At 48.5% G+C, this 53,942-nt stretch overlaps 2 long non-coding RNA genes across 2 annotated transcripts; one reads left to right on the top strand and one right to left on the bottom strand.

Annotated features, from left to right (window-relative positions):
- Positions 1-869: 869 nt before the first annotated feature.
- Positions 870-8,419, top strand: LOC107966918 (uncharacterized). The gene is made up of 4 exons (XR_001706977.2): positions 870-1,258; positions 1,353-1,411; positions 7,706-7,777; positions 8,341-8,419. It is a non-coding gene; the product is annotated as an uncharacterized LOC107966918 (long non-coding RNA).
- LOC107966917 (uncharacterized) lies at positions 7,232-8,334 on the bottom strand. The gene is made up of 3 exons (XR_001706976.4): positions 8,279-8,334; positions 7,932-8,088; positions 7,232-7,698 (listed from the first exon to the last, which is right to left on the bottom strand). It is a non-coding gene; the product is annotated as an uncharacterized LOC107966917 (long non-coding RNA).
- Positions 8,420-53,942: the final 45,523 nt, after the last annotated feature.

Raw genomic sequence — 53,942 nt, 5'->3', positions numbered from 1 at the left:
CATGGGGAAAGGCATTGAGGTGGCCATGGGGTCCCCTGCCCAGGTGCCACTGACCTGGAGTCCTGAACTCCTGGGCCCAAAGATGTTGGCAGGGCTGCCCGCAGGCTCTGCCCATGGGACTGCCCGGCTGCTCCTCCCCCTGCCTGTGGGACAGGCCTGTGCTTGTGGAGCTCTGGCTGGAGCTGCCCTCAGGCAGAAGTGGTGCAGGCTGCTAGTGGGTGAGGGTTCAGGCAGAGTGATGGGAAGGGCCCTGCCCCTCTCCATCCCTCCTCTGTAAAATGGGTACCAGGCTGAGGCCCCGCATCACTCTAGGGGTCTCTGGGTGGCAGGTGCTTGGGTCTTGGCAGCCTCTCCCCTGGAGGATGAGGTGGGGGCACCTGGCCATGCCTTGGAATGAGCAGTGCTGCGGGCCCAGCCAACTGCAGGGGTCCCGGAGCTTCTGGAGGTCACTCCTGGTGCCTTTGCTGAGCAGGTCACTCCTTGCTTCTTCTGCAGACAACAAGGTTACCAGCACGATTATTGCTATGACCAGTGGAGCACAGGTGCCAAATGCATTTCAGGACACTCTCAAAGAAGCCAGTCAGGTTCATAGTTACCAGTATTTTGCTCCACCCATTTTGATGACTAATACTCAATACCTTCAAATGCATTTCAGGAGACTCTCAAAGAAGCCAGCTGGGTTCACAGTTACCAGCATTTTGCTCCACCTATTTTGATGACTAATGCTCAATGCCTTCTTTCCCTTAGGCTGAAAGGCTGGGAGCCTGGGGGCCACCGTTTACACCCTGGGTGTGGCTGATTATAAGATAGGCCAGGTCATTCTGAACTGGTAACCAGGCACCACTCTGGAGCTGAGTGGAGAAAGGCATCCCAGGCGGCTTTCCCAGGGCCACCAAAAGGACAGTCATCTAACTTGCCCCCAAGTGATTTGGGCCAACCCTTGGCCACTGCAGAAGTGACTGACAGCGTGTTGTAGAAATCCCACCACACCAAAAGGGGGGGCGGAAGAGTTCCCCACTCCCTGATAGTGGGCTGCTGGCTAGAGAAGGCTGTGGCCCTGACAGCCTGACATTCTGCTGCCCCCAAAGCATGGGGGCAAGACACTGTCCCCTGAGCCTGTGACCTGCTGCATCCTCACCTCCTGGGTGGGGGTCCAAGCCACGTTCCCTCTCTGAAGATAACAGCAATTGCCCACAGCCTGAACCGCGTGTTTGCAGTGGGTCATGGAGTTTCTGAACAGCATGGCCTAGTGGACAGAGTGAGTGGGGCCAATTTGAGAGGTGGTGGGGGCCTGGCTCCTGTGCCCTGAGGCTCACACTCCCTGCCCCTTTGTACCTCGCTCTCTATTCCAGATTGGAACACAAGGTGTCTTGAGGTGAAGTCTGTGGAGCCTCCATTATGTGTGCAGGAGGTGAGCACTGAGGAGGCCCCGCTGTAGTAAGAAGGGTATGTGCTGCATGTGTGGTATATGGTGTGTGTGGTGTGTTTTGTGATGTGTGTGTGTTGGCTATAGTGGGTATATTGCGTGTGTGGTGTGTTTTGTGATGTGTGTGTGTTGGCTATAGCGGGCATAGGGCGTGTGTGGTGTGTTTTGTGATGTGTGTGTGTTGGCTATAGCGGGCATAGGGCGTGTGTGGTGTGTTTTGTGATGTGTGTGTGTTGGCTATAGCGGGCATAGGGCGTGTGTGGTGTGTTTTGTGATGTGTGTGTGTTGGCTATAGCGGGCATAGGGCGTGTGTGGTGTGTTTTGTGATGTGTGTGTGTTGGCTATAGCGGGTATATTGCGTGTGTGGTGTGTTTTGTGATGTGTGTGTGTTGGCTATAGCGGGCATAGGGCATGTGTGATGTGTTTTGTGATGTGTGTGTGTTGGCTATAGTGGGTATATTGCGTGTGTGGTGTGTTTTGTGATGTGTGTGTGTTGGCTATAGCGGGCATAGGGCGTGTGTGGTGTGTTTTGTGATGTGTGTGTGTTGGCTATAGCGGGCATAGGGCGTGTGTGGTGTGTTTTGTGATGTGTGTGTGTTGGCTATAGCGGGCATAGGGCGTGTGTGGTGTGTTTTGTGATGTGTGTGTGTTGGCTATAGCGGGCATAGGGTGTGTGTGGTGTGTTTTGTGATGTGTGTGTGTTGGCTATAGCGGGTATATTGCGTGTGTGGTGTGTTTTGTGATGTGTGTGTGTTGGCTATAGCGGGCATAGGGCATGTGTGATGTGTTTTGTGATGTGTGTGTGTTGGCTATAGCGGGCATAGGGCGTGTGTGGTGTGTTTTGTGATGTGTGTGTGTTGGCTATAGCGGGTATATGGTGTGTGAATGTGCGCAGTATGGTGTGTGTGCTGTGGAAGTTGTGTTTGGATGCATGTGGTGTTTGTGCGTGTGTATGTGCTGTGTGAGTGTGTGTTGTGCATCACGTATGGTGTGTGGTGTGTGTGGTATGTATATGGTGTGTAGATCATGGATGTTTCTGGTACAGTATGTTTATGTTGTGTCTGTGGTATATGTGTGCTAGTTGTGTGTGGTATAGTGTGTTTGTGGTGTGGGTGTTGTATCTGTGTGTATGTGGTGTGGGCATGCACAGCAGCTAACCTGGCCCATAGGCCGGGAGCAGTCAGGGTTCATCTCAGGAATGCCAGGCAGGCGTAGGAGCTGAAATATCTGTGTAATTTACCACATCAACAAAACGGGAAATAGGAACCAGGCAATTTTCTCAGGGGGATGAGGAACAAGAAGTGGGGGTGTCAACATCTCCTTCTGTTCCTGGGAACAAAAGAAAACCTCCATAGCCTGAAAAAGCCATCCACACAAACACCCTTGGTTCTCCTCGGCCCCAAAGGATAAATCCCAGCACCCATCCCTGCTGTCTGGGATGTGGAGAGAATGTCCTCTTGCCAGCCAGGGTCCCGGCATGTGTGGAGACAGCCCTGTGAGGGCCTCTGTGATGACCCCTGTCTGTCTTGAGTTCTGTCTGTGTAGGCTGGGGCTCTGAATGGCTGACGTTTGTACAACTGCAGCTGCTGCAAAGGAATAGAGCCCTGGGCATCCTCCCTCCAGGGGTACAGCATGAGGCCCTTAGCAAGACCACCAGGCCCTCCAGTAGCTGGGCTCTGGTGTCCGTGTTCCTTACTGCAGAGCACCCTGGCAGTAGGCTGTGGGGACAGACACATGGTCCATGTCTGAGCTCTGCTCTCCACGGCCACATGACCAATTCCAGTGAGCTCCAGAGGTGCCTCACATGAACAGAAAGGACGCTGTCAGGCCTGTCGTGAGTCCCAGGGCACTGGGCTGTGCAGGGACTGGCAGAGGGCTGCGAGCTGGCAGGTCCCAGAAACAGGAGCTGCGCTGACACTTCCATGATTGGTCCTGGGGTCTGTCCCCGACCCCGCCTCTCCCCCATGCAGAGCTGAGGATGGGGGTGGAGTAGAGAGAGCTCCCCTCCCCCTCGGGGTCTCTTTCTGCTGTTCCTGGTTTAAAGCCACTCAGCCGTGCAGCAGTGTGACAGCTGCGCTCCTCTGATGATGTCCCCTGGACATGCACAGGCTGTGGCATCTGAGCAGCCCTGTCAACCCCAGGTGAGGATGTGAGTCATCACCCCTCACTGGAGGCAGCCGAGTCGAGGTGACAGGTGCCCTCTGCCCACCAGCTCAGCCCTCTGCCTCTGCTCATGTGGCCTGGCAGTCACGGCCCTGATCTGTCAGCTGTTGGCCAATTGTACAAAGCCACCCCACATGGAGGGTGACAGTCACAGCAGGGAAAGGCCAAGGCAGGAGCCTGGAACCCAAATGCAACAGAATGAGCCCTCTCAGCAGGCTGCTACCAAGAAGCCATGAGGGCTCCGGGGAGCCCAGGAAGGAGCCCAGGGAGGGAGGCACGCAGCCCAGACTCCCCCATTCAGCCCTGGGCCTCATATCCAGCCTGGCAGAGGCCTCTGCTGGGCTAAGGACCAGCCTGGAGCAGTGAGGCCCTCCAGGGGCCACTCCCTGCTCTGGGCACCCTGTACAGAGGTGGGACCAGGTGGGGCATAGGCACTCTGCAAGCCCTGCCTCACCTTGAAAGGCCGAGCCCACCTGCCCTTTGCAGCCCTGCTCGAAGGGCACCTTGTCCTGGAAGCCTTCCCTGATGACCAGCCCCTCTGACTTCCTGCAGTCCAAGGGCTTGGTCTGTCCCTCTCATCAGTCACTTGTCACCCAGGATGTACCATGACTTCTGGTTGTCTGTGTCCAAACATAATTTTCTTACTTAGTTCTTTGTTTTTCTTCTAACCTTTCATTATTAAAATGTTCAAACTTTACAGCCAAGCGGATTGTGCAATGTACACGCCTGTTTCCATCGTGGGGATTTTTAATTAATGCTTGACCATGCTTGCTTTATCCTGTCTCTATGCGTGTCTTCCTCTCACTGTCTCTCTTTCTCTCCACCAATTCATCTTATTTTTGGATGCATTCAAAATATTTTACAGTCCTCAGGGTACTTTACCCCTAAACCCTTCAGTTCGTATATCTTTAACTAGGGAACAATATTTATTAAGTTCTCTTTTTGCAGTGCACAAATCTTGTGTGTCATCTGATGAGTTTTGACAAGAGCACACACATCTGTGTAACCGCAGACCCTGTGAAGATGTGGAATGTTACTATGGCCCCCAGAAAATCCCCTCAGACCTCTCTGTGCATGTGGCTCAGTAGTTCCCTGGGATTGAGACAAGAAGTGGAATTGTTGCATTAAGGGCACACACCTGTGAAATGTTCTTCAGTAGTGTTGCTTTTCTGTCCAGGAGGCCATACCAAGCAGTGTGCGGGAGTCCCAGTCCCCACCGCCACCCCCAGCACAGGTGACTTCCATCTGTGTCCTGTTGCCCTTCTGGTAAGTTGTCAGCCCTACAACACTGCTCAGGACTGCAAGGACTTGACCCCTGTGGCCTGAGGGAGCACTGTAGGATTTCAGGGTGGAAAGCTCCAGCTGAACTGCCCCCGTGCAGAGGCTGAGGCAGGGTACCTTTCCTGGGTTCCTTGGATTAGGAAGGGTGTGGGAGTCCTCCTGTGGGCTCAAGGCCCAACCACCTCCTTGTGGACCCTCAGTGACACCAGATGAGGATTTGGTCCAGTGGACACACAGATGTTCATTCAGACACAGCCACTTCCTTGTAGGGAAGCCCCCTGGGAATTCAGTTTTGGGGATGGATCACCAGGAGCAGGGAGGTCAGAGTGGAGAGAGCCCTCCACTCTTCCTCACTCAGACTTTTGAGTGTTGTTCTTGCAGAATCCAAGCAAGTGATTATTCACGGATATGACTTTAATAATGCAAAGAGCCAGGACCAGGTTATTTGCAGATTCTAGTTCAGCAAAACCAAAGTCATTGATAAGTAGCCTCCTCTGAAATCTGAAATGATCCAATGAGCTTTTCCTTTGAGCATCACGGTGACATTCAAAGAATTTCAGATTTTAGAGCACTTTGGATTTTGAATTTTCAGATTAGGGATACTCAACCTAACTAAGCAAGATCACCTGTGTAGAGCAGCTGGCACAAGTATGGACTTTATAATATTTTAAACTCTCCTATTGTTTGGCAACACTCAGGCATCCGGTGACCTCTGCAATTGGGGAGTGGCCTGAGGAAGCACACAGTCTAGGCAGACAATGTGCCCTGGGTCCTGAGGGAGTGTGCTCTTCCCCGCTGAGTGCCCGGGGTGCAGTTGGATTTTCTGCATCCCCCTCAATTCTTCCTCTTGACCCCTTGTTACATTCATTCCATCTGATCATGTTATGTTCAATGGCCTCTTATTCAGGGTCATCTAGTAAACTTGGAATGACTCCTCTCCCTGCAGGATGCTTCTCAGCCATCTCTCCTCCTGTCCCTGAGTATATAGAAAGGGGCAGAGGCTGTCATTGTCACATTCTCATGTGGCAGAGTTGTGTAGATGGTCTCAGGCCATTAAGATTCCACTGACGTATACTTTCGTGGGAGTGGCTTAGGGATGGAGCAGCCCCCTCCTAAGGAGAGCTACTGGGTATTGAATGCTTCTTATATCAGATATTGTGCCAAGTGCCTCACACTCAATATCTCCATGAATTCTCAAAGCAGCCTTACTGCATTTCCTTTGCATGGGTGGATAGCCAGGGCAGGGGTGATGGAAGAGCTTCCCAGTGCCACACACCTGGAGAGTAGACCCAGGAGATCTATCTGCCCAGTGGGGGCCTTCTGCGTCCCTGAGATGATGGTTTTTGGGGAAGGCATGGCCCTGCCTACCCCCAGGAAGTCCATTCAGATGCCTCCTCTGCCCGCCTGTGGGTGCACTGGTTTCCTGGAGGGCACTAGTTTTTTCTCCAAGGTGGGCCAGCACCAGGTCTCGCATAGGAAAGCCCGTGCCACAGTCCTGGGTACCTCTGCAGATGGCCACCCTGCTCCTGGTTGGTGCCTGTGCAGAAGTAGCCGGGCATGGCTGCCTGTTGCAGGGAGCTCGGATGCACTGAGGAGTGTGACTTTGTCATTAATTACATTTTCCTCTGAAGAAAACATTCGAGAAACATTTTAGAAATAGGGAAGCAAGAAGACATATTCAAAGCTTGATGTTTCTATATGCTTCATGTTTTCTGTCTTTATAGGCTATGTTTTTGTGATTTAAGAAATTTTTTAATATGGTGACTGAAGTATGGGTTTAATCGGTTAATCTGTTTGAAAACTCTTTTCCCAGCAGCCCGGTGTTGCTGGGCCCTCTGCCCATCTTGACCCTAAGCCATGGCCTCAGGGTGCCAGTGCCACCCGCCCTCCCCAGGAGCTCCCTGAGCTCTCCTGAATGCCATTCTGCAGTCAGGTCACACATCTTGGGGATTTTTACCCTAGTAATCCCACTCTTTCCATCTCTCAAAGTGAATCTGTTTCCTGATCGTTATCTTTATCAGCACCAAGGAAGAGGTCAACAGTTTAGAAATTCATGGCTAATCTGACCATTGTGTTCAGGTCAACAAATTGTTCCATGTGGAAATGAGTCATTTTGTCCATAGTAACCCTGACCTACATGAAAAAGAGAAAAACAATAGAAAGTAATTTTATGTATACATGAAATTTTAATTTATAAAATTATAATATTATATTTTGTTATACATATGTACAATTATTTTTAAAGTGTTAATTATATTTTATTATAAAAATGATACAATGTAGAAAAAAGAAACATAGACAAAACATAATGAATAAAAACATTGCCCCAAATCCCAAACCCAAAGACAAGTGCTATTAACATTTTCAACTACAACATAATAAATTTAATTTTGCTTAAATATGATGGAAGAAAAAGAAAATGAAATGGGATTGAAGAAACTGTGCAACATCACACGAATGCTTCTGGTCGCCTGTGACGAAGCGGCTGTCCCTTTCTCTCTGTGCCTCTCCTTCCCTCTGCTCATGGACATCACAGCACGTTGCACTCTGCCATCTATTTTGTTCTCTATTTTTAATTTTGTTGTCTGTCTCCCATGCAGTCCTTAAAGGTGAGTCCTTAAGAGCAGGGACTCTGCCTGCCTTTCCTGTTACACATCAGAGTGCTGCACAGGGCCTGGGCGTGGCGGGTGCTCACAGGGGTCTCTGCAATAGGAAAGCAGAGCCCAGATGCCAGTCGTGGACCACAGGGTCCGCTCTGCGTGATGAGGACCGGAGGTGGGAGGAACAGTGGACGAACATGTGCATCGACATTCTTCCCATGTCATTTCCTTTTAGAAAAAAAAACAATCAGTATGGACAAGACTTTCATGACTTGCCCTGGACCAAAGATTAAAAACAACCTGGACAGTAAGTATCCCTGGCAGGAGGCTCTAGAGGGCAGGAGGCTCTAGAGGGCAGGAGGCCAGGGGTCACAGTTGGGCACTGTGAGGTGTACAGAATGTGGATGCCCCCCTGCTGGGGCAGCACGTGTCTGCAGCTGGGCTGAGAACACATTGCTCACCTCCCTTGTTGGTGGCCCCCAAGGTGTTCAGGGATCTGCAGTGTCCTAGGGATCTTCAGTGTCCTAGGGTCTGTGAGGAGGGCAGGATGCAGGAGATGATTGCCCGAGGAATGGTGCCGTTGCTCCAGGTCGCCTTTCAGAGTTAAGCCAATGGACTCTGTAAATACAGAAGAGCCAGAATGGTTGACACCAAGCAGCCATTTGTGGTCACTTAGGACACAGTCACAATGACATGAAATCTCATGCAGGGCCCCTCGCTGCTGGACCCACATCCCCCTTGGCCATTGTTGCTGAGGTTGACCTCAGTGCTTTGGGGAATGAGAGCATTACCCATGCTGTCTACTCACCAAGGGCAAGAACTGCATCTCTCCGGGCTGGCTCTCACCATCTTCGCTTTCTGTGCTTTAAGGAGGTCTTTGTTGAAGCCAGCCTGAACAATGGCAGAAATGTCCTTTCTAATGACATCACTATGAAGAGCACCACCTGTGTGAGTACCAGGGTGGGGATGCCACCAACCTGGGCTGTCCAGAGGCCCTGCACTGGAATGAGATACACCCTGGGGAGGACAGAAAGAGCACACAGTTCCCAGGCAGTCCCAGAAAAGTAGTGTGTGCAGCAGGCACCTGGGCCTGCTTGATCCTGTTCCAGCTGGCACTGGTGGATGAGGATTGGAGGCTGTGTGCCAGGAGCCAGAATCCAGGACCTCTAGGGTCTCCACCTTCTCCACGTGGGCCTCTCAGGTCCAGGGGATCTGGAGGATTCCACGCACTACCTTCAGGATGCGTGTGCCGCTGAACCGGTGCCCCAGCTGCTGATATGATCCTAAACCCACTCACAACCCTGTCGCCCGAGCCTGCCTGGTGGTCATCTGCTGTCATTTCCCAGATGCTGTCAGCCTCCTTTCTGACTCTCCTACCTGCTTGGGCCCCGGAGCTGTCCCTCTCTGCTCCCTCACTGAGCCCTGCAGTATGTCTTCTCCTGCTGCCGATGGGGAGGCTGTTAGGCGTACAGGCCAGGCTCAGGCCCAGCACGAGCTCTCTCCTCTTCCCTCCCTAGCCTTCTCTCTAAGCAGAAGTCTGGATGTGGGGAAGCCCTGGGCAGCCTGCATTCCCACGGTTGCCGCCCAAAGTCCCTTTACTGTGAAGGACACCCAGGGAAGAGTTCCCGTTGCTTACACCCCATGTGGCCCTGGTTCTGAGCCAGGCCTTTTTCTGAGCTCTCTAAACCTCACAAGTGCCCCCAGGGAGGGCGGCTTATTCCCTTTGCACAAGTGTGGAGGCTGAGGCTCAGAGCGGTGCACGGATGTGCCCACGGTGCAGAGCCTGGAAGTGGGGAGAGAGGCTGTGGGGGATGGACCTGGGTCTCCTGCCCCTGCTCCTGCGCCTGCACCTCTCTTGGACACAGCACCCCCACCCTCACCCGTCTTTGTACCTGTAGATTTTGTGGTCCTCACAGAAGCCCTGTGCTGCAAGCGAGGTGTTCAGTGAGGCTAGCTTCATGAGACCAGGAAGCTTCTGGGACTTTCTTGGCAGGGCTCTAGGGCAGAGCCTTTAAGCAGGACCGAAGGAGGGGTCTGTAGCTCTCTGGGGACCAGCCCTGACTGCTAGCCTCACTGTGGTACATGGAGGAGGGACCAGCTAGGGAGAGTGAGGAGTGGGCAGATGGGCCTCCAAATGGTGGGCACTGGGAAGAGGCCACCCAGGCCACTGACATTCGCATTGTCCACCAGGTGTAGTGCATGTTAATACCTTTCTCCTACAGGGTGCCAGTCCATCACATACCACCCATCCACCACAGGCAACCCATCCATCACAGAACACGCATCCATCACAGACTACTTGTCCACCACAGGCCACTCATCCACCACAGAGCACCCATTCATTATAGAACACCCATCCACCACAGGCCACCTATCCATCACAGGCCACCCATTTACCACTGAGCACCCATCCACCACAGAGCACCCATTCACCACAGATCACCCATCCACCACAGAACACTCATCCACCACAGGCCACCCATTCACCACACAGCACCCATCCACCACAGAACACTCATCCACCACAGGCCACCCATTCGCCACAGAACACCAATTTACCATAGAACACCCATCCATCACAGAACATCCATTCATCATAGGCCATCCATCCATCACAGAACATGCATCCACAACAGACTACCTGTCCACTACAGGCCACCCATTCATCACAGGCCACCCATCCATCACAGGCCAACCACTCCCCACAGGCCACCCATTCCCCATAGGCCACCTTTTCACCAGAGAGCCCCCATTCACCACAGAGCAACCATCCACCACAGAACACCCGTCCATCACAGGCCACCCATTCACCACAGAGCACCCACCCATCACAGGCCAGCCATTCACCACAGGCCACCCATTCACCACAGAGCACCCATCCATCACTGGCCAACCATCCATCACAGGCCACCCATTCACCACAGAGCACCCATCCACCACAGGCCAGCCATTCATCACAGGCCACCCATTCACCACAGAGCACCCATCCACCACAGGCCAGCCATTCATCACAGGCCACCCATTCACCACAGAGCACCCATCCATCACAGGCCAGCCATTCACCACAGAGCACCCATCCATTACAGTGCCCCCATCCATCACAGGCCAGCCGTTCACCACTGAGCACCCATCCACCACAGGCCAGCCATTCATCACAGGCCACCCATTCACCACAGAGCACCCATCTATCACTGGCCAACCATCCATCACAGGCCACCCATTCACCACAGAGCACCCATCCATCACTGGCCAACCATCCATCACAGGCCACCCATTCACCACAGAGCACCCATCCACCACAGGCCAGCCATTCATCACAGGCCACCCATTCACCACAGAGCACCCATCCATCACAGGCCAGCCATTCATCACAGGCCACCCATTCACCACAGAGCACCCATCCATCACAGGCCAGCCATTCATCACAGGCCACCCATTCACCACAGAGCACCCATCCACCACAGGCCAGCCATTCATCACAGGCCAGCCATTCACCACAGAGCACCCATCCATTACAGTGCCCCCATTCATCACAGGCCAGCCATTCACCACTGAGTACCCATCCACCACAGGCCAGCCATTCATCACAGGCCACCCATTCACCACAGAGCACCCATCCACCACAGGCTGGCCAGCCATCACAGGCCAATCGTTCACCACAGAGCACCCATCCACCACAGGCCAGCCATTCATCACAGGCCAGCCATTCACCACAGAGCACCCATCCATTACAGTGCCCCCATTCATCACAGGCCAGCCATTCACCACTGAGTACCCATCCACCACAGGCCAGCCATTCATCACAGGCCACCCATTCACCACAGAGCACCCATCCACCACAGGCTGGCCAGCCATCACAGGCCAATCGTTCACCACAGAGCACCCATCCATCACAGGCCAGCCATTCACCACAGGCCACCCATTCACCACAGAACATCCATCCATCACAGGCCAGCCATCCATCACAGGCCACCCATTTGCCACAGAGCCCCCATCCATCATAGGGCATCCATTCACCATAGAGCCCCCATCCATCATAGGCCAATCATTCATCACAGGCCACCCATTCACCACAGAGCCCCCATTCACCACAGAGCACCCATCCACCACAGGCCAGCCATCCATCACAGGCCACTCATTCACCACAGAACACCCATCCATCACAGGCCACCCATTCACCACAGAGCACCCATCCACCACAGGCTGGCCAGCCATCACAGGCCACCCATTCACCACAGAATATCCATCCATCACAGGCCAGCCATCCATCACAGGCCAGCCATTCAACACAGGCCACCCATTTTCCACAGAGCCCCCATCCATCACAGGCCACCCATTCACCACAGAGCCCCCATTCACCACAGAGCACCCATCCACCACAGGCCACCCATTCACCACAGAGCCCCCATTCACCACAGAGCCCCCATTCACCACAGAGCACCCATCCATCACAGGCCAGCCATCCATCACAGGGCACCCATTCACCACAGAGCACCCATCCATCACAGGCCACTCGCCCACCACAGAGCCCCCATCCATCACAGGCCACCCATCCATCACAGGCCACCCATCCACCACAGTCCACCCATTCACCACAGAATATCCATCTATCACAGAGCACCCTTCCACCAAAAACCAGCCATCTATCACACACCACCCATCCACCACAGACCACCCGTCCATCATAGACCATCCATCCATCATAGACCACTCATTCACCGCAAACCACCCATCCATCACACACCACCCATCCACCACAGACCACCCATTCACCTCAAAGCACCCATTAATCACACACCACCCATCTGTCACAGAGCACCCGTCCATCACAGACCACTTGTTCATCAGAGAGCACCCATCTGCCATCATAGGACACTGGTCCATCACAGGAGGCAAGTCAACCAGAGGGCTGGACAAGCAACCCACTAATCATCCAGGTCCTGCCGGCCCTGCTCCTGACCCTGCTGCTGCTTTGTGGTTTCTGGCAGCTATGTGGCAGGAGAATAAGTGCTCCCTTAAGTGCTCCCTGCCCGCCCAGCCCTGGGGCTCAGACACAGGCCCAACCTCCAAGGGACTTCAGCATGTGACTGCCGTGTGATCCCACCTGTGGGAAGTTTCCCATCAGTTCCCAGGTCATCACATGAGCCAAGGGAAGCTGTCCACACGTTCACCGAGTCTAGGAGGCCTGGGCTTCTGTAGGACCTCCTGCCATGGCTGGTCACAGAGAGCTGGCCTGAGATGCCCTGGACATGGGGTTGAGGCCTGCCCTGGCTCCTAGAGACAAGTGACCCCAGAACCCCTGAAACCAGGGCTGCCTCAACAAGCTGGACTTCTGGAAGCCTCAGATGGACAAGGGCCAGGAGGTGGCCTCTGTGTGGAGGGAGGAAGAGAGGGTCACCCATGAGGCCCTGCTGGCCCAAATGGAGGATGGTGCTGTAACCCCCAGCTGTCTGTGCCTCGGGAAACCAGTATGGATCTTGGCATATGTCTGGTGCCTTCCGCATTCCTTCATCTGTCTTTACTGAGCTCCAGTTTCCCCTGGGCCCCATGCTGGGCTGGGGAGGGACAGAAATGAAGCAGCCACAGTTCCCCACAGGGAGCTCACAGTCCTGTCTGGTCAGGGATGAGGGTGAAATACCCACCCCACAGGAATGGGAAGGGCCCCCTGTAAGGCAGAGCAGGAGTCAAAAGCAGAGATGGAGTCCAGGGCGGGGAGGGCGATAGAGGCCCTTGGAGCTGGGGTGGACAGACCCAGCCCAGAGAGCTGCAGACAGACAGAGCAGGGGGAGGAGAGGACAGAGCCCAGCCCAGAGAACAGACAGGTCTCATCTCTGCCCAGGAAGCCACGAGGGAAGGAAGCCGGGGACTCAGCCATGAGGCTGGGAGGTCAGGGAAGTCTCCCAGGGACAGACAGGCTCTCCCTGAGGAAGGTAAGTGGGGTGGGCTCTCTCTTTTCCATATGGCTGTGGGCAGAGAAGGACACTTGCAGGGGCTGGGCCTCTCTAGGGACCTGGTCCCTGGCCTGGCTGACCCCTAGGAACCCCACAACGGCTGTACAGGAGTTTCCCTTGGGTAAGGTTGGAGGCTGAGGCCTGGGAGGAGGAGCCTGCTGGGTACACCACAGGCTCAGAGTGCCCAGGTGGCACCCAAAGGCCATGTCCTGTCCTTTCCTGCTGCTCCAAACCAGGGTCCAGACCATGCTCTGTCCTTGCTGCCCCACCCCCATCCAGCCCTGCTCCAAACCAGGGTCCCAGCTGTGTACCGGGCCAAGGCAAAGCCAGCCCACCCCCATCCAGCCCTGCTCCAGACCAGGGTCCGAGCTCTGTGCAGGGCCAAGGCAAAGCCAGCCCACCCCCATCCAGCCCTGCTCCAGACCAGGGTCCGAGCTCTGTGCAGGGCCAAGGCAAAGCAGCCCACCCCCATCCAGCCCTGCTCCAGACCAGGGTCCGAGCTCTGTGCAGGGCCAAGACAGAGCCTGCCCACCCCCATCCAGCCCACGTTTTTCTCTTTTGAACTTTCTAGACTGTCAAGGATCCACCACCTGTGCAGAAGCCGGAAAAAGTAAGTTGCAGTTCCTGTCCCGATATTGTCACATCCCAAGGAGCCCACTGACCTTCACCAAGAGTGCCATGAAGGCTGCGCCCCATGACCTCCACCTGCCTAGGCAGAGAAGAGGGTGACAGAGGGGCAGAGTGGAGCCTGAGAAGGGCGGGGACTCACAGTGATGTCCCCAGCACGCCCTTCCCACTCCCTGCACCCCTCAAAATGAGGCTTCTCACCAATTCGCAGCCTGGGTTTGCCAGTTTCAGCAACTGTGATGATCTCTCCTGAATAAATGGGGCTCGCCTCTCAATATTCCACAGAGCATGTATAAGATGCTAAGGACGGAGGCGCTCTGGAAAAGGAGCCCCGTGTTTTAGGGACCTGGCCCCGTCCCCAGGCTCCGGATGCAGATGTGGCTCCATTTGGCCTCTCTGGATCCCTGTCTCCTGGCAGGGACGAGGGGCTGGCTGGGGTTAGCTTCTAGGGATGCGGGAGTCCTGGCAGGCACCGAACCGGGAGAGACACCCAGCCCAGTGAACACAGGGGGCAGGAGTCTGGAAGCAGGCTCCTGGGCCAGGGACCCACCCCAGGGGCCATAGGCTGTGGTGAGGGCAGTAGCTGAGGCAGGAGGCCCTGGGCCTGGGATGGGGTGGGAACAGGCCTCCCTGGCCAAGGCTGGCCTCTGCGGTGCTCCAGAGTGGGCTCAGGGAGGCTGCATCTGCAACCAGGTGGATGCAGACAGTCATCTGCAAATGCTGGGACCATTGCACAGCCCCCAGAGCAGGCCTCTTTCAACAGGGCTGGCCGCGGAAGAAACAAAGGGACAGAGACGAAGTCGTTGGCATTTAGGGGAAAAACCATGTCTGTAAACCAGGAGGAGTTTGCATGTTTCTCACACAAAAGATTCTCCCCTGTGGTGTGGGCTCCTCACTAGTCCTTTCATTCCCCAGACACACATCTGGGAGTGGTCAGCACTGTGCCTGGTGCTGAGGCAACGACACCATGGCCTTGCACCCAGGATCTGCCTGGAAAGGAAGCAGACAGTTCTGTTTTTCATTTTTTAGGAGCCAGAATAGGAGAAACCACCTCCTCCTCCATCACCACTGCCCCCGTCTCCTGTGAACACCTGCCCCACTGTGATTGTTTATTGCTGTGGGTGCCAAGGAGTGTGCAGGATAAGAGGGATAGAGGTGAGAAGCACAGTGGAGAGGGGCTGTGACCCCCAGGCTGGGACTGTGGGAGGAGGGGGCAGCCGGATCCTGCCACAGAGGCCTGGGCCCTGGAGGAAGGCAGGCTCTATGGGTGTCGGCCTTTGGTCACTTGATGCCAGGGGCAACCAGAGGCCCACCTCACCCTAGTGTCCCAGTGGAGGGCAAGCATGAGGGCTCCTGTCCCCTGCACCACCAGGCCTGTCTCAGCACAAGGAGTTTCTCTTTGAAGGAGCCAGGTTTCTGGATATAGCAGCTAGTGACGTCTGACCAGTCCTGGCTCTCCCAGAGGTTGTAATCAGCTCTGGTAGTGGCTTAGGATTCAAACCAGTGGCCTGCGGGTTTATGAGTCAAACAAACTGAGTCACAAAGAGTCTCCCACAGGTCAGAAAAATATCAACGTAAAATAATCAAAGGGTCAGAATGTAGATTAAAGATAATTTATTCACTTGAAAAGATTGAGGATGGACCAACTGGGAAGCATAGATTCCAAAAAACAAGTCAGTATTACAAAGTGGAGAAGTTAGAGAACATTTATACAGACAAAGTGCAGGAAAGTTAAACTGAATTGTAACATCTGTCCATGTGAAGCTTAATGATAGTTACAATGATCTGATTAGTGGAGATAGTCTTTCTCTTTTGGGAAAGGTATATTTAACATTCCACACTAAAGATGTAACTATCATGAGGTCTTGAGCACCCTCTGTTCTCAGATAGGAACAGGACAACAAAGGAGGCAAGTAATCTATAACAAGCATCAATGATGGGAAGGGAGGCGTTCTGGTCTCTGGTCTCTCCTAGTCATTTACAGAACTAGAAAAATGAGAGAGAATTAAGCTATAATCTATGAAGCAGAATTGCAAACACGGCATGTGACTGAGTCTTCAGGGCTTAACTTCCCCCTTGGCATAATAAATTTAGAAGTTCTGGACATTTTACTTCTTTTACATTTCTTCATTTTCTTCAAATTATTTCAGAGAAAACAGGGCAGAAGAATCATGTATTTAAGTCAAAATCTCACCCTACTAGGAAGGCTCATTCGTAGGAAGTCATGTCCAATAGGGGAAGAATTAGAAAGAACTAAAGCCAACGTATAAAGTAAACAGGGGAGAAGTGGTCCTCAAACCTGATTCAGGCCACATGACTGCCTCTTCGTTCAAAGCAGTTCTCTGAGCAACCATTATTCTAGTCTTTTTTGGTTGTGCATTGACTCGATTGCAAACACATGCCATAACAGCAGTGTAGACAAAAACAGAACAAAACACAACAAATGATTATAATTCCCAGAATTAGTAACAGTTTTTTACACCAAGTTCTCCAAGATACAAACCAGCTGCATAACTAATCAGAGAGTATTGAATCTGAAAAGTTAGTTATTTGAATTTGTATACCCGTGATTAATTTCATGAAGTTGTTCGATTTATCTGGGGTAGAGACACAACACTGAGTTTTTCTGATGTACAAGTTCCTCCTCAGGCTGCACTGAGTGTGTCTAAAGCCATACTCTTCTGTAATGTAGCAGTTCTCATAAAAGCAACTTACTTGTTTAGCAATGACATATCCATGCAGCTATTATTTAGGGCCTTCTGTGTATAATTGGTTAGGATATCTTCATGACAAATGACATTCTTAATACCTGATTTGTGGTATAAAGATGAAAGCTAAATGATCATACCGATGAAACACAGAATGAACACAATGAGACTGTGAGAAAAATTTGCAGATTTTGACAGGGTATGAACTACTTAACCTGTGCCCAAGCATAAGCCAAGGAACATGGTCTTAACCATCCTGGGGGTAACCATGGCCAGAAGTTAGTACTACATAGCCAAGACATTCCATTTGGAGCTAACCAATAAATACTTGCTCATTGTGCCTGTTCACCATCATGCCAATCAGTACTTTGTAATGTAATAGTGCAGATATATCATTCTTTGGATATTCATCCCATATCTTCAGTGTTGTTGAGTAAGGCATCTTTGGTATAATTTATCTGTTCACAAAACAAACGGGCAAGTTGACTGAGCTGACCACAGCAGAGGGTAAGCCAGATAAAACAGTCCCAAATTTGTGTTATACTATCCTAAAATTGAGTTGTCTTATCTCTCAAATGAGGCAGTTTTGTTTCATCCCTCTGACGGGGCACCATCAGTGTTAAAGGTAATGTATTAGTCCATTCTCACACTGCTATAAATACCTGAAACTGGGTAATTTATAAGGAAAAGAGGTTTAATTGGCTCTGCCGGCTGTACAGGAAGCATGGCTGAGGAGACCTCCAGAAACTTGCAATCATGGTGGAAGGTGAAGGGGAAGCAGGGATGTCTTACATGGCCAGAGTAAAGGAATAGAGAGAAGGGGGAGGTGCCACACACTTATAAACAATCAGATCTCATGAGAACTCACTCACTGTCATGAGAACAGCAAGAGGGATATCCGCCCCTGTGATCCAATCACCTCCCACCAGGCTCCTCCTCCAATGCTGGAGATTCCAATTCAACATGAGACTTGGGTGGGGACACAAATCCAAACCATATCAGGTAACAAACTAGTTTCTTTTACTGAGAAGCTCTTCCCATGCTCTTTACTCTGTAAAGTATTATTAATAGGCCAGTGGCATACTTTATCCTTAGTCATACTAGTGTCAAGCATCAGTGACTGTTTAGAGAAACATGAATACATTTTTCTTCTTCTTCTTCTTCTTCTTCTTTTTGTTTGAGATAGAGTCTCACTACCCAGGCTGGAGTGCAGTGGCGCGATCTCGGCTCACGGCAACCTCCACCTCCCAGGTTCACACGATTCTCCTGCCTCAGCCTCCTGGGTAGCTGGGACTACAGGTGCGTGCCACCAAGGCTGGCTAATTTTTTGTACTTCTGGTAGAGACAGGGTTTCACTGTGTTAGCCAGGATGGTCTTGATCTCCTGCTTTCATGATCCGCCCGCTTCGACCTCCCAAAGTGCTGGGATTACAGGCGTGAGCCACCGTGCCCGGCCAAAACATGAATACATTTCTGATCTTATACCCAATTTTGTCCTTGGAGAGAAGATACTCATCATGAAACACCAGAACTACTGGAAGGGGCATGAGACTCATATCAGCCCATTTTGACATCATTATAGATAAATATGTGAGATTGAGTAATTTTTAAAGAAAAGAGATTTATTGGCTCATGGTTCTGCAGGCTGTACAAGACGCATGGTGCCAGTATTTGCTCAGCTTCTGGAGAGGCCTCAGGATTCTTACAATCATGGCAGAACACGAAGGGAGAGCTGGCATATCACATGGCATGAGTGGGAGCAAGAGAGAGACGGGGGAGGTGCCACATTCTTTTAAACAACCAGATCTCGCATGAACTCAGAGCAAGAACTCATTACTGTGAGGAGACACTAAGCCATTCATGCAAGACCCACGCCCATGACAGAAACTCCTCCCACCAGGCGTCACCTCCAATATTGGGGATCACATTTCAACATGAGATTTGGAGGTGACAAAACATCATTGCACATAAATAAAAATTATTTTAATATTAGTAATTTATTTATTAATTTTTATGTGCAGTGATATTTTGTCACCTCCAAATCAAAATATAAATTATTTATTTTAACAAGATATGGAGGTGTATATCACTGCACATAAATAAAAGAATTTAGGTATATCAGAGGTATCCCATTTAGACCTTTTTAGTTTTAAGTCTTCATAGATTAGGTAAGAACATTTTTCTAGATACTGACAGGAGATGGTACTATAAATCTATAAATACACGAATCAAGCTGGAGTTTCTAAAGGGGGATCTCTCGTCAAGAAGACTGACTTGGTCTTAAAGGGATGATTGCTCATAACCTGAGCTCTCTCTTTTTTTTTTTTTAAGATTCGTGAGATGTATGAGCATGTTTGTTACATAGGATATTGCATAATGCTGGGCTTTAGGTTTCTACTGAACTCATCACCCAAATAGTGAACATAGTATCCAATAGGTAGTTTTTACACCTTGCTTTCCCTTTTTCCCCACTTACGGAGTCCTTAGTTGTCTATTTTTTCCATCTTTATGTCCATGAGTATCCAATGTTTAGTGCCCACTTACAAGTGAGAACATGCAGTATTTGACTTTCTGTTTCTGTTTTAATTTGCTTAGGATAATGGGCCTCCAGCAGCATCCATATTGCTGCAAAGGACATTTCAATATTTTTGTTGGCCACATAATATTCCATGGTATATATGTGCCACACTTTCTTTATTCAATCCTAATTGGCACTTAGGTTGATTCAATGACTTTGCTATTGTGAATAGTGCTGCAATAAACATGATTGCAGGTATCTTTTTGATAGAAAAATGTATTTTTCTTTTGGTAGATACCCAGTAGTGAGATTGCTAGGTCCATCGATAGTTCTATTTTTTTCATTCTTTAAGAAATCTCCAATTCTGAAGTGGCCAAGATGGCTGACTAGAAGCAGCTAATGTGCACCACTCTCACAGAGAGGAAAGGAAAGGGCAAGTAAATGCAGCACCTTCAACTGAAACATCCAGGTACACACATTGGGACTAATCAAGAAAACAACTCTACCCATAGAAAATGGAGAAAAGTAAGGCAGGACCACAGCCCACCAGGAAGACACATGGAACCAGGGAAACCTCCCCCATCCAGGGAGACAGTACTGGAAAATCAGAGGTAACTAGGGACTAGAATGGACTCCCAGCATACTGCAGCAGCCCTAAGGAAAAGTGGACAGACTGTTACATGGATGCCCATTCCAATATCTCCTCACTGGGAAGGGGCTTAAGGCCCAGGCCTCCAGCCACCCCCACCAGGGCTATGGAGCCAGGAGCAGCTCTGCAACTCCCTGGATGGAACTCCCAGTGGGAGGGGTGGGTTGCCATCTTTGCTGTCTTGCAACCCTTGCTCTTGCTGTCTCCAGGCATGGAAGAGTCTGTGGGAACCAGGGGCTGGTCCAAACCCCCAGCACAGAACAACTTTCTCTGGGAAAAGCAGCCAGACTATTCTCCATGCAGATCCCAGTTCTTACCTCTCCTCACTGGGCAGGGCCACCCGACCTGGATTCCAGCACAACCACCCTGCCCCTCCCTGATCACCACAATCAGAAGCAGCCCAGCATTCCCCAAGGAGGTAATCCCAGAGTCAAGCCACAACCTCTCTGCCACTACAGTTGCAGTGGCGCAGCCCTAACAGTCCTAGAACTGGGAAGGAGCAAAGGGCCTAGTCATTATACTGGCACCTCCAGCACATTGCAGCCACCATACAGAGAGGAGTCCAGCCCCTCTTTTCTGGGAACCCCCATCCCCACTCCATAAGGCAAGGCCCCCGGCTCATGAATACAGAACAGTCACTGCACCCACAGCTGAGTGAATATCACTGGTAGTAGCCCAGAGTTTTCCTGGGAAGAGGGTCTCAGAGGCATATAACAGACCTTCTGCCACTTCCACAGTAAGTTATATTCCAGATGCCCTTGATTTGGAGAAGATATAAATCATTATACCATAAAGACATATGCATGCAAATGTTCATTGCAGTACCATTCACAATAGCAAAGACGTCGAATTAACCTACATGCCTATCAATGACAGATTAGAGTTAAAAAAAAGTGGTACATATACACCGTGGAATACTATGCAGCCATAAAAAACATGATCCTATCTTTTGCAAGAAAATGGATGGAGCTGGAGGCTATTATTTTTAGCAAAATAATGCAAGAAGAGAAAACAAAATACCTCATGTTTTCATTTACAAGTGGGAGCTAAATGATGAGAGCTCATTAACAAAAGGAAGGGAACAACAGACAGTGGGATCTGCTAGAGGATGGAAGGTGAAAGGAAGGAGATGAGCAGAAAAAATAACTATTGGGTATGACGCTTAATACCTGGGTGATGAAATAATCTGTACAACAAACCTTCATGGTACCAGTTTACCTATATAACAAACCTGCACATATGCTCCGGAAAAAAAATGATTTAAAAGAAATCTTCGTACTGTTTCTATAGGAGTTGAACTAATATACATTCTCACCAAGAGTGTATAAACATTCTCTTTTCTCTGCATCCTCACCAATATCTGTTATTTTTTAAATTTTTAATGAGCTATTCTGACTCGTGTGAGGTGGTATCTCATTGTGGTTTTGATTTGCATCTCTCTGATAATTAGTGATGTTGAGTATTTTTTTATATGTTTCTTGGACACTTGTATGTCTTCTTTTGAGAAGCATCTGTTCATGCCCTTTGTCTATTTGATAATGGAGTCAGTTGGAGGTTTTGTTGTTGATTTGTTTAAGATCCTTATAGATTCTATATATTAGTACCTTGAAGGATGCACAGTTTGCAAATATTTTCTCCTATTTTTTAGGTTGTCTGCTTATTCTGTTGATAGTGTTTTGTGTGTGTGTGTGTTAGTGTGTGTGTGCGTATGTATGTGTGCAGAAGCTCTTTAGTTTTCGTGGTTTTTTTCTTTTTTTAATTATACTGTAAGTTCTGGGGTACATGTGCACAACATGCAGGTTTGTTACATAGGTATACACATGCCATGGTGGTTTGCTGCACCCATCAACCCGTCACTTACATTAGGTATTTCTCCTAATGTTATCCTTCCCCTAGCCCCCCACCCCCAAACAGGCACCGGTGTGTGATGTTCCCCTCCCTGTCCGTGTGTTCTTGTTGTTCAGCTCCCACTTATGAGTGAGAACATGCAGTGTTTGGTTTCCTGTTCATGTGATAGTTTGCTGAGAATGATGGTTTCCAGCTTCATCCATGTCCCTGCAAAGGACATAAACTCATCCTTTTTTATGGCTACATAGTATTCCATGGTGTATATGTGCCACATTTTCTTTATCCAGTCTATTATTGATGGACTTTTGGGTTGGTTCCAAGTCTTTGCTATTGTGAATAGTGCCACAATAAACATATGTATGCATGTGTCTTTATAGTAGAATGATTTATAATCCTTTGAGTATATACCCAGTAATGGGATTGCTGTGTGGAATGGTATTTCTAGTTCTAGATCCTTGAGGAATCACCACACTCTTCCACAATGGTTGAACTAATTTATACTCCCACCAACAGTGTAAAAGCATTCCTATTTCTCCACATCCTCTCCAACATCTGTTGTTTCCTGACTTTTTAATGATTGTCATTCTAACTGGTGTGAGATGGTATCTTATTGCGGTTCTGATTTGCATTTCTCTGATGACCAGTGATGATGGGCATTTTTTCATGTCTGTTGGCTGCATAAATGTCTTCTTTTGAAAAAGTGTCTGTTCATATCCTTTGCCCACTTTTTGATGGGGTTGTTTTTTTTCTTGTAAATTTGTTTTGTTTTTGTTTTTGTTTTTTAAGATCGAGTTTCGTTCTTGTTGCCCAGCCTGTAGTGCAATGGCATGATCTTGGCTCACCACAACTTCCGCCTCCCAGGTTCAAGTGATTCTCCTGCCTCAGCCTCCCAAGTAGCTGGAATTACAAGCATGCATCACCACATCCGGTTAATTTTGTATTTTTAGTAGAGACAGGGTTTCTCCATGTTGGTCAGTCTGGTCTCAAACTCCCGACCTCAAGCTATTCTCCCACCTTAGCCTCCCATAGTGTTGGGATTACAGGCGTGAGCCACCACGCCTGGCCTTTTCCTTGTAAATTTGTTTAAGTTCTTTGTAGATTCTGGATATTAGCCCTTTGTCGGAAGGATAGATTGCAAAAGTTTTCTCCCATTCTGTAGGTTGCCTGTTCACTCTAATGATAGTTTCTTTTGCTGTGCAGAAGCTCTTTAGTTTAATTAGATCCCATTTGTCAATTTTGGCTTTGTTTCCATTGCTTTTTGTGTTTTAAAGTCTTTTGCCCATGCCTATGTACTGAATGGTATTGCCCAGGTTTTCTTCTATGATTTTTGTTGTCCTAGGTCTTATGTTTAAGTCTTTGATCCATCTTGAGTTGACTTTTGTATATGTGTAAGGAAGGGGTCCAGTTTCATTTGTGTCAGATTTGTCAAAGATCAGACAGTTGTAGATGTGTGGTGTTATTTCTGAGGCCTTTGTTGTGTTCCATTGGTCTATATATCTGTTTTAGTACCAGTACCATGCTGTTTGGTTACTGTAGCCTTATAGTATAGTTTGAAGTCAGGTAGTGTGATGCCTCCAGCTTTGTTCTTCTTGCTCATGATTGTCTTGGCTATGCAGGCTCTTTTTTGGTTCCATATGAACTTTAAAGTCGTTTTTTCCAATTCTGTGCAGAAAGTCGGTGGTAGCTTGATGGGGATAGCATTGAATCTATAAATTACTTTGGGCAGTATGGCCATTTTCACGATATTGATTCTTCCTATCCATGAGCATGGAATATTTTTCCATTTCTTTGTGTCCTCTCTTATTTCCTTGAGCAGTGGTTTCTGGTTCTGCTTGAAGAGGTCCTTCACATCCCTTGTAAGTTGTATTCATAGGTATTTTATTCTCTTAGTAGCAATGGTGAATGGGAGTTCACTCATGATTTGGCTCTCTGCTTGTCTGTTATTGGTGTATAGGAATGCTTGTGATTTTTGCACATCGATTTTGTATCCTGAGACTTTGCTGAAGTTGCTTATCAGCTTAAGGATATTTTGGGCTGAGACGATGGGGTTTTCTAAATAGTTGCAATCATGTCATCTGCAAACAGAGACAATTTGACTTCCTCTCTTCCTATTTGAATACACTTTATTTCTTTCTCTTGCCTGATTGCCCTGGCCAGAATTTCCAATACTATGTTGAATAGGAGTGGTGAGAGAGGGCAGCCTTGTCTTGTGCCGGTTTTCAAAGGGAATGCTTCCAGTTTTTGCCAATTCAGTATGATATTGGCTGTGGGTTTGTCATAAATAGCTCTTATTATTTTGAGATATGTTCCATCGATACCTAGTTTATTAAGAGTTTTTAACATGAAGGGGTGTTGAATTTTGTCAAAGGTCTTTTCTGCATCTATTCAGATAATCATGTGTTTCTCGTCATTGGTTCTGTTTATGTGATGGATTACATTTATTGATTTGCGTATGTTGAACCAAACTTGCATCCCAGGTATGAAGCCAACTTGATTGTGGTGGATAAGCTTTTGGATGTGCTGCTGGATTTGGTTTGCCAATATTTTATTGAGGATTTTTGCATTGATGTTCTTCAGAGATATTGGCCTGAAATTTTCTTTTTTGTTGTGTCTCTGCCAGGTTTTGGTATCAGGATGATGCTGGCCTCATAAAATGAGTCAGGGAGGATTCCCTTTTTTTCTATTGTTTGGAGTGGTTTCAGAAGGAATGGTATCAGCTCCTCTTTGCACCTCTGGTAGAATTCGGCTATGAATCCGTCTGGTCCTGGACTTTTTTTTGGTTGGCAGTCTATTACTTACTGCCTCAATTTCAGAACTTGTTATTGGTTTATTCAGGGATTCGACTTCTTCGTGATTTAGACAGGAGGGTGTGTGTGTCCAGGAATTTATCCATTTCTTCTAGATTTTCTAGTTTATATGCATAGAGGTGTTTATAATATTCTCTGGTGGTGGTCAGTATTTCTGTGGGATCAGTGGTGATATCCCCTATATCATTTTTTATTGCATCTATTTGATTCTTCTCTCTTTTCTTCTTTATTAACCTGGCTAGCAGTCTATTTTGTTGATCTTTTCAGAAAACCAGATCCTGGATTCACTGATTTTTTGAAGGGTTTTTCATGTCTCTATCTCCTTCAGTTCTGCTCTGATCTTAGTTATTTCTTGTCTTCTGCTAGCTTTTTAATTTATTTGCTGTTGCTTCCCTAGTTCTTTTAATTGTGATGTTAGGGTGTCAATTTTAGATCTTTCCTGCTCTCTCTTGTGGGCATTTAGTGCTATAAATTTCCCTCTACACACTGCTTTGAATGCATCCCAGAGATTCTGGTATGTTGTGTCTTCATTCTCACTGGTTTCAAAGAACATCTTTATTTCTGCCTTCATTTCATTATTTACCCAGTAGCCATTCAGGAGCAGTTTGTTCAGTTTCCATGTAGTTGTGTGGTTTTCAGTGAGTTTCTTAATCCTGAGTTGTAATGTGATTGCACTGTGGTCTGAGAGACTGTTTGTTATGATTTCCATTCTTTTGCATTTGCTGAGGGGTGTTTTCCTTCCAATTATGTGGTCAATTTTAGAATAAGTGCAATGAGATGTTAAGAAGAATGTATATTCTGTTGATTTGGGGTGGAGAGTTCTGTAGATGTCTATTAGTCCCGCTTGGTCCAGAGCTGAGTACAAGTCCTGAATATCCTTGTTAATTTTCTATCTTGTTGATCTGTCTAATATTGACAGTGGGGTGTTAAAGTCTCCCACTATTATTGTGTGGGAGTCTAAGTCTCTTTGTAGGTCTCTAAGAACTTGCTTTATGAATCTGGGTGCATATATATTTAGGATAGTTAGCTCTTCTTGATACATTGATCCCTTTACCATTATGTAATGCCCTTCTTTGTCTCTTTTGATCTTTGTTGGTTTAAAGTCTGTTTTATCAGAGATTAGGATTGCAACTCCTGCTTTTCTGCTTTCCATTTGCTTGGTAAATATTCCTCCATCCCTTTATTTTGAGCCTATGTGTGTCTTTGCACGTGAGATGGGTGCAAAGTGTCCTGAATACAGCACACTGATGTGTCTTTAGTCTTTATCCAATTTGCCAGTCTGTCTTCTAATTGGGGCATTTAGCCCATTTACATTTAAGGTTAATATTGTTATGTGTGAATTTGATCCTGTCATTATGATGCTAGCTGGTTGTTTTGCCCATTAGTTGATGGAGTTTCTTCATAAATTGTAAATAGCTTTGGCTATTTAGGCTTCTTTACAATTTGGTATGTTTTTGCAGTCGCTGGTACCAGTTGTTCCTTTCCATGTTTAGTGCTTCCTTCAGGAGCTCTTGTAAGGCAGGCCTGGTGGTGACAAAATCTCTCAGTATTTGCTTGTTTGTAAAGGATTTTATTTCTCGTTCACTTATGAAGCTTAGTTTGGCTGGATATGAAATTCTGGGTTGAAAATTCTTTTCTTTAAAAATGTTGAATGTTGGCCCCCACTCTCTTCTGGCTTGTAGGGTTTCTGCAGAGAGATCCGCTGTTAGTCTGATGGGCTTCCCTTTGTGGATAATCCAATCTGTCTGGCTGGCTGCCCTTAACATTTTTTCTTTCATTTCAACCTCGGTGAATCTGACAATTATGTGTCTTGGGGTTGCTCTTCTCAAGGAGTATCTTTGTGGTGTTCTCTGTATTTCCTGAATTTGAATGTTGGCTTTTCTTGCTAGATTGGGGAAGTTCTCCTGGATAATATCCTGAAGAGTGTTTTCCAGCTTGGTTCCATTCTCCTTGTCACTTTCAGGTTCAACAATCAAATGTAAATTTGGTCTTTTCACACAGTCCCATATTTCTTGGAGGCTTTGTTCATTCCTTTTTATTCTTTTTTCTCTAATCTTGTCTTCTCTCTTTATTTCATTAAGTTGATCTTCAATCACTGATATCCTTTCTTCCACTCCATTGATTTGGCTATTAATAATTGTGTATGCTTCATGAAGTTCTCGTGCTGTGTTTTTCAGCTCCATCAGGTCATTTATGTTCTTCTCTACACTGGTTATTCTAGTTAGCAATTCATCTAACCTTTTTTCGAGGTTCTTAGCTTCCTTGCATTGGGTTAGAACATGCTTCTTTAGCTTGGAGGGGTTTATTACCCACCTTCTGAAGCCTACTTCTGTCAATTCATCAAACTCATTCTCTGTCGAGTTTTGTTCCCTTGCTGGCGAGGAGTTGTCATCCTTTGGAGGAAAAGAGGCGTTCTGGCTTTTGGAATTTTCAGCCTTTTTGTGCTGGTTTCTCCCCATCTTTGTGGATTTACCTGCCTTTGGTCTTTGATGTTGGTGACCTTCAGATGGGGTCTTTGAATGGACATGCTATTCCTTTCTGCTTTTTAGTTTTCCTTCTGACAGTCTGGCCCCTCTGCTGCCTGTCTGCTGGAGTGTGCTTGAGGTCCACTCCTGACCCTGTTTGCCTGGTATCGTATCACCAGTGGAGGCTGCAGAACAGCAAAGATTGCTGCCTGATTTTTCCTCTGGAAGCTTCGTCCCAAAGGGGCACCTGCCAGATACCAACCAGAGCTCTCCGTATGATGTGTCTGTTGGCCACTACTGGGAGGTGTCTCCCAGTCATGGTGCACGGGGGTCAGGGACCCACTTGAGGAGGCAGTCTGACCCGTAGCAGAGCTCGAACACTGTGCTGGGAGGTCCACTGCTCTCTTCAGAGCTGTCAGGCAGGGACATTTAAATCTGCTGAAGCTGTGCCCCACAGCCACCCCTTTCCCCAGGTGCTCTGTCCCAGGGAGATTGGGGTTTTATCTATAAGTCCCTGACTGGGGCTGCTGCCTTTTTTTCGGAGATGCCATGCCCAGAGAAGAGAAATCTGGCAGTCTGGCCACAGCAGCCTTGCTGAGCTGCAGTGGGCACCACCCAGTTTGAACTTCCCAGTGGCTTTGTTTACACTGTGAGCATAAAACCACCTACTCAAGCCTCAGCAATGGCGGACACCCCTCCCCCCACCAAGCTTGTGCGCCCCAGGTCCATCTCAGACTGCTGCTGTGCCAGCAGTGAGAATTTCAAGCCAGTGGATCTTAGTTTGCTGGGCTCTGTGGGGGTGGGACCCACCAAGCCAGACCACTTGGCTCCTTGGTTTCAGCATCCCTTTCCAGGGGAGTGAACAGTTCTGTCTCAACTGGCGCTCCAGGTGCCACTAGTGTATGAAAAAAAAAAGAACTCCTGTAGCTAGTTCGGTGTCTGCCCAAATGGCCTCCCAGTTTTGTGCTTGAAACCCAGGGCCCTAGTAGGGTAGTCACCAGAGGGAATCTCCTGCTTTGCAGGTTGCAAAGACCGTGGGACAAGTACAGTATCTGTGCCGGAGTTCCTCAGGCTCAGTCCGTCATGGCTTCCCTGGGTAGGGGAGAAAATTCCCCTATCCCTTGCACTTCCTGGATGAGGCGACGCCCCACCCTGCGTTGGAACATCCTCTGTGGGCTGCACCAACTGTCCAACCAGTCCCAGTGAGATGAACTGGGTACCTCAGTTGGAAATGCAGAAATCACCCACCTTCTGGGTCTATCTTGCTGAGAGCTGTAGACCAGAGCTGTTCCTATTTGGCCATCTTGCCAGCAATCCTCCAGCTCTTTAGTTTAATTAGGTCCCATTTGTCAGTTTTTGGTTTTGTTGCATTTGCCTTTAAGATCTTAGTCATAAATCTTCACCTAGACCAATGTCCAGAAGAGTTTTTATTATATTTTCTTCTAGGGTTTTTACAATGTGAGGTTTTTACATTTAAGTCTTTAATCCATCTCAAGTTAACTTTTATATATGGGGAGAGGTAAGGATTCAGTTTTATTCTTCTGCATATGGCTAGCCAGTTTTCCCAGCACTATTTATTGAATAAGGTGTTCTTTCCCAGTTGTTTATTTTGTTAACTTTGTCAAAGATCAGTTAGTTGTCAGTATGCAGCTTTACTTCTAGGATCTGTGTCCTATTCCATTGATCTATGTATCTATTTTTGTACCAGTACCATGCTGTTTTGGTTACTATAGCCTTGTAGTATAGTTTGAAGTTGGGTAATATGAAAAAAGCCTCAGGCTTTGTTTTGTTTGTTTGTTTGTTTGTTTGTTTGTTCTGCTTAGGATTGCTTTAGCTATTTAGGCTTTTTAATTCCATATGAATTTTAGAATTAGTCTTTCTAATTCCATGAAAAAACAATGTTGGGAATCAGATAGGAATTGCATTGAATCTGTAGATTGCTTTGGGAAGCATGGTAATTTTAACAATTTTGATTGTTCCAGTTCATGAACATGGAATATTTCCCCATTTGTTTGTGTCATCCATGATTTCTTTCATGAGTGTTTGTGGTTCTCTTCATAGATATCTTTCACCTTCCTGGTTAAATGTATTCCCTGATATTTTATTTGTGTGTGTGTGTGTCTATTGTAAATGGGATTGCATTCTTGATTTGGTTCTCAGCTTGAACATTATTGCTGTATAGAAATGCCACTGATTTTTGTACATTGATTTTGTATCCTCAAACTTTACTGAAGTTGTTTATCAGGTCAAGGAGTCTTTTGGAGGAACCCTAAGTGTTTTATAGGTATAGAATTATATCATCAGGGAACAGATCATTTGACTTCCTCTTTTCCTACTTGGATGCCTTTTATTTTTCTCTCTTGCCTGACTGCTCTGGCTAGGACTTCCTGTACTACGTTGAATAGGAGTGGTGACAGTATACATCCTAGCCTTTTTCCAGTTCTTAGGAGAAATGCATCCAACTTTTGCCCATTTAGTATAATGTTCACTGTGGTTTGCCATAGATGGGTCTTATTAAATTGAAGTATGTTTCTTTGATGCCTACTTTGTTGAGGGTTCTTATCATGAAGGGATGTTGAATTTTGTCAAATGCTTTTCCTGGGTCTATCGAGATGATCATATGGTTTTTAATTCTGTTTATGTGGTGAATTACATTTATTGATTTGCATGTGTTGAATCATTTCACATCACAGGTATAAAGCCCACTTGATTGTGAAGAATTATCTTTCTGGTGTGCTGCTAGATTTGGTTTGCTAGTATTTTGTGGAAGATTTTTGCATCTATGTTCATCAGGGGTACTGGCCTGCAGTTTTCTTTTTTGTTGTTGTTTCTTGGCCAGACTTTGATATCAGGATGATACTGGTTTCATAGAATGAGTTAGGGAGGAATCCCTCCTCCTTGATTTTTCTGGAATAGTTTCAGTAAGATTGGTACCAGCTCTTCTTTGTACATCTGGTAAAATTTGGCTGTGAATCCCTCTAGTCTAGGACACTTTTGGTTGGTAGATTTTTATTACTGATTCAATTTCTTAACTCATTATTGATCTGTTAGGAGTTCAAGTACTTCCTAGGTCAATCTTGGGAGGCTGTGTGTTTCCAGGAATTTATTCATTTCCTCTAGGTTTTCTAGTTTGTGCACATAGAGGTGTTCATAGTAGTCTCTGAAGATCTTTGTATTTCTGTGGTATCAGTTGTAATATCATCTTTGTCATTTCTGATTGTGTTTATTCAGATCTTCTCTCTTTTTTTCTTGGTTAATTTAGCTAGCAGTTTCTCAATGGGTCTAATGGCCCAACTCTTCCTTTCATTGATCCTTCGTATGGGTTTTTTGAACTCAATTTTATTTAGTTCTGCTCTGATCTTAGTTGTTTTGTTTCTTCTGCTAGCTTAGGGTCTACTTTGTTCTTATTTTTCTAGTTCATTTAGGTGTGATACTAGATTATTAAATTGAGAACTTTCTATCTTCTTGATGTAAGGATTTAGTGCTATGAGCTTTCCTCTTAACATTTTGCTATATCCCAGAGGTTTTGGTGTGTTGTGTCTCTGTTTCCACTTGTTTCAAAGAATTTTTTGAGTTCTGACTTAATTTTGTTGTTTACCTAAAAGTTATCAAAAACAAGTTATTTCATTTCCCTGCCTTTGTGTTGTCTTGAAGATCTTCCTGGTATTAATTTCAAATTTTATAGCACCGTGGTCCAAGAAGATGCTTGATATGGTGTCATTTAAAAAATGTATTGAGACTTGCTTTATGACCTCGCATGTGATCAGGATGAGAGAATTTCATGAACAGAGAATATCTATTCTGTGCTTGTGGGTCAAGTATTCTGTAGATATTTCTTAGGTCTATTTGGTCAAGTGTCAAATTTAAGTCCAGAGTTTCTTTATTAGTTTTCTGCCTCAATGATCTGTCTAATGCTGTCAGTGGGGTGTTAAAGTCCCCCACTATTATTGTATGGATATCTATCTGTTTTCTTAGGTCTAGTAGTATTTGTTTTATAAATCTGGGTACTCTGATGTTGGGTGCATATATATTTAAATTACTTAAATCTTGTTGAATTAAATCCTTTATTATTATATAATGACCTTCTTTGTCTTTTTTTTTTTACTATTGGTTTTATCTGATACAGGAATAGCAACTCCTGTTCTTCTTTGGTTTCCACTTATGTGATAGATTTTTCTCCATGTCTTTATGTTGAGCCTATGGGTGTCATTACATGTGAGGTTGGTCTCTTGAAGGCAGCAGATGGTTGGGTCTCATGTTTTTCTATCCAATTTGCCATTCTATGTCTTTTAAGTAGAACATTTAGGCCTTTTTTGTTCAAACTTAATATTGATATATTAGGTTTTGATCCTGTCATAGTGTTGTTAGCTAGCTGTTTTGTACTCTCAATTATGCAATAGCTTTATAGGGCCTGTGGGCTTTGCACTTTTGTGTTCTCTTTCTTTCTTTCCTTCTTTTTTTTTTTTTTTTTTTTTTTTGATGAAGTTTTGCTCTTGTTGCCCAGGCTGCAGTGCAATGGCACGATCTCAGCTCACCACAACCTCCGCCTCCTGGGTTCAAGCAATTCTCCTGCTTCAGCCTCCCAAGTAGCTGGGATTACAGGCATGCACCACCACACCCAGCTAGTTTTGTATTTTTAGTAGAGACAGGGTTTCTCCATGTTGGTCAGGCTGGTCTCAAACTCCCAACCTCAGGTGATCCACCCAACTCAGCCTCCCCAAGTGCTGGGATTACAGAGGTGAGCCACTGCACATGGCCTTATGTGAGCTTTTATGGTAACAAATATTATTTATTTCCATATTAAGAACTCCTTTGAGCATTTCTTGTAGGACTGGTCTAGTGGTCATGAATTTCCTTAGTACTTGCATGTCCAGAAAAGATTTTACTTCTCCTTTGTGTATGAAGCTTAGTTTGGCAGGATAAAATATTCTCGACTAATTTTTTTTTCTTTAAGAATCCTAAAAATAGGCCCCCCAATCTTTTCTGGCCTGTAAGGTTTCTTCCGAGAACTCTGTTGTTAGGCTGATGGGATTTTCTGCATACGTGATTTTGCCCTTTTCTCTAGCTGCCTTTAAGACATTTTCTTTTGCATTGATGTTGGATAGTCTGATAACTATATGCCTTGAAGAGGCCCATCTTGTGCAGTATCTCACAGGAGTTCTCTGAATTTCTTGTGTTTGGATGCCAACTCTCTAACAAGATTAGGATTTTTTTTCTAAATTATTTTATCAAATGTGTTTTCACAATCACTTACTTTTTCTTCACCTCTTTCAGGAATGCCAATAAGTTGTAGGTTTAGTCTTTTTATACAATCCCATATTTCTCAAAGACTTTGTTGTTTTAAAAAATTCTTTTTATTTATTGTTTTCTGACTGGCTTAATTTAAAAGAATGGTCTTCCAGCTCTGGAATTCTTTCTTCTGCTTGGTCAAGTCTATTGTTAAAGCTTCCACCAGTATTTTGAAATTCCCATAGTGAGTTTTTCAATTCCAGAAGTTCTATTTCATTTTTTCTTAATATAGCTATCTTGTGTTTCATATCCTGAATTATTTTTCTGGTTTCTTTGTATTGGGTTTCAACTTTCCCTTGGATCTCATTGAGTTTTCTCAAATCCGTATTTTGAATTCTTTATCTGTCATTTTGGACATTTCAGTCTGATTAGGATTCATTTCTAGCAGCTGTGTGATCCTTTGAAGGTGCCAAAACACTCTGGCTTCTTGTACTGTCAGAATCGTGCTGATTCCCTCTCATCTGAGGGAGCCGTAGCTTCTTAAATTTGAATTTTCTGTCATTTAAATGGGACTTTTGTAAACTTATTTTTTTCTCTTGAGGGTGTGGCTGTCATGTATGTTGTATATGATTGTGTGGCTTCATCTCTGGGTGCTTTCAGGGGACCAAGGCTCTGTATAGGTTAATTGGTTGTGTATAGCTTCAGTGCAGTGGCTTTCTTAGGTGTTGCTTCTTATAGCTATGTATTGGGTGTAAGGGCAAACACAGTATCTCCTGCAGGGCTGAGGGTGTGGAAGTCTCAGGAGGCTTATTTCATGGCCTGGCACTAAGCCCTTGCGGTGGCAGGTTTTTTGTTTGCTCATGCAGTTCAGGCTGCTGTCCAGTAGATGGCACTTAAGAGTAAGAGCCGGCAGGCTGGCTGGTGCTGAATGGATGCATTCGCCCTGAATACACCAGGAAGAGATTATGATGGAATGCATTGAGGTCCTGAGGCAAAGAAAAGGTGGGTGCTGCAAATCCCCATCCTGAGCCGACAGGAATGCGATCCACTTTCCTATGATACCCCTGTCACAGGACCCATGACCTTCTGTTTATAAAGGCTTCATCCTTTGGTTCCCAGCCACACTGTGGCTGGGGGCTGTGGATATGCCTCTCTGATGAATATCACTAAAATGGGGCCTGAAGCAGAGCCTCTTCCCCTAGTCCACGGCAGGCAACTCCATGGTCTATCCTCCATTGCCAGGATGCTGCTGCTCTGTGTAGGATGAGGGAGTTAGGCCTTTGCCTTCATGAAAGCTGGAAGCAGGCAAATGCTCACTTTCAGCAGGGGTGGTGCCACCATGAAGAGCACTTTCCTTGAGTTCATGCTCACCATCCCTAGCAGGAACGACCACCTTTGCATCCACAACAGTGTATGGTGGGGGAGGTGGGAGATGAAACCCCTCCTAACATTTGTTGCCAGTCATCAATGATGCCCCTGCAGCAGTTGGCCCCACACCCACACACTCTTTATCCTAAGAGGGGCTTTGGCAGGCTGTGTTTCCTTTCCTCTTCCTTTAGGGGCAGCCCACCCCAAGGGTTAGATCTCCAGGGAGTCCCACAACTCCCTGGGGACCAGCCATGCTAGCCAAAGTGAGAGCAGGGGGGGATCTGGTGGTACAGTGACTCAAGGGCAGAAAATCCTCAGTCAGGGTAGGAGCACCATCAATGCACACTCAGTATGGTGCCCACAATCTCAGTTTGCTTCTGAGGGCAATGTAAGCATGCCTCCACAAGCTGGCCAAGCAGTTTGCTGTCCCTGGGGAGTTCTCAAATAGCTACCAATAGTGTTTCCCTGGGTCAAGAGCGAAAAGGTGCTCTCCAAAAGTTGGGCGTTCAGTAGATTGTCACAGGGGAGAGAAGAGCAGAGAAGCACTCCCACCTACACTTTCCACAGGGCTCTGAGTTCCTTGGGGGTTGATCTCTGCGAGACTCTTGCTGCTTTCCTTTTCCATGCCTCAGCTTCTTTCTATGGGCACGATGACAGGTCCTAGCTCTTTTCCCTCTGTTTTCAGTTCAGAACTTGTCCATTTAACAGTAACTTAGACCTTCTTCCTAAGGAGATCTGGCATCCAATGTCCCTAGTCCGCCATCTTGAAAAAAATGGATTATCTTTTCAAGTGACCAAAGACTGAAAGGGAAAGATGTTTTGGATCTGGTGTGCTGCTTAAGGGGGTTTACTCCTCAAGGTGTCACTCTTGTGTCACTTCTTCTCTTTTACATGGCTCACTAAATCCAGGAATCACGAGCACTTACGGCACTGGAAGAACAACCCTTCTTATGTGCCCACCAGGGTAAACAAGCTTCACTGCGTGTTCTTCTTGGAGATTACCTGGGGGACAATTGCATGTTACAAGCCATGAACTCAATCGCATGTTACAAGCAATGAAGTCAAACACTTCCGCAAGACCTTAATTGCTTGAGGTGCCTTTTGGCAAAGAAGAAAACTTTCCCTTATCCCAGGACTCATCGTCATCCTCAGAGAAAGTTTCTCATTGGTTTTGCTCACTCATAAAGTGACTTTAGATACGCCAAATGAACCAAGCTTCAGCGTTTAGCCAGTTTTTAAATAAAAAGTATTTATTTCTTAAATACTTCTTAAATATTTCTTATGCTATGAAACATTCACCTCCTCTTTTCAGAGAAGGAAACTATTTTCTTCCCTGACCAAAATTGTGGTGAGAGAAAAGGATGTACAAACTCTGAAGGGTAGTTCAACAAGCAAGCTGCAACCTTAGAGAAAAGTAAAAATCACAAATCCATGAACAGCAGAATTTTTAATATATATGGATATATTCTAATATATATATTCTAATGTTGTGTGTGTGTGAAACTCCTACCTTAAAATCAGAGCTTCAATTCTAGCTCCATCAAATGTGGAACTGGATCACTAAAATAATGTCTGAATCTCAAACCAAAATTAGAGAGATTCGAAACCCAAGAGGAGCCATGGCAGAGATTCCTGTCAGTCCTGGCAAGTTGGGCGAATGAAAAGACATTCATCTTGGCACCAATGCCTTGGTCGATGACATAACAGGAGGGATCACTTGAGGCGCACTTTGAGTCCCTTCAAGGTGGCCGAATGTCAATCTAAAATAATCAAAGGGTCAAAATACAATTTAAAGAGAGTTTATTCAAGCAAAAGTGTAAGGATAGGCTGAACAGAAAGCACAGAGTCCAAAGAATGGAGGTCAGTATTCCAAAGTGTAGAAGTTTGGGATCATTCATATAGACAAATTTCAGGGACGTTTAACAGAATCTTAAAAAGGTGTACTGCATATTTACAATGGTCTGATTAGTTGAGGTGGTCTTTCTTTTTGGGAAAGGTAGATTTAACATTCCACACTGAAGATGTAAATATCAAGGGATTTTGGTTACCATCTGGTCTCAGAAACAGGACAATAAAGGAGGCAGGTAATTGATAACAAAGATCAGTGATTGGACAGAGGGATGTCTGATCTCTGGTCTCTCCTAGTCATTTATAGAACTAGAACAATGAGGAAGAGAGTTAAGCTATAATCTAAGAAGCAGAATTGCAAGCATGCTACATGACTCAGTTTCCAGGGCTTAGCGTCCCCTTTGGCATAATATATTTAGAAGGCCCTAAAATTTTATTTTATTTTTTTACAAAAACAAAAAGGACCAGTCATGAGCCACGTTCTTACCACCATGAAAACTCTGGAGAAATGCTGGTGGCACCTGAAGCCCTGGAAGCAAGCTCTTTGGGCAGAATGACGAAAAGAGCTCACCAAGTGGGCCTTGTAGCTGAGATGAGCTTACAAGAGCTGCAGAGAGCAGGGGCTGAGATGGAGATCTGAAAGCAGAAGTTCCAGGCACCCACATCCCCAGCCCCTAGAAGACCCGACCATGTCTCAGGCACCCTCCCTCACCCCTCTGCTTTGAGGGCTCTTCTCTACATCTACTAATTTTGCACGCCAAGGCTCAGCTGTCTTCTAAGCCTGAGCCTCAGCTCTGATCTTGCCTCTGATAAGCTGCCTTCCCTGAAGCTCTGAGGGAGGGAGCACCCTGGTCTCAAAGCCCCAGAGCACGAGCACTTGGCTGAGTCTCTTTCCCCAGCACTAAAGATAGACATTTTCTGTCTCTTTCTGTCTCTCTCCTCTTCTGACACAGGTTTGGGAGCTCTTTCACCTCACAAAACCATTGTCTTCCCTTCCCCAGGTCACACCAAGCTCAGAACTGAATTCAAAGCAAGAATAACCAGAATGTCTACAGGTTTGGCCCAGACTTCAGCCTGGAGGTACAACAACAGCCTCTCTCTACCTCTTCTCAGGGCTCAGGATGGCTCAAAAGCACATTCCACCTTCACCGCCACTCCTAACTACGAGCCAGCTGGGCCCAGAGCCCGGAACATACCACCAGGATGTACCAGGACAGTCTATGCCTTCCTGGAGTGGCTCAATCATGGGGAGCCTGAAGCCCCTTCTTCACACCCTAGAGACGGCACCCAGACTCCAACCTAGGCCCAAGGAGGGCCTTCCTTCCTGGTCAGTGATCTCCTCTGTTCCTTATTGGGCTGATCCAGGGAATGTGTCCAGTGCAGCCCTCACCACAGACCCTGGGGATCAGATCATCCCTCAGGCTCCTGGCTCAGTCTGGGCCAAGGATCTGACCACGGGAAGCACAGGAAGATGAGCTCCAGGCAAACCCAGGAGCCAGGGCCCGAGCAGGGAAGCTCTCCAGTGGTTTGGGAGTAACCATCACCAGGTCTTGAATGCTGGTCCAAAGAGGGGCAGGGCAGTGTGAAGAGCAGGAGCCAGGCCCAGTTCACATCCAGCTTTATGACTCTCCTGCTTTATAACCTGGAACAAGTAACTCAACCTCTCTGTGCTTCAGTTCCCTTCAGTAAACTGGGATAATAGTAGCATTTACTTGTATAGTTACTGGGAGGATTAAAATAGTGAAAATGTGGAAAGTTCTTAGTCTAGCAACTGGCCCACAGGAAGACTCAATACGTATTAGTCCTCGTTATGTTACAAGGAGGAGGACAATCTTAACAATTTGCTTACTCATGGTTCCAAGGTGATGACCAAGGAGGGTATCTTTACTCCCTGTTAGAACAAGTCAGGGTTGCCCACACAACCTTGTCAAACACACCCAGCAGCATTCCTGGCCTCAAGTGACCAGCAAAGGAAATGAATGGGTTCCATGTCCAGACACAGTCTGGGGGGCCCATGGGCACCATTTCGATGTGCCTTGTGCAGCCCTCCTCAGCAGATGCCTGACATGGCTCTCTGAAGAGCCATGATCCCAGAGGGCAATTGTCAAGGGCAAAAGCCATGGCCTTCAGCCCACTGGGAAGGTCTCTGTGCCCCAGCTCACCCAGCCCCTGCACTGGCACCATATCAATGGCACCTGGTTGCAGCTTGGTGAATAAGGTTGCACAAAGTATCCTGACTGCCCTGAAAAGCAATGTGGTCAGGAGGAAGCAATGCAGCTTAGACACTGCCTCCAGAAGGCATCAGGACCCTTCAGCTCACCTCAGCTCTGTCCCCAGAAACACACCCAGATAAGACTTCAGTCTCCTCCTGGGGGAGGAGTCCTGGCAGCCTTATGGGTTAGGAGATGGCCACTGTGGGCCACTGAGAGTTTGGAATCTGGAAATAAAACGGTATTTTTGGTGTAGGAGGAGGAGAAGCCAGGGATAGTTTTAGAGGAAAAGTACAAAAGTTGGAAGGACATGTGCTGGCTGAGTACAGGTCCTGAATTGAAACATGGGGTGGGAATGGGGCCTGGGCAGGAGCTGGTGGAATGGGAAAGGAGCCCTGCTTTAGGGGGGCACACAAGGGTAAGGCAGGTGAGAGGACCATGCTCTGCTCATTGGGGGGAAGGTGCCTGAGACCAGGGAATAGAGAAGAGGAAGGCAAGAACAGGCCAGAAAGCAGCCCAGGACCCATGGTGGACATCCCTTGGCCACTTGGGGCTGCAGTCAGGCCTTTCTGGGCCCTGGTGGGGATGGGATGAGGGCCGTGTGTTGCAAGGCAGTGCAGGCTGCTGGCAGGTGACTTCCTCCCCCTGGATGCTGCGTTTTGGCTTCTCTGTGCCCCACACTCTGGAGAGACACAGGCCTGGCTTCCCCAGATGCCCACTGAGGCTGCATATGAGCCTGACACTCCCAGGAGGAAGCAAGAGATCTGACCACAGACAGAGCCAGGACCAAGGAGGGGGAGGGCAGCACCAGGCAGGAACTCTGGGATCTTCTTCCCCTCAACACTGGCCACTCAAGCACGCCCTTCATCCCTGTGCTGAAGCCCCCTGCTGCTTCCTGGTTGGGCATGGGGACTGGATCCTGCAGGCAGTGGGGAAGCATTTCTAAAGGGTGTGAACTGAGTAGAGTGACCTCTGGAGATGGGTAGCTGGTGTATCTGGAACCATCTATCTCCCCTTCCTCCACCCTTTTTGATACTGTCTTTCCCACAAACCTCTTTTATGTTATGTAAATGGTTTGCCCTGCAGCCTGTATTGGGTAGAAAACAAGGCCCTTGCCATCAGGTTTCATCATCACACTTATCCGGTACGTTAGTCACCTTAATGGTGTGGACAAGTTTGGAACCAGCACTGGGGGAAAAAAATTTCATATAATGCCATCCATTTAGACATATGCCCCCAGAGCAAGGTAGAGCATCCCCCATCAAATCTAGTACAGGATAGATTCATCTTATAAATGCACAGAGCTGCATGCACCAGCAGCCCTGTGGTCCTAACACCTCAGGACCCACCTCAGTCCTGGGGGACCTTCCAGATTTGGGACAACATCAGCTATACAAGTCCTGTTTTTTGACTTGTCTTCCCATTCCAGTCTTTTTTATAGACACTGTACTATATACTTTATTTTTTAACCAAATGATATAGTTTGGATATGTGTCCCCACACAAATCTCATGGTGAATTGGAATCTCCAGTATTGGAGGTGAGGCCTAGTAGGAGGTGATTGGATCATGGGGGTGGATTTCTCATGAATGGTTTAGTACCATCCTCTTGGCATTGTCCTCACAATTATGAGTGACTTCTCACAAGATCTGGCTGTTTAAAAGTGTATGTCACCTTGCTGTCTCTCTCTTGCTCCTGCTTGTGCCATGTGACATGCCTCCTTCCCCTTCATCTTCTGCCATGAATGGAAGCTTCCTGAAGTCTCCACAGAAGCCAGGTAGACATCAGCACCATGCTTCCTCTAAAGCATACAGAACCATGAGTCAATTAACCTTCTTTTCTTTATAAATTACCCAGTCTCAGACATTCCTTTATGGCAATGCAAGAATGGCCTAATACACTGACAAATAGTACTGTTACATATTCATAGGATACACACAACAAAGAATGAAAGAGATTAACAAAGATCTACAGGATGTATAGGACACCATTATGTGAACAAATATTAATATTATGAGAATTCCAGAAGAAAAGCAGAAGGGGAAAGATGAGGAAAATACATCTAGTGAAATATTATTAGAAGACTTCCAAAGTCTTAGGAGAGAGATACATCCAGGTCCAGGAAGTTCAAAGAACCCCAAACAGATTCGACTCAAACAGATCCTCTCCAAGGCACATTATTGTCAAAATGTCAATAGTAAAGACAAAGAAAGAATTCTAAAAGCAGCAAGAGAATAGTCAAGTCATATATAAGGAAATACCCAGTAGACTAACAGCAGATTTCTCAGCAGAAACCTTACAGGCCAGGAGAGAGTGGGATGATAAATTCAAAGTACTGAAAGAAAACCACTAACAACCAAGAATATACCCAGCAAAATTACTCTTTAGGAATGAAGGAGAAATAAAATCTTTCACAGACAAGCAAAAACTAGGAAATTTATCACAACTACACCTGACTTCCAAGAAATGCTCAGGGAAGTCTTGTGTCTGGAAATGAACAGATAATAACCACCATGATGAAAAAATGCAAAACTATAAAACTCACTGGTATAACTTATACACAAAGGAGAAAGAGAAAGGAAAATCATTAGATAAAACAACCCAATCACAAATATAAACAATAAGAAGGGAAATAAGGAACAAAGTCCTTTGGTCTTTTTGTTTCAGGGGCACAGGAAGTCAAGGAGCCCTGGCACTCTAATTGAGCTGGTTTGCTGCTTCCTATAGCAAAGGGACAAGGGGAGACTGAGTCAGGGTCAGGGGTATGGAGCTGTGGGGGCTGGGTTTTCCTGAACTCAGCCCTGCCTGTTGAAGGATAGAGTGCCCAATACAAGAGAGCCCACAGGGCTACGGTTAGGAAGGCCTGTCCTATTGCCTGTCCCTGACCTCAGCTGCACATCCCTGTGTTGCAGTTAAGCTTAGGGCTAGGAATGCTGGTCCACTGTTAGAGCCTGAGTTGCCTTTGCACATCCATGGGAAGCTTCCTCTCTCACCGTCAATGGTCCAGGTGGGGCCCTTGGTGAGGTCACTTAGGCCTGTGTTCCCTGAGACTGGGATGAGCTCAGAAGGCCTTGAAATCTCTAGTCAACATCACAGTGAGGAATGAGCAGGACAGAGACCTTGCCTGGCCCCCTCCTCCATCCAGGAAGCCCTGCACAATGAACAGTGGCTCCTGGAGAGCTTGGAAGCTGATTTTTAACAGTCAACTCCACTCCATCTCAACCCTCTTTTTACTTTTTTTTTTCAAAAGGAAATATGTAGGGCTCTTTGTACATGTTGCCAGCAGGAGAAATGTTCATACTGAGAGGATTTGAAAGGGCACAGACCACTAGAGCACAGATAATGTATTCAAGTTTCTTAAGTTCTTAGAACATTGCTGGGGTCATCTCACTGTCCAGGCTCAATATTTCTTCATTCCTTTGAAGGCAATTCAGAAGACGGAATATTTCAACTCTGGATGTAAGCACCTGCTGTCCCCATGGTGGTCATGTAGGGTGAATACAAGAGTCTCTGGGTGATTTAAACTCAGCACCTTCTTTCTCCTGGGCTGATAAATCTCAGCCTGGGGGCCACCATTTACATCGTGGGTATGAGCCAATGTGAGTAGGAGCGGGTGACTCAGAACAGGTGGCAGGCGTCACTCTGGAGCCTACTGGGGAAAGGTGTCCCAAGTGGCTCTCCCAGGGCCACCCCATCGTCTAACCTGCCACAAGTGAGTTGGGCCGACCCATGGCCACTGCAGAAGTGATTGACCAGCAGATCGTATAAATCCCACCACACCAGAGGGGAGGGCTGAAGAGCTCCTCCGCTCCCCAAGAGTGGGCTGCTGGCTGGAGAAGCCTGTGGCCCTCAGAGCCTGACATTCTGCTGCCCCCAAAGCAGACAGACATTGTCCCCTGAGCCTGGGATCTGCTGCATCCTCACCCCCTGGCCGGGAGTCCAAGCCACCTCCCATCTCTGTAGATAACAACAATTGCAGACAGCCCGGACCATGTGTTTGCCGTGGAGAATGGCTTCAAGGCCCTGAGAAGCACCATTGACACCATGAGTGGGCTGATGTGAGGGGCTGAGGTGCCTGGCTCCTATGGCCGGAGGCTCACTCTCCCTGCCCTGCTCCACCCCTCCTGTGTTCCAGCTCACATCAAAGGCCTGCACTGCAGTTAGGTCTGCGGAGCCCCCACTGTGTGTGCAGGAGGTAAGAGCTGAGGAGGCCCTGCTGAGGGCAGAAATGTCTGTGCCTATCTCTGGGGGTGAGGAAAAGGCTGCGGTTTGTGTGTGTTGCCTGTGTATGGGGTTATGTGTGTTTGTGGTGTGTGGGTGTGTGTGTACTACATGTGTGTGGTATGTGATGGGCATATGTGTGTGCATTTTCTGTGTGGTGTGGCACATGTGTAAGTAGTGTGTGTTTGTGGTGTGTAGTATGTGTGTGTTGTGAGGGTGTGCATGTGCTGCGTATGATGTGTGTGTGTGTGGTGTGTGTGGTATGTGACATGTATGTAGTATGGGTAGCTGTCTGTGTGTGTGTATAGGGGTGTGCAGTGTGTGAATTTGGTGTATTTGTTGTGTGGTGTGTGTGAGGGTTCAATGTGTATGTGTTTTGTGTCTAGTGTGTGTTTTTCTGTGGTGTGTGGTGCATTGTGTGTGCTATTTTTGTATAATGTGTTGTGTGTTTGTGGTCATGTGTGTGTTGGGGGTGTGTGATAGGTGGTATGTGTGTAGTATATATACATGGTTTGTAGTGTGTATGGTGGCTGTGTGCGTGTAGAGGGTCATGTGTGATGTGTGGGTGTTTTGTGTGTGGTATGTGTGTGGCATTGCATGTGTGTGTGTGTGTAGTGGGTGCGTGTGATAGGTAATGTGCATGTGGTATGTGTGCATAGTGTGTGGTGAGTGTGGTGCTTGTGTACATGTATAGGGCTATGTGTGATGTGTGTGTATTTGCTGTGTATGTGATATGTGGTATGTGTGGCAGTGTCACTGTGTATGTGTATCTTGTGTGTTGTGTGTGGTGTGTGGTATGTTCTGTGTGTATCAAGTATGTGTGTCTATGGTGTGTGACTATGTGTATGTGCTGGGTGTGTAGTGTGTGTGGGGGGTGTGTGTGTGTGCTGTGTATGGTGTTGGGTGCGTGCTGGGTGTGTGTGTTGTGTGGCAGAGTGGGGAATGTGTGCCCTTTGTGTGGTGCGTGTATGATGTGTGATGTGTGTGGTGTGTGTATGGGATGTGTGGTGTGTCTTTGGTATTTTTGGTGTATGTGTGTTTGCTATTTATGTGTGTGTGTGCTTTGGGTATGTGTGTGTGGTGTGATGTGTGTGGTATGGGGTGGGTTGAGTGTGTTTGTGGTGCAATCTGCATGGGTGGGTGGGAGTGGACATGTGGCCCACATGGGTGTGAATGTGAGTGTCTATTGCTGTGGGGGGAATATGCGGCGGTGGTGGTGTGAGTACCTGTGTACAATTCTTGTGTTGTTACCTCACAACAATAAGTTTAACCCTAAAGCAAGAAAAGACATGTGTGAGAAGCTCTCAGGGAAACACCAGCAAATGGCATGGAGCAGCAGCTAACCCAGACCACAGGCCAGGAGCAGCCAGGGCTCCTCTCAGGAAGGCCAGGCAGGTGCAGGAGCTGAAATATCTGTGTAATTTACCACATCAACAAAACAAGAAACAGGAACCAGGCGGTTATCTCAGGGGATGAAGAACAAGAAGTGGGGGCGTCAACATCCCACAGCATCCTGTGAGCAGAAGGAAACCTCCATAGCCCAACAAAGGCGTCCACACAAACACCCTCAGCTCACCTTGGCCCCACAGGATAAATCACAGCATCTGTCTCTGCTGTCTGGGACATGGTGAGGATGCCCTCTTACCATCCAGGGTCCTGGCATGAGTGGTGACAGCCCTGTGTGGTCCTCTGTGATGACCTCATCTGTCCTGACCTCTGCCTGTGTGTGCTGGGGCTCTGCTTGACCAGCATTTACACAGCTGCAGCTGCTGGAGAGGAAGGGAGCCCTGGGCATCCTCCCTCCATGGGGACAGCATGAGGCTGGGTGCCACTGGCCCCAGACCAGCAGCTGGGCTCTAGCCTCCCTGTTTCTCACTGCAGGGTGCCCTGGCAGTAGGCTGTGGGGACAGACACACCGTACATGTCTGAGCTCTGCTCCCCATGGGCACACTACCAGGAGCAAATTGTCCAATGTCAGCAAGCTCCAGCAGTGCCTCCCATGAACAGAAAGGACGCTGTTAGGCCTGTCTTGAGTCCCAGGGCACTGGGCTCTGCGGGGACTGGCACAGGGCTGGGAGCTGGTAGGTCCCAGAAACAGGAGCTGTGCTGACACTTCCATGATTGGTCCTGGGCTCTGTCCTCGACCCTGCCTCTCCCCGATGCAGAGCTGAGGATGGGGGTGGAGTAGAGAGTTCCCCTCCCCCTCGGGGTCTCTTTCTGTTGCTCCTGATTTAAAGCTGCTCAGTCGTGCAGCCAGTGTGACAGCTGCGCTCCTCTGATGATGTCCCCTGGACATGCACAGGCTGTGGCGTCTGAGCAGCCCTGGCAACCCCAGGTGAGGATGTGAGTCGTCACTCCTCCCTGGAGGCAGCTGAGTCAAGGTGACAGGTGCCCTCTGCCCACCAGCTCGGCCCTCTGCCTCTGCTCACGTGGCCCGGCAGTCACAGCCCTGACCTGTCAGTTGGCCGACTTGTGCAAAGCTGCCCCACATGGAGGGTGACAGTCACAGCAGGGAAAGGCCAAGGCAGAAGCTTGAACCCCAAATGCAACAGAATGAGCCCTCTCAGCAGGCTGCCACCAAGAAGCCAGGAGGGTTCTAGGGAGCCCAGGAAGGAGGCCAGAGACAGAGGCAGAATGTAACTTGGAACCACCCGTTCCATGAAGGTCCAGAGCAGCCCCTAGCCCTGCTCAGGGTAGTCGAGTTGGGCTGGCCAAGGTGTGCACCACCCAGGCTCAGATGTACCTTCCAGTGTCCAGCTGGCAGAGGCCCTTTAGAAACCTGAGCAGGGAGATGTTGAGAGTGCAGCCTGGGAGCATCACATTTGGAAGCGGCTGCTGTTGGCCTCAGTGGTGGGAGAGGACCCAATGCTTGCACTGAGGGGACCCAGGCCTGGGAGCTCAGCACAGGGCACCAAGCTGGCCTTTCCTGCTCTCTCTCTCACAGTCTCAGTGCCCCCACAAGTTTCTTCCTAAGGAAGCATCATGGCCATTGGATGGGTGACCTCAGAGGCCAAACAGGAGATACCATGAGGAGGAGCAGGCCAGGACGAGCCAGCTGAAGTCGGCAGTTGGAAGGCCTTGGAATGAAGGTGGGCCCTGCAGCTCCCCATGTGAGGAGGGTGAAGCCCCAGGCCCCAGCCAGGGGCCGACATGGAGGGACACCCACTATTCCTGCCATTCCCATTTTACAAAAAATCTAGAAATTTGCATTTTTAGAAAGAATGTTCAGGTTTGAGACAGGGTCTCACTCTGTTGCCCAGGCTGGCATGCAGTGGCATGATCATGGCTCACTGCAGCTAAATTTTAAAAATTTTCGTAGAGACAGGGTCTCATTATGTTGCCCAGGCTGGTTTTGAACTCCTGGGCTAAAGCGATCTCCCCACCTCAGCCTCCCAATGTTCTGGGATTATAGGCATGAGCCACTGTGCCTGTCAAAGTTGGGCTTTTAACTGTGGGCTCCCATTTTTGAAAATCCTTGAAAGCCTCAGAAAGCATGTCGGCAGGCCAGCTTCACCCACAGCCCGCCTTGAAGGTGTGACACTGCAGAAAGACAGGAAGCAGGGTTCAGAGGAAGCTTTCCTTGGGTGCATAGACCAGGGGCACCCCAGGCGTCAGCAGGGATTGGAATGCACAGGGCCAGGGCCAGGAGGCGGGGTGGAGGCCAATGCCCTTGGCAGCTGCAGACCTGTGGGAACCCCAGCTGGCTCCTGGGGCCAGCCCCACCTGCCCTGTGTCCCCTGTGGTGTTTGTCTCAGGGCAGGAGCCACAGTGGTGGAAGGACACACTCCCTGAGCCTCAGAGTGGGTGCCCGGTGGTCCTTGCTGGATCAGGAAGAGCAGGAGATGGGGAATCACCTGTAGGTCTCTGGAATCGCAGCTAAAATAGGGCTTCTGTGATGGATTGCCCTGAGCAGGGTCCTAAGTGGCTCGCCTGCCACACCCGTGTCCTGGCCCTGCCGCTGTGGGTATCCTGCCTGCCAAAGGCACACAGAAGGACAGGGAGGAGAGACCCCGAGTGTTCAGCAGCCCTGAAGAAGGCATCGAGGCCTGGGTGCTCAGCTGAGGCATGAGACATGGTATCTTCAGGCAGCCTTGTGGCTCCACTTACACCTGACATCAGGGAGGGCCTGGCTGAGTGCACAGCCTGTACCCCTGGGGCCTGAGAGAGCACCACAGATTTCAGGGCGGGAACATCACGCTAAGCCCACCCTGTGCAGGGGCCAAGTGAGACCTTTCCTGGGCTCCTTGCTTCAGGCATGGTGGGGAGAGGGCCCTTGAGTACTCAAGGCCCAGCCGCCTCCTCTTGGACCCTCAGTGACACCAGGTGAAGATTTGGCCCAGTGGACACCCAGACATTGGTTGAGACACAGCCGCTTCCTCACAGCAGCCTCTGGGAATTCAGTTTGGGGGAGGACCCCCCAGGAACAGGGAGGTTGGAGGGGAGGCAGCCACCCATTCTTCCTCACTCAGCCTTTGAAGGGCCCTGCCCCCACTGCCTCTCTGCATCTCCCACCACAGTCCTCCCCCATAGACTTGCTTTCTTCCCCCTCATGCCCACTTCAGTCTCTCTCTCCCAAACCCACAGCACAGGAGGCACACACCCAAGCCTCCCCATCTCCCACAGAGGGGAAGCCTCCTCCCTGCTCCCCGTCAAAGCTGCAAGAGGGGCCCAGGCCCCCTCCCGTCCTCAGTGTCCTCACCTCTCCTCTGTGCTTCGTTCCCTCTGGGCTCAGTTCCAGGCATCTGCATTGGAAGTGTCCTCACCTCCCCGCCTATCAGCTCTGCAGTGCCCTAGGGCTGTGCCACCTCCAGCACCATGGACACTTGTTCCTCCTGCCTCCCTCCAGCTTCCCAGCCTGGCCTGGAACTCAGGACTCCACCCAGTGGCTCCCCTGTCTGGGCCCACCAACTTCCCTGCGCTAAAGCCTCAGCACTCCCCGTGGCTTTGACCCTGTCTCCCTCCCCCACTGGCCAGGGCGGAGAGGGACACACAGAAAGCAGCTGCCAGCATAGGCAGGTGTTCACAGGATACACACACTTGCCCCACCAGCCCCTGCACCCAAGGAATCCTCACAGCCACCTCCCAGGGAAGGAGGCAGGGCAGAGGGAGGGCAGGGGAGGGAGAAGATCAGGGAGGCCGAGAACTTTCGGAGCACAAGGACCTGCAGTAGCAGTGCAGCCAGGGGCCGGAGCGTTCAGGGGAACAGTCATTGAGATCAGGATGGGCACTGAGTGGTGTCCTGACCAGCCTGCCATGTGTGCTGTCAGACTCCCAACCAAGGTCTCAGGGAGCCCCTCAGCTCCCTGGAGCTCCCTCTGGCCCAGCCCCTCAGGCCTCCCTTGGGGGCTCAAAGCAGCACTCCCCTGCCTAGTGTGAGTGTGAGCTGCAGGACGATGCTGTCCTCCATGCAGTAGGTGATGAAGGACAGCTGTGTTCTCGGGCTGGAGAGGAAGCATGTGGCCCTGAGAAGCCAGAGAAACAGCCAGGGCGGGTGACACCCGTTCCCCACCTCCCACCTCAACTCTTCTGCTTTGGGGCCCCTTGGTAGATATAGGGATGTGAGATAAATGTAGTAAAGCACTCTGAGGCCTGTGGAGACGAGGGGCCCACAAAGGAGAGTCAGGATGGCAACTCGCTGCATCCCCACAATCCCAGCACCCCCAAAGACACTTGCACTCACCACACACACATGCACACACACACCACACACATGCACCACCACACACACACACACAAACACACATCACACAGACACACATATGCACATCACACAGACACACATATGCACACACACACCACATGCACACACAAGCACACACATGCACACACACCACATACACCCCGCACACACACATATGCACACACATGTGCACTCACACACTCCATGCTGAGCATGCAGGAAGACAGACACGCAGCTCTCACAGCTGGTCTCCCTCTACTGGAAAATTCTTTGCCTCTTCACCCCATTCCCCTCTCCTCTCCCTCATCCCTCCTCCACCTCAGAAACCCAGCAAACAAGGCAGAGCAGAGGGAACACAATTCAGGCCAGACCCACAGCTTCCCCACACCATCTTCCCATCACCTGCATTTACTGAGGTCAGACCACAAAAGCCCTCTGGGGCCACCATGCAGCTAGAGGGTCCAGTGAGCTGCTGGGGTCCTGAGTAGTTTGAGGAGAGGCCCCTAGAGTCCCGTAAGCAGCAACTTCTGGTGCAAGGGCAGCCTGGGGCAGGCCGATGTGTGGGGCAGCCTGCCAGCACCTGCCACCCAGTGCTGGAGGCCGGGAGCACTGGAGAAGGGAAGGACAGCAGGGCTCAGCCAGGACCCAGGGGCCCATCCAGTCCTGACCCTGTGCACAGGCTGGAATGCTCTGTGCCTTCCCTCCTGGCGTGTAAGCATGGTTAGGTCCTGGGGGTTTGGATGTGCTCAGCATCCTGCTTGGCACATGGCAAGTGCTGAATTCATGTTATTTCACATTCTCCACCTGTGCCCAGAGACCTTCCCCATCCTTCCCAGGCTTGAGCTTTGCCCCCACTGGGGTCCCCAGCAGAACCCTAGGAGAGTGGGCAGGGGCATGTAGCAGGAGGCGGCTGAGAGGACCCTTTGGACCCTCACTCCCACTCTCTGAAAGAACAGGCTCAACAAGGCTGCCAGCCCTCAGCGAAGCCCATCCATTGTCCAACCAGATGCCAAAGGGAGAAATCACCACCCTCTGGGCTGTGCTAAAGATCAAGGGGGAAAGACCTATCCAGCGCATCTTGGAAGTCCCTAGGCTGGGCAGGGAGGATGGACTCCCCTTCCCTTCCAGCAAGCAGGGAGCTCCTCTCTTTGCTGGCTTTGCTTAGAAGTTGGTGGGCTGGGGTCTGCATTCCCTAAGCATCAGCATCCAGAGGGAATGAGAAAAATCAGAGGGAGTTCAATGGTTGCCTCCCCAACGGGGTGAGCTGAGGATGGTGGAGTGAGCTGAGGATGCTGGAGTGAGCTGAGGTTGGTGGAGTGGGCTGAGGATGCTGGAGTGAGCTGAGGATGGTGGAGTGGGCTGAGGATGGTGGAGTGAGCTGAGGATGGTGGAGTGAGCTGAGGATGCTGGAGTGGGCTGAGGATGGTGGAGTGGGCTGAGGATGCTGGGGTGAGCTGAGGATGCTGGAGTGACCTGTCCTGCTAGACACTCCTCATGTGCTCCTTGTGCACAATGTCCTGTTTCTGCTTTCTGTCTCGGTCAGCAGTGCTGCAGGGCAGATGCTGCTCAGGTCTGTCTTTGAAGTTATTCCACCTTTTGTCTTAAACTCTCTGTTGTGTTTCATTTCTCATTGATGAATTTTAGAACTTTGGTCCTTTTAAAACTGCATTTGTATTAATTAGCTGTTCTTGTCATATAATTTTATTCCTTTATCTTGTTTAAACATTTCACACTCCCTCATTTAAATATTCCTTTTAGATCACTCCATTCTCTTTACTTTCTGGGACTTGAATCTCCTTGTTTCTTGTATTTGCTGCCTTTCTTTGGGATACCTGGGAGTTTTTCCTCTGCGCTCCTCTTCAGTAGGAAATGACGTTCCATGAGAATCCTGGTTTCCCTGGATGAGGACGGTGTCTCCCGGGGAGAGTTTCCCGTTTGGCTTTGTTGGAGCCTGGCAGGTTCTCTCAGTTGCAGATGGGTATAATGTTAGCTCCTCAGCTCAGAGTTTCTGCACCAGCTCACCGCAGACTTGGGGCCCTGGTTTCCCACAGATGCCCAGGGCAGGGGGCCTTCCTCTGTGCTAGGTGCTGCTCCGTGGTATTTGTTCCATGACTCTGCAAGCATTGTTTTAAAAATCAGTTTGTAACATCGGCCTAGTAAACAAATGTAACGTTTGTGTCTCCTGGAACAATGGACTGTCACCACCCCCTTCTCATCTTCATGCCAGTCCTCAGGGAGGCCCCTGCGCCACTGATGTCTGAGGCCACCAAGGCAGGAAGACCCTGGGGGGAGGGTAAATGGGAGATGCCTCTCAGCCCCTGTGCCTGCTGTCCCCTGGGCCCCAGGGTAGAGCTTCTGCAGACTTTGTTCCTTCCCATTTCTGAGACAGCCTGAGCTGGAGCCACCCTTCCCTTCATGGAGTCCCAGCTGTCAAACAAACACCTCCAGGGCCATCTGCTCTCTGAGCAAGAGTTTTCCTCCTGGGATGCCCCCACTCACCCACAGAAGCAGGGATATAGGGAAGAAAGGACCAGGATTTCTGGTTGCAATAATTGTATCCATGAGTTTGAGACTCCCAGATTACCTTTGGACTCATGAGCTGAACTGCTGGGCATTCTGGCCTGGATGTCCCTGGAGCCCAGAACCTCCACAGGGATCATGAGCAGGGGGTCACTGCCCCAGAACAATGAGGGCACCCACATGGTCTACCCTGGCTCCTCACTCGTCAGAGGAAATGACGAGATTCCAAGGTCCCCTCTGGTATTGCAGGCTGGCCTGAGCCACAGGGTCCTGACCCAGCATGGCATCAAATGCCTGGAGCTCATCCTGCAGGAGCAGCCATAGAGGAGCCCCCGGGTGTGCTGGGCAGGGGGGACATATTGAATCTCATTCACTCTGGACAGCTGTGGTCTCTGCAGAGGCCAGGAGGCCTGTGGCCCCCAAACTACCCATAACGATGCAGTCCAGCTGGAACTGGGGCCTTTTGGCTTCAAAACATGTTGGAGTCTTTCCCCAGAGCCCCATTGTCTTTTAGAAATTACCACTTAGAGAGGGTAGTGCTGCTGATAAAGCTTGGCATGCACTGAATTGTGTCCTCCCCAAATTTATGTACTAAAGTCCTAACCCAGATTCCTCAGAATGCAGCTGTACTGTGTTTGGAGAGGATTTGTAAAGGTTAAATTAAACAAGGTCATTAGGGTGGGCCCTGATCCAGTACGACTGTTGTCCTTATAGGAACAGTTTAAGAAACAGACATGCACAGAGGGAAAAGCATGGGAGGACACAGGAGGAAGGCGGCCATCAGCAAAACCTGGCTCCATGAGATTCAGAGGAAAACAACCCTCCCCACACCTTGACCTTGGACTTGCAGCCTGCAGAATTCTGAGGAAAAAAAAAAAATGTCTGTTTTTTTGTCACTCAGTGCGTGGGACTTTGTTCTGGCTGCCTAGTGGACAAATACAATGGCTTTGCTGTTAACAGCCCAGACCCATGCTTCCTGCACATAAGGCATGGGACTCCCTCTGCCCAGGCCCAGCCCTGGTCTCTGAGCTGGCATGAGCTCACCAGGTAGGCTGCAGGCAGCAGGCAGGAGTGGGATCTGATGGAAGGGGCGGTGCCAAGGCAGTGAGGGTGGCAGAGGGATGCTTGCTTTCCCATGTGGCTCAGTTTCGTGGAAGCATCTGGAGCAGGAGTAAAGGAAGCAAGGTGACAGGGGCCACTCATGGGGAGACAGATGAACAGGCTCCTCCACTTGCTGGAGACAACTTTGGGGACACCTGCTCTGCCCACAGCCACACCCTCAAACTTCTCCATACCCCGTGCTGGGTCCAGCAGCAGCCCTGATTGTATGGTATGACCTTGGTGGTCAGATCAGGCATGGACAGCTTGACCCAGACTATGGGATCAGAATCTCTCCCCAGCAAAGTGGCCATGGGGTCATCTGAACAGAGGATGAGCAACCGCAGACTGCAGGGCTACTAGCAGCCAAGTACACAGAGAGGCAGAGGTGGGGAGAAGACAGCAGAGCTGAGGCCGCATGGCCCAGGGAGCAGGGAAACCTGAAGGAGACCCCAAGCAGGGGTCCTGTGGGCTTTCCAATGTCTGGTCCTGCTGAGGCCTGGCTGCCCCTGTGATCATGAGCCAGCAACCTATAGTCACTACAGTCCTGTCCTTCTGGTCTCCTCTTGGGTCCTGCCTCTGCACAGCCTGTAGCCAGGCTCAGGCTGGGATCTCCCATATGGACTCTAAGGCAGGCTTTCCTATACTTTCCATGGAAATTCTCCAGCTGATAGAGGAAGTGAACACCCCAAGCTGGGGCCACATTCTCAAGTGGTCTGTGAAATTTTTGCAAGGTTTGTGGTTCATCTCAAAGATTCATAATTTCAAAATGGAATTCTTGATAGTTAGAGAGATTTTTCACATACCCCTGAAGGGCTCCTCCTTCTCCAGGGTTGGGTCAAAGTCTTGTGTCCAGAAGCCCCCTGGTCAGCAGTCCTCTTGGTTTCCCCAATCACCCACTGTCCAGCCTGCATGGGTCCTTCAGTCCGGGGCCATGGTGAGGCTGGGTCCCTGGGCCTGGCACCATCTAGACACCCCTTGGGGGTCCAGTGACGTGCAAGCTACATCTCTAACCCCCTGACCTCTGCCTTCTCTACCTCCCTGCCCACTCCCTCATTCAGAGACACTGAGCATCACCTCTCAGGAGTTTCCATGTTAACACAAGATGGAAGAGAATTTCACTTCAGGCCACTGTTCCCACTGTGTCTTAGTCCATTTGGGCTGCTCTAAAGAAACTACTGCAAACTGTATAATTTTTAAACAACAGGAATTTATTTTAAACAGTTCTGGAGGCTGGGAAGTCCATATCAAGGCAGATTGAGTTTCTGGTGAGAGTCAGCTCTCTGGTTCATTGTTAGCATCTTTTGGCCAATAATGTCTTCTGTGTCCTCCCATGGTGGAAGGGCTGAGGCAGCCCTCTGGGACCTCTTTTATAAAGGCACTAATTCCATCCATGAGGCTCCACCCTGGTGACCTAATCACCTCCCCATACCCGCACTTTCTCATACCATCCCTTGGGGGTTAAGATTTCAACATATGAATCTTTAGGGGACACTAACTTTCAGGTCATAGCATTTGGACTTTCACCATTGCCCCACCCCCCAGCCCTGTAATTCTTGGGCCTTCGGACTCAGACTGAGTCACACCATTGACATTCTTGTTTCTCTAGCTTGCAGATAGCAAACCATGGGACTTCTCAGTCTCCATAACCACATGAGCCAATTCCTATAATAAATCTCCTCTTGCATATACCTGTATATAGCCTGTTGGTTCTATTTGTCTGGATAACCCTGGCTAATACACACTGCAAGCACCTGTGCAATACCAAGGGCCTGGCCATCTGCTTGAAATGTAAAATAGAAAACATACGTGCACACACACACACACACACACACACACAGAGAGAGAGAGAGAGAGAGAGAGGCCCTGCCCAGAGCCTTTAGACTTTTAAATTTTCAAATAATCGTAGATTGACAAGAATTTGTGAAGGGGTCCCAATATCCTTCACCCAGTTTCTCCACTGTTTACATTTTACATTCTACAGAACAATATCAAAACAAGGAAACTGACATTAGCACAATGTGTGTTCTTCTATTACATTGTATCACATGTGTAGATTCCTGTAACCACCAAGACACAAAACTATCCCATCATCCCAAGATCTCTCCTGCTACCTCTTTGTAGTCACACTTCCCCACCACCGCCTCTAATGCCTGCCAACCACTAATCTGTTTTCACTGTTTATAATTTTGCCCCTGGAAGAATGTTATACAAGTGAAATCGTACAGTATGTGACTTTTTGAGATTGGTTTTTTTCACTTAGCCTAATGCTCTTGAGATCCATCCATTTAGTTATTTGCATGAATAATTTGTTTCTTTTTATTGCTGAATATTGGCATAGATGTGTCACTTAGTTTAAGCATTCACTTAGTGAGGGACATTTTGGTTCTTTTCTAGTTTCTGGCTATGATAGGAAGACACAGGAGAAAATCATCTGGACCTAGGAGTTGAGGATGAGTTCATAGGCATGGCACCCAAGTACGATTCATTAAAGAAAGAATTGATAAATTGGACTTCATCAACATTAAAAACTTTGCCTCTGCAAAATATTCTGTTAAGATGATGAAAGGACAAGCTATGGAGGGGAGAAAATATTTGCAAACTGCGTATCTGACAAAGGACTCACATTTACAATGCATAAAGAGCTCTCAAAACTCAACAGTAAAAAAAAAATCTAATAAGAAATTGGGCAATAGACATGAAGAGACATTTCATGGCCGAGTCAAA

The sequence above is a fragment of the Pan troglodytes genome, chromosome 8, assembly GCF_028858775.2.
Source record: "Pan troglodytes isolate AG18354 chromosome 8, NHGRI_mPanTro3-v2.0_pri, whole genome shotgun sequence".
NCBI classification, from domain to species: domain Eukaryota; kingdom Metazoa; phylum Chordata; class Mammalia; order Primates; family Hominidae; genus Pan; species Pan troglodytes.
The sequence above is the reverse complement of the archived record's forward strand: the minus strand, read 5'-3'. Positions and strand labels throughout refer to the sequence as shown.